Source organism: Indicator indicator, chromosome 7 (assembly GCF_027791375.1).
Source record: "Indicator indicator isolate 239-I01 chromosome 7, UM_Iind_1.1, whole genome shotgun sequence".
Classification (NCBI taxonomy): Eukaryota; Metazoa; Chordata; class Aves; order Piciformes; family Indicatoridae; genus Indicator; species Indicator indicator.
The window spans coordinates 32,090,492-32,151,439 of NC_072016.1; the positions used below are offsets into that span (position 1 = coordinate 32,090,492).

Genomic DNA, 60,948 nt, shown 5'->3' on the forward strand with positions numbered 1-60,948 from the left:
CTATGGGAATAAATAAAAGGATAAAAATTTATATCCATGAACTAAAACACTCTGCAACTATTATACAAGAAAAATACAGAAACTGATTGTATTTTAAACAGACATGAAAAATAAGTTTTCAGCTCAGAAATAAAATGTATCAGAGAGTAAAATAAAATGACTAGGAAATGGTTTTCCTTCTCCAGGCAACAAGTATGTTATAGATTACACTTCTTGGATTCAGCTACCTGATCTTTTACTACCTTGTTTTAAAACAGTCCAACACAGAACATTGAGTTCCTTTCTAGTATTCTCGGGGAGAAAAAAAAACAGAAACTACAACAGTGAAATTTAAAAAAGTCAAGGCAAAAGAAACGTATTGATTAGGTTTGAAAGGAACCCGAACAGGAACTACTTATTTTATTAAGTATGTAATTCAGCAGCTCCTAACATTCCTACTCAAGACTAGAGATCAATTCTAGATAAAAGATTTCATTTGACAAAAAAAATCCTCAAATACAGCCTTCTGCTGGTGGAAATGTTAAAGCTACCTTACTCAAGGATGTAACCTTACTATGATTAGTATGACCCCAGCCTAAAGGTGGAGCAGACAAAGTAATGATACAATTTAAGTGCACACAGATTCTGAAAGCCAGAAGTTATCACTTAGAGTAAGAATTTCAAGGAGTTTACAAGAATTTGATAGATCATTGGGAGATAATTTCTATTTAGCACTCTGCAGGATTGTTACTAATCTGCTGGCTTTTATGTCTCACCATTTCTTCACTGCTTTTTGGCTAATGCTTAATTCATTCAATAAATTCTATATTCAAGACAGAGGAATCTATGTTTCTGTGAGACTCCACATGAAGTCTACAGAAGTAGCAGTGGTCACATTCTACAAAATTCCTCTCTCTTTAAGGGAGGAAAGCGGTTAGCAAGCAAGATGAGGCACCACAGCAAATTATTCCTCAGGCATGAGTTTCTGTTTACAGCGTTTTTTACCAAAGATAAATACATCTGGAAAAGCTCACATTAAGTAGTAATTTACTCCAAAAGCTCTTTCCTTTAATTTCTAACAACAGCCTAGGTGCAGAAACCCCAGCCCTCAATCCCTTAAAACCTGAATTTTGCTTGAGGCCTTTCTGATGCCAGAATAAACTGAGATAAAGTGTTTTTAAACAGGCATACTCCAGGCACCTACTGGTGGGGGAAATAAAATCACAAACTTCACAAAACACTGAACCAGAGAGACTAAGAAGTACAAAATTCCCTACCTTCATTTTTACTGTTCTCTTTTAAACATATCTTGATGGCTTCTAATGCTCTTGGACTGGTAAAAACTAGGCCTCCATAAGATTCTGGATGACAGAGCTACTTAGAAACAATAAATATAAGAATAAAAGAATTAATAAAAAAAATATAATTTATTTATAATCCTGTAAAAAACAAAACAGCTTCAATAAATGCCTGAAACTAAAATGGGTAAATATTTCATTGCTCTCAGTAGCCAAAGTATTTATAAGAGAAAAGTATAACAAATCTCAAATTCAGAACAAGACCTGCAAAGATTATGTTAATTCTGAGTATCTGTATGAATGGACAAGGATTCCTGTCACTGAAATGAGCTGGAAGGATGGGAAACTGACATATGAGATACTTAAAAATTCATGTCAGGGAAACAAACTGTTATTTGAAGTAGTAACATAGAGGGTAACACCCAGACAGCCCCCTCAAAGAAGAGTTGAGACTTTTAATAGGCTCTAAAAGATCAGTACAAAAAGGAAAAAAATGTTCTTGGATCACTTGTAAATGCAGAGCATGATATAGTCAAACACCTAGCAAAGTTCAGTGCTGTTGAAGACTGTTAATAAAGGCAACCTCCCCCTTTTCAACATTTTACAATTAAATATATACACTGAAGAAAGAGTAGGAAGAGAATATAGATGATGGAATCATTCCATGTAACTAGAGGATACAATACAATTGCAGTACAATGTAAGGGAGAACCTCAGGTAAACCTTCAGTAAACCTACAAGCTTCTAATGTCTATGGATATCTATGGTCCATCAACCTAAATGTGAATTCTATCTGACCAGCTGAAGCCTTTAACGAGTACAGGAAACACACTCGATGTTGTCAATGATGTATTGTACACAACTACGCCTGTGGAAACAAAAAGAGGTTCCACAAAGATCATTATTAAACCAAGGTAAGACAAAGCATCTTGGCAAACATAGCCTGAAGTCTGTTGGAAATAGGACAACTGAAATAATTTCAAACTTACCTTTTCAAATAAGCCTTCAAGAGAGATGAATTCAAATGACAGAACTGGAATCAAAGTTGCTTCAAATCCGCATGCTTGTAATTCCTATTAAAAAAAAGGTTTCATTCCTGGAATGAATTTCAAACAGTAGTCTTTTGTTTTTCAAAAACTTAAGTAAACGAGAGTAAATATTTCTTTTTACTATAGTAAATACAAAGGCATCTTATTTGCTTTTACTAGGGAATTTAATTTTTTTTTTTAAGCTATTTAGTATTACATAACAGTAAACAAACAGTTGTGGATCTGAGGCCTCCCAGATAGCTACTGAATAGTATACACCAGCATATAGCTCTGAAGATCCCCAGTGACAAATGGTCACCTCATTTGCAAATAATCTTGTGTAGCTCTGTCATTTTTCACTCATCAGAACTGCTCTTACAAGTAAGATCTGCTCATATGAATAAAGGCAAGTGCAGCAACAGGTAACTTCTGTTCACATTATCCTCCCAGTAAGACTACTAATAGGTTTTGTAACCTAATTTTATGCATGTGAACATAATCAATATTAATTAATTAAAATTATTTTAATATCAATATTATGCTAAGAGATTTAATGGTACAAATGCCCCATAACTAAAATAATTCTTTCAGTAAGAGCAAATTTTCTAGCAGAGTATTTCCTTAGCATAATTTCAGACACTCCCAATTATGACTTAGAAAATAGCCATTTCAGATATGTACTCCTAATTTTGATTAAGTAAATTTTTCAGATGAAATAGTTAAACTCATCTATCTCACTGAACACAAGATATTTAATAGTGAAATGCCACAATTGTTCACTTTTTTCAAAGCTTACTCACTTTAATATATGGATCTGGTCCTGAATCTTTGTCTTTGGGATCCTTCAGCAACAGAACCTTCATTGTTTACCAAATAATTGCACAAGAACTCTGAAATAAAATAAAGGCATTTATCTAAATTAGATCTAGAGGTTTTTCTACTCAGCAGTGACTTCAATAGCTCAGCTTCAAAGAAACAGGAGGGCTAACAGCTGCACTGCTCTCTACACAATGAGTAAGCAGTTAATGTACATTCTCTGTGCATGAACATCCACCCTGATAAGGCCAACAAATAACATGCTGTCTTCAGATAACACTGCTTAAGGGAGGAACTGTAATGCAAGGCACCAAGAATACAATTTAAAGGAGAATATTTTGTAATAAGCTCCTATCTACAAAAACTTCTATTAATTTCCATGCTGGTTTCCAGTCTATACTCATCATAATAAGCATGCAAGGGTTTATGTATCAAGTGGTTTAATTTGATGTATTTGGGGTCTTTTTTCATGGAGGAAAACACATGTGGGGAAGTGTCTCAAAATTTTTTTTAAACCACAGAAAGACATGGCAGGTGAAAAGCTGGACATGAAGCAACAAAGTGCTCTCACAGCCCAGAAGGCCCAACTGGCCTGCATGAAAAGAAACATGACCAGCAGGTCAAAGAAGAGGATTCTGCCACCCCGCTCTGCTGAGACCCCTACCTGCACTGCTGGGTCCAGCTCTGGAGTCCTCAGCACAGGAAGAGACATCGACCTGTTGGAGCAGGGCCAGAGGAGGCCCTGGCAATGATGGGAGGGCTGGAACCCTTCTGCTGTGAGGCCAGCCTGAGAGTCAGGGTTGTTCAGCCTAGAAAAGAGAAGACTCCAGAGAGACCTTCTTGTGGCCTTTCGGGACTTAAAGGGGCTGTTTGAAAAGCTGGGGACAGATTTTTTAGCAGAGCCTGTCATGACAGCACAAGGGGTGACAGTTTGAATTAAACAAGGGACATTTGGACTAGAGAGAAGAAAGAAATCTTCCACATTGAGAGTGGTGAGACACTGAGCCAGGTTGTCCAGAGAGGTGGTAGATTTTGTGATTGTGTGATTTTTCTCATACACTGCAACAAAGTAGTGTTTAAGTAAGTTTAAAGATTCCTGGCAAAACACGGTGTGCAGTTCTTTGTAGTACAGATTGTTGTTCTGATACTGATCACAGAATCACAGAATTAAGTAGGTTGGAAAAGACCTCTGAGGTCATCAAGTCCAACCTATTACCTAACACCATCCAATCGACTAAGCCATGACACCAAGTGCCATATCCAGTCTTTTTTTTAAACACTTCCAAGGACAGTGACTCTGCTGCCTCCCCGGGCAGCCCATTCCAATAGCCATCGCTCTTTCTGTGAAGAACTTCTTTCCAAGATCAAGCCTAAACTTCCCCCTGCACAGCTTGAGACTGTGTCCTCTCATTCTGTCGCAGGTTGCCTGGGAGAAGAGACCAATCCCCACCTGGCTACAACCTCCTTTCAGGTAGTTGTAGAGAGTAATAAGGTCTCCCCTGAGCCTCCTTTTCTCCAGGCTAACCCCAGCTACTTCAGCTGCTCCTCACAGGGCTTGTGCTATGTACTATGTTACCATGACTCTACTTGCAATGTTTACACTTTTAAGTAGGGTGCACTACCATTTCTACTAGTACTCTTAAAGTCTAACAACACCAAAAAAAAAAAAAAAAAGTAACTCAAACCTACCCAATCTTCCTATTTCCAAAACAGATCATAGCATCAAAGAATCATAGAATGGTCTGAGTTGGAAGGGACCTCCAAAGATCATCTAGTTCAACCCCCTCTGCAGTAGATCAGGCTGCCCAGAGTCCTGTCAAGCCTCACTTTGACTGTCTCCAGGGATGGGGCCTCAACCACCTTCCCAGGCAACCTGTTCCAGTGTTCCACTACCCTCGTAAAGAATCTATTTCTAACATCCAATCTAAATCTACTCTTCTCTGGTTTGAAGCCATTGCCTCTTGTCCTATCACTACAGGCTTTTGTAAACAGTCTCTCTTCATCCTTCCTGTAGGCCCCCTTCAGGTACTGGAAGGTTGCTATAAGGTCTCCCCGGAGCCTCCTCTTCTCCAGGCTGAACAACCCCAGCACCCTCAGCCTGTCTTCATAGCAGAGATGCTCCAACCCTCTGACTGTTTTTGTGGCCCTCCTCTGGACCCACTCCATCAGTTCTGTGTCCTTCCTGTATTGAGGGCTCCAGACCTGGATGCAGTACTCCAGATGAGGTCTCACCAGAGCAAAGTGGCAGAATCACCTGCCTGCTTATGTCCAGCTTCTCATCCACCAGCACCCCCAAGTCTTTTTCCACAGATAATGTTTAATAACATTATGAAGTCATACAAACATACATAAATGTAAGGAAACAAATAAAAACCCTTCCAAGCTGTCTAATACAAGATAGTAATGCTTTTTGGAAAGAGCCATCTCTGAAAGTATTGCAATAAAACTCCCCGATGACGTTAGAGAGTTAATTCAGGTACGCCTGGGGAAAGCATATTTCTCATTAATTACTTTGGGTAGTTAGAAATGAATTTACTTCCCATCCTCTGCCTTATTACCGTGTCAAGTGATGAGTAACAGTATGAAATGTGTAAACATCCCCGCTTAACAAGGTGACTTACAATAATCAAATTCATTATATTGTTTAGATCCTGCATAGAAAATAGATACCAAAACCAAAGAATAATTACAACATCATAAAACACCATGAACAACTGGGAGATGCAATTACCTAGCTGTCTCCTCAACAAAGAAATCTTACAAGCTGTACTTTGGACACAGCCATCTGGCTCACTTGTGTAAAGAGCAAGACTGCACAGCTCTGGCCCTCCTAGAAGCCACTTATTTTCATTCCATCAGAAGGCAGCTTGATTATTGACTCCAAAAAGTGGCTGCAAGCATCCAAGAGGACACAAGTTTGATCTAGGGAATCTGTAAAGTTTTGCATGAATAACATGTCTTCTGATCTCTGACTGCTTTGGGGTTTACTGCCTCTTTTTCCACAGCCATAAACCTCTTGGACTCTTCTGGTTTTTATGCCTAAGTAGTTCAGACAGGTCCATATAGATTTTCTGATGGTAAGAGAAAGACACTACTTTTACTGGTTTACTTGTGTCCACATCATCTAAAAAAACCACAGAAAGTTTCTGTTTTGAACAAGTGCTCAATCTGTATCTGGAAAAGAGAATGCGTGTGAATAACCTTGTGGTTGAAGCTGGTAACTAACCCTCACACGGACAGTGACTTCCCCTCGGTGGGATGGGAGACAGAATTCAAAGGGTAAAAGTGAGAAAACTCCTGGGTTGAGATAAAGACAGTTTATTAGGTAAAGAAAAAGCTGCACAAATGAGAAAAGCAAACCAAGGAATTCAATCACCACTTCCTATCTGCAGATAGGTGTTCAGCCATCTCCAGGAGAGCAGGGCTCCATCGCACATAACAACGACCTGAGAAGACAAAGCCATCACTCCCAACATCCCCTCCTTCCTCCTTCTTCCCCAAGCTGCATCTGCTGAGCACGATGTCATATGGTCTGGAATATCCTTTTGGTCAGCTGGGATCAGCTGTCCCTGCCGTGTCTCCCTGCAAGTGGGCTGGGGTGAAGAGCAGAAGAAGCCTTGACTCTGTAAGCACTGCTCAGCACTAGTTAAAACTTCCCTGTGTTATCCACACTGTTTTCAGCACAAATCCAACACAGCCCCACACCAGCTACTGTGAAGAAAATAACTCTACCTCAGCCCAAACCAGCACAAAGCTCAACAAATTTTACACTGCTAGGTCTGTGTTTATAGAGTGATGCTGGCTGCCTGCTTTTGGGTCACTAAATAAGCACTTTGTTTGCCTGAGCAGCAATAACAACCCTGCAAAGATTGTTCTTCAAAACGTAAAAAAACACCCCCACCAACATTTACAGCCTACAGCTAAGAAGAGGACAACAGCTTTTTTTTTTTTTTTTTTTTTTTTTTTGTCTGGAGCAAACAGACACAAAGATGAAATAAAACTTGTATTCGTCAGTCTAAGGTTTGGAACTATCCAGTTAGCTCTGATAAACTACAAGAGGACTGGAGCATCTGAGGCATTAAGGCTAAAACCAGTTTGGTGCTATTTCTCTGAGTTCACATCACTTAATTTTAAGTCCACCTTGATTTAATTTAGGTCACACTGCATTTTCAGAATAGTATCCTTGCAAACATAATTGAAGTGCTTCCTATTCACAGCATCACACAGTAAAATTCAACACCCTTGTGGTTTCAATTAAAGTCTAAAGCTGATTACAACGTGTATCTCTAGGTCCCTGATATTAGTATAGGAAAAATGAGCAATACTCTCTCATATTAAAAATATCTTTGCAGATTTTTTTATATACAACATTGTACAGAAAGGACATCTCCATGGGTCACGCAAATTTAATTTGAAAAGCTGTCCCCAAACTAATTGGAACTGTCTTTAATAAGAGAGGACAGTCTGTAAAAAGAAATAAATGGGTCCTTTTGTTTCTTGCTGCCAAGTGGCATAGAGCTGCAAAATATATTAAACTTTTCTAATACTATTCTGATTATAAGCAACAGTATGGGTCATGCAATAAAGTTTGATTGCCAAATGCAAAGGGAATTGACTTTTCCATCATAAATAGAAATGAAGATGAATTTTGAGATGTTCTTATGATATTTTAAAAACATTTAAAACCCCCTGGGCTAGTATTTTTCATGCTGTGCATTTCTTACTAATATTATTTTACTATGATTACACTGGTTTAATAACCAGAGAAGAAAAAAAGCCCACCTGTAAGGCTGCAGTCAAGTAGGGTTCAGAAATCTACTGAATTCACAGATAAAGTAATACATCTATTAACGAATCATACAGTGGTTTGGGTTTGAAGGGACTTTAAGGATTATCTAGGGCCAACTATTCCACCTGGACAGGGGCACCCTTCGCTAGACCAGGTTGCTCAAAGCTCCATCCAACCTGTCTTTGGACACTCCCAGGGTTGGAGCCTCCACAAGATCTCTGGGCAACCTATTCCAGCATCTCACCACCCTCACAGGGAAGAATTTCTTCCTAATATCTAGTATAAACCTACCCTCTTTCAGTACCACCAAGTAAAAACAGCAATGATTTGAGAATAATTCCTACTATTTGGGTGTCCATGTCACAAAACTTAACAGCAAAACTGGTTCTTTAACATGGCAATGTGCAAGAGCCAGCAAAGGATTCAGACCCTTTGACTACATCACCAATTTTTACCACAAATAATGTTAAAAATTAGTATCATTCTTGACTGACATAGTTTCAAAAACATAATAGAAAATTATATACAGATACAGGTTGCATCCCCACGGCAGTAGTTTTACTGCAGCAGTAGAGGGCTTTGCCAGTTCATCTTTCTCCACAATGATCACTTTCTCAGTGTATCAGTACTTGTATTTTGGAAATGACCTAAGCACCCCCAAAGCAAACCCAGCTCTCCAAAAATAATAATAAACATTGACATGCCTGATACATGCACATTCTAACCCATGTGGATTGTATTTTAAAAAGCAAAACTTGCATTTCTTCTGTCTGGCAAGAGCCAATGCCCAATCCTCTTCTCCAAATCATTGAATCATTTTAGTTGGAACTTTAAGATCATCAAGTCCAACTGTTAACCCAACACTGCCAGGTCACCACTAAACCATGCCCCTCAGCACTACATCTACACAGGTTTGAAATCCCTCTAGGGATGAGGACTCCACTACTGCCCTGAGCAGCCTGTGCCAGGGCTTGACAACCCTTCTGGGAAAGGAATTTTTCCTAAAGTCCAACCTAAACCTCCCCTGGTGCAACCTGAGGCCGTTTCCTGTTGTCCTACCTCTTGTTACTTGTGAAAAGAGACTGACATCCACTTTGCTACAACCTCCTTTCAGGAGAAAGAGGCATAAATAAGACATACGGTAAAAGAAAATGCCCCCTGAACCCCCACAGAAACTGCCTGCCTGCAGATGCTCTCGGCTCGGCTGAGGGCAAACCTCTATTGACAGACACTGCACCAGCAGAACCTCAAATCCTCAGCACGGACCTCCTTGGGTGGATTTCACAGAATCATACAACCGTTTCGGTTGGGAGGGACTTTTTTTTCAAAGGACGGTTATTCTGCCTTTAATCAGAGCATGCTTCGGCAGGGCAAGAATTACCATCTACCTACAATTCACCATTCAATTTCCAAGTGTATTTTGAGGATGAGAGGAAATGGGGTCAAGTTGCACGAAGGGAGATTTAGGTTGGATATTAGTAGAAACTTCTCTAGCAGTGGAACAGGCTACCCAAGAAGGTGTTTCAATCCCCATCCCTGGAAGTGTTTAAAAGACGCAGAGATATGGTGCTGAGGGACATGGCTTAGCACCAGCCTTGGCAGAGTTAGAGTTGGACTGGATGATCTTAAAGGTCTTTTCCAACCAAAACGATGATATGATTGTGAGTCCCGGCAGAGCCCGTGAGACTCTCCCAGTCTACTCTCTCTTTTAAAGCAGGTGACATCATCCGCACGAAGAGGGAATCCCTTTTTTTTTTTTATTTTTAAATGAGGGAGGAGAGGGGCGGCCCGGGACGTTTCCCCCCTAGTTCCCCCAACACGCCCCGGCGGGAGCAAGCCTGGCCCCGGGCTTTCCCCGGGCCTCTTCCCCTCTCCATTTCGTTCACCGACGACAGGCACGACCATACCCCAGAGACTGCAGAGCTTTGCCGCGCTACGGTCACCCCACACCCAGAGAACACGGACCTGTCCCGGCCCCTGCTGAAGATCCCGGACCCGCGAGAAGCAGCAAGGCCGCGCTCGCCCCGGCGCTAACCTGGCTGCAGTGCCGGCAGCCAGACTACCATCAGCGGGCACCGCGCCTGCCCGCTGCCGCTGCTGCCGGCCTGTCCCCTGCCGCTGCTGCCTCTGCTGAGGCCTTCCGGCTGCCGAGCGCCTGCGCGCCGCGACAGCATGGCCACGCCGGCCAAGCGCCGGGCACAGCCCCAGCCGCAGCCCCCCGCCACGGAAAGCGGCTCGGAGTCGGAGTCGGAGCCGGAGCCGGAGCCGGAGTCAGAGTCAGAGTCAGACTCTGAGGAGGAAGAGGAAGAGAGGATCGATGAGGTGAGCGCGGGTAGTGGGGCCCTGCCCCGCGGTCGCGGCCTTCACGCGGTGCGCGGGGTCTTCCCCTCAGAGGCTCTCGGTCACTCCCTGCCCTCCTCCAGGGGCTTCCCCTTCTCTCTCCATTCACTGCATCGAAGATAAATTATAAAACGATAGCGCGATAGTCACGAAACCGTGGCTGGGAGCTGTTGGGGAGGGGGCTGTTCTCTATAGATGGACCTGGACAGGTAAAAGTGCCCATATGGAAGAGAAAGAGATATGCACTCCTATTGAATGAACTCCTGTTAAAATCTTCTGATGATAAGGCGATCTCTGTCATTTTCACAGGGTTTAAATAGTCAAAGAACTGAAGTTCCTATGGGTTTTAACTCGGTATATTTCAAATTAAATACTGTGCTGAATTGTTTGTCTTCACTAGGGTTGTCTTCCTTTTTCTTAGAGGGGGCCTTAGTTAGTTTATGCTAGCAAATAGAAACCCGATAAAAAGTTTAGGTTTAATTGTGTTACCAGGATGATGAAAACACACATTTCCTGTTTGCTGGTGTATTGGGTTTGGCTGATCTGGAGTTAATTTTCCCCAGAGAACTGGTGGCCAAACCACCACAGCTGGAAATGTGTGCCACATTATCTGGGTACTGACTTAGTCTGAACTTTATCAAGTTCTTAACTAGTCCTGCTAGTACCTTGTGTACTGTTCAGTGTTCCTAAACTGATTCAAGATGTTGCACACTGAAATTAAAGCTAAGAGACAATAATACTTCTTCTTTTTTTTTTTTTTAATTTCTTGAAGTAGCATTCTTGCATAATGTAGGTGGGACAGTGATTTTTTTATTGTATTTGTGGATGAAGTTTCTCGAGTCTTCTGTGTGTCCTGCACTGTTCTGTTTTATTTGCAGTTGTTGCTGGACTGGGTAAAATTGGTAGTATAATGCTTATTTTAACTTGGTGGTCCAGTTTTTGAGGATGATCTATCACTGTGACTTTTATTTCAGTTTGTAGGTCATGATACAAAAATAAATTGAGTTTCCCTCAATTCTTATATAACACATCAAAGGGAAAAAGGGGAAAGGAAAATGGAAATGTCTTCCTTTATGCAGATATTTTCTTCATAGAAGGTGGTGTGTCGTAGTTCTGTCAGTCTGAGAGCACAATCTGATTGCCAAGTAGAGCTTTGCTGTTTGGAACACATCAAAATATATGTTGAGTCTTTATTTGTTGTGGTTTGGAGGGGTTTTTGTTGTAACAGATGAAAAATGGACTTGGTAATCTCTATCACACCAGGCTGTTATTTTGGATAGTGGAAAAGCCAGGAGGCACAACCAGTGTTAGAACATTGCTCCAGTGATTTATGTCAATTTTATAGCTTTGTTCTATCTTCTTGTCAACTGTACTTGATCTTCTCTATTTTCTTTTTCATAGGAAGTGAACATTGAATTTGAAGCACATTCCATATCAGACAATGACTACAATGGAATAAAGAAATTACTACAACAGGTATTGTGACTTCTCCTTAACTTGATTGATACGTCCATTGATAATATCCAAAGAATTATGCAAAGTCATCATTTCGTATTATTTGTATTGGTAGAACACAGGAGATTACATCTAAGCATAAGGTAAAACCTCTCTTGAGAAGGTGCTGGAGTCCTGGAGCACACTGCCCAGAGAGGCTGTGGAGTCTCCTTCTCTGGAGATATTCCAAATCCACCTGGACGTTGTGATCCTGGATAACCTGATGTGGGTGACCCTTCTTTAGCAGGGAGATTGGATTAGATGATCTCCAGAGGTCTTTCCTAACCCCTACCATTATGTCATTCCATGATTTATAGTTTTACTATACTTCAGCTCATGAAGATTAAACCATTACAACTACATGAGCTTTATCTGATGATCTGTAGAGCTGCTCTTCCTTCTTGGTTTTGTTAGCTGCTGCCCAGAAAACTTCATGCAATGTTAATCAGCTTCCTGGAGGGCTTTTTTTTTTGTAAATTACAGTCTGTGAAAAACAGACAAACAAGTAACATCTCTGTTCTGTGACAATTTAGCTATTTTTGTTATGAACACATGCTCAGCAAACATTTGGATCATTCCAGAATCAAAAGGATTCCAGTTGTGCCAAATGCCAGCTTCTGGAGGGTTGAGGATCAGGTGCTTCAGGAATCTGATTTTAGTCTTTGCAGGATTATACGCAAGGAATTTAAGCAAACTCACTAAATGGAAATTAAAAATGGAACAGAGTGTTACATAACTTTGAGAAATTTGTGACTTTATTTCCTACCAAGTGGCCCGTCATGTATAGTGTCTGTGATTCTTTATCATAGAATCGTTTTGGTTGGAACAGACCTTGAAGATCATCAAGTCCAACCCTTAACCGAGCGCTGCCAGGTCACCACTAAAACATGTCCACATCTACATGGCTTTTAAATCTCTCCCAGGACGATGACTCTACCACTTCCCATGGCAGTCTGTTCAGGGCTTGACAACCCTTTTGGGGAAGAAATTTTTCCAAATGTCCAACCTAAACCTCCTTTGGTGGAACTTGAGGCTGTTTCCTCGTTCTGTCGCTTCTTACTGGGGAGATATTATCAGGCCTAAAACTTAGTAACTTGTTTCTTATTTTCCAGTTGTTCCTAAAAGCTCCTGTTAACACTGCTGAATTAACTGATATATTAATACAACAAAATCATATTGGAAGTATTATCAAGGTAAGACAGAATTTACATTTGCAGATGAAGCTCAGTGCTTTTTATGTTGAAATGACATAACAGACTTTAGAAGGGGATCTGGTCATCATAATTTGTATGCTTCCTTTTTTGCTTTGAGAATAATTCTTCTATGTCAGCTAAAGTTTTCCATGCCTACTTTCAACCAAACAAGGAATTATTTTGGTTGTTTTCTATATGTGGAAGGCTTTTCTCTCTGCATTTCGATGCTGAAAATGCTGTGGAGAACTTTGTTGCCATGTTCATAAATAGGACCTTGTGTTTTCCCTGTATTCTGAAGATGTACAGAGATAGAGACCCAAAATATCCTGCATGCATTTCCTTTTGTGCAAAGTTCTTTGAGCATAGGAAAGTATCCCAAATTAGTCCTGAACAAGTTCTGTAGTGGCAGTGGAGTGCTCTGCAGAGCACTAAGGAAGCTGTTCAGTGCTGTGGAGTGCTCAAGAGGTCATGCCTTTCAAACCCAAACAAGTTCCCCCATGGCATAGTTGTACTGTATCATGTTGCATGGCATCATTGCTGTACATTCCCTTTTTGTCTTGTGCCAATAGCTTTCGTGCCCAAGTTTAATGTGATCCTTAAATTACAACTACAGGACTCTCACTTCTTTCTCCAGGCTTTTTGTTGCAGAGTTTTGCTGAGCTCTTTGTTTCAGTCTCTCTCAAAGCTCTATTGCCTTCTGGGTTTTAAGACTTAGTAGGTTTAAAGAAAGAGAAGAAAATTGGCTTTGTTTAAGATGTTGTACACTGTCTCTAAGCACACAGACATCTGGTGATGCAACGCTTCCACAACTGTAACCAGAATTTGTAGGTTGGGTGTTTGTACAGATTACCAAGGTGGTCATCATCTGCTGAGCATCTTCTGGAAATGAAAACCTTTCTTGCTGTAGAGAGTGGAAATGATTGGAATGTTGATATGACTTGTTGCTTTTTCTTTCCTTAAATAGCAAGCAGAAGTCCCAGAGGAGAGTGACAATGAAGAAGATGATGATGATGATGAAGTCTTTGGTTTTATAAGCTGCTTAAATTTAACAGAAAGGAAGGTTGGTATTCCTCATTAACTGCTAGAAAGTGATAACTTGAGACAGCATCCTGCTTTTCAGCTTGGCCAGCTGATCAGGATTTTGAATTCTACTGTGGAGGATTGTGGTCTTAAAAATCCCACATAGAATCATAATATCATTTAGGCTGGAAAAAAACTTTGAGATCATTGAGTTAACCCAGCACTGCCAAGTCTGCTGCTAATCCACTAAACTATCACTTAGCTTTCTTTGGAGCTGGTCCTGTGTTGCATGATGAATCTCATACATAAAGCAGAGTGGATACAACTGTGTCTAATAAGTGGTTCCAGGATAACTGAGCTGCCAGCCTCTTGTATTTCTTCACTTTCATCTTGTGGAATCAGAGAATGGTCTGGGTTGAAAGGAATGTTAAGACTAGATAGTCCAACCCTGATTGCGTTGAACAAGGATGCTCTTGACTAAACCACGTTGCTCAAGGCCCCATCCAGCCTGGCTGTGAACACATCCAGGATTGGAGCCTCATCAGCTTCTCTGGGCAATCTGTTCCAGTGCCTCGCTACCCTCCAGGTGAAGAATTTCTTCCTAATGTCTAATCTAAATCCAGCTTCTTTCAGTTTGAAACCATTAACCCGTCTTCCTGTCACTACATGCCTTTGTAAAAAGTCCAGACACAGGACCCAAATTGTTGAACTTCTGCAGCTTCCATGTTTTGCTGTGGAGTGTACTGGTGTTGCAGCTCTTGACTGCATCCCTATCAGTTAGAACTTTGGCTGCCCTCAGCTTCAGGGCTGGTAAATCATATAGGGGAGATTGTGCAGTGCTTTAGAGACTGCCTAAGGATATTGCTAAAAGGCTTGTAGAGCATTCCTGTGAAGTTCCCACTTAAGTTTTTTTGTGTGTGCAAATAGTTGTCTTACAATGTAAAGCAAATAAACATTGCTTCTAGGGTACACAGTGTGCTGAACAAATCAAAGAGCTGATTCTGAGTCGATGTGAGAAGAGCTGCGAGCAGCGTGTAGTTGAACAACTGGATAAGCTCCTAAATGACAGTGCTAAGCCTGTGGGTCTTATACTGAGTGAAAGATTCATTAACGTGCCACCACAGATTGCTCTGCCCATGCACCAACAGCTGCAGTAAGTTTGTGTGGTTTTTTTTTTTTTTAGCCTGATGTTGTATTCCTGTGGTTTTCCTTCGTGGTTTTTCACAAATCTGCATGTAGAACTGTTGTTAAGAGAGGTGAGACTATAGAGGTACAAGACAAGAAGGAAAAAATAATTTTCATCATCTGTTTAATACTTTAACATTTTTTGGCTTTTCAAATTCTTTATACTTTAAGATAGAGAAAGTCATTTAAGAATATGTGTCATTTTACTGCAGAAATAGCTGTATGTCATAGCTTGTGTTGCAGATTGTTTTCATGCTGATCTAAAAAAATGTAAAATAAGAACTTTTTATGTCATGCTGATAATGAGCAATTTGGATATTTCTACTTCTGTGTTAATGTCTAGCTCTAGAATGGAAGATTTAGAACTTACAAGGTGGATGAGTTCTGGTCCTTGAAGTCCATATGCAATGTTTTGATTAGTTTCAAATAAATAAGTGAAGCAAGTTAGGTACCATCTGGTATCTACCAGTTCATAGATTTCTGTCATGGGCTCAGTAACAGGAAGTAAATTAATCCCCTGAGATAGTGTTATATTATATTGCTCACTTAGACAGTAAACCAGTCTTTTAAGGCATTACTACTTTGATGTGGAAGAAAACATGTCAATAGGATGGGTCAGAAAGGTTTTAAGAGAAAGAAAAAAGGCTTAGCATTGAAGTTACCTGCTAGTACAGTACTTGCACAACTCAGATTCTTATGAGCTGCTTTTAACAGTTTTGGAGTGTTGCAGTGACAGCATGTTTAGTACATGGGTGGACAGGAGTATTTTCTGGCTCTCAATCACAGTTCCTTGTGGAGGAGATAGTGTGATGTATTTTCAAGGGAGTTGCACTTAGAATCATTTCCACACTCTTTACCATGAACAAGATTGTGGGTCAAAAAGGGTTATCCTATTAGGTGTGGAAAAACATTCATATTTTTATTGTTTTAGAGTGCAAATAGTATGTTGAAGTACTAGGAAGGCTTATGAACAATTTCTTTCATAAAAGAATAGGCTGCAATGTGAGTATTTTTTCTATAGTAATGCATTGTGTAGTTTACCTAAACAACTGTTTAGGGTTTAAATTGTGTATGTGTGAACTTACTTTTAAATTATATGTGTAAATATTTATTTATCTTTAGGAAAGAATTGACTGAGGCACAGAGAACAAACAAACCTTGTGGGAAGTGCCACTACTATCTTCTTATCAGCAAGACCTTTACAGAAGCCACAAAGAGCAGTTCTAAGAAGAGGGAAGGGAGAAATCAGCAAAAGGAGGAATTGATGTTTGCAAACGCAGAGGAAGAATTCTTTTATGAGGTAATGTGATTTTTTTTTCATTTAAAATATTTATTTTTCTTTATACATCATCAAAAAAAAGATGCTTCACTTTAAATTCAAACTGGAAAAAGCTACATTTAGGTTAGACACTAGGAAGAAATTCTTCACCATGAGCATGTTGAGGCACTGGAACAGGTTGTCCAGAGAAGTTGTGGAGGCTTCAAGCATGGAAGTGTTCAAAGCCAGGTTGGATCGGGCCTTGAGCAGCTTGGTCGAGTAGGAGATGTGCCTGCCCATGGCAGAAATGTTGGAACTAGATGATCTTTAAGGTCCCTTCCCACCAAAGCCATTCTATGATCCTGTGAAATTCAGGAGGATCTTTTAAAAAGATACATCATGTATCTTTGAAATTAAATACAGCTCTTTTTTTTTGAGTAGTGTTGGGCGACAAGCAAGCCACTTATTACTGTGTATTGTGGAGAGCTGTGCCATCCGTTAGTCCAAATTACTAAATTAATCTCCTGTATTGGTATTGATTTAGTAATATATTAATTGTATCAGGTCACAATTGACCTAACTATAAGAAGGTGTGGTGTAGACTACCTGTGGCAGCTTTACTACCCAATCAGGTCTCCTATGCTATGAGGGTAATGGAAAAATTCAAAGAACATGAAATAAGCAGAGAATTTAGAGGAAAGATCAGATATTACTTTGTCTTGAGGCCAGTGTCTTGGCTTCAAAGGCTTAACAAAATGAATCTCTTTACTCATACACCGAAGCTGAATGTAGTAATTGTCAGATACGTTGAGATACTGTGAATGGCCAAACAAATCGTAATAAATCTGGATATTGAATTTAATAGCATGTCCCAGACTGCCTGAATTTACCAAAGTTTGGAATTTCTTTTGTTTGGGGAGCAGTGCAGTTGTCTACTTTAATTTGGACAATAAGAAATGCGAGAGCCTTGTTAAATTGCTGCATCAGCTGAGCAGAGAAGACAGGCTGTGGGTGTGTGAACTGCAGGAAGTACAGTTAGCTTCAGTATCTCTCAGTGAGAGTCAAGCAAGGTGGCAACTCAACATCCAGTAGTAACTTCTGAGGGTGTTCTAATTTGTGTGTCACAACTTTAAAGATTCTAAAAAATGCAGAGGAATCTCTGTTAGTGTCTCAATTGGCATCTGCGATGCCTGTTAAGACTTAAATACACAGATCTCTTTGTCTTGCCCTTACATGGTTTATCCTGTGTCCAAAAAAGCACCTGTGGAGACTTTATTTATATTTGGTAATGCAGTTAAAGTGTGTTTCCCTGAGATCTCTCTTCCCAAGACACTTCACAGATGTCAAAGCTGTGTTTTTGTGTTGTTAGTGGGTTTATGTGGAAACATTTATCTGTTCCCTTTCTGACAACTGTTACTTGCAAAAAATAATAGAATCATAGAATGACTTTAGTTAGAAAAAGACCTTTAAGATCATTGAGTCCAACCACTATCTAACTTTACCAAGGCTGGTGCTAAATCATGTCTCTCAGCATCACATGTGTGCATCTTTTAAACACCTCCAGGGATCCAAATCCTCCAGGAGATTCAGCCACCTCCCTGGGGATCCTATTCCAGTGTTCAGAATGCTCAGAATAAAAAGCTTGGAAGATCCAAACAAGTAGCTATTACCTTCCTTTTCTGCTTCTTTTCTCCTAAAGAATATTAATAAAAAGTGCTAGAATACTACTTCCTATTTCCTAAGCAACCTGTGTACACAGCTCTGCCAAATCAGGCAAGGGGAAGATGCAGGAAATTAAATTTAAAATGTACTCAAATGCAAAAAATTTGTGCATTGTTCTTTATTTTTTCCCCAAAGCTTTAAAAATCTCCTTCTCCAATATTACTGCTTTGTCAAGAGACCATTATTTTTCGTTTCTGGCAGTGCCTACAGGATAAAGGCACACACATCATATGGTTAATGGCAGAGATTCCTGTGTGTAAACCTTCATGATGTTTTCTGTTAGAGGCTGTGATCTGGCTGTAATTTTGGTTCTTGGGAACTGAAAAAAATACAAGTGAGTGAATTCATTGTAGCTATGGGGGAAAACTGTGGTAGCCTCTAGGCAATGACAAGTTTGGAATTTTCTTTTTGTGTTCCTGCCACAGCAGCTTTACAAACTGAACTTGAACTCTGTGTAAACATGCTATTGAAAACCTGAGGGGGTGAAGCCTGTGCTACCCATGTGTCCATGGGTGTCACATTCTAGAAGGCCTGTTTTGTGTTTGCCTCTGTTTTGTCAATTTGCGTGGCATTTTCAGGACTGATTGTGTGCTTTAGCCTAAACGGCAGTGATTTTTGACTCCAGTGGACTGACTCAAACTTAACGTGCTTTTCTTTTTATCAGTCTTTCTAATGTTTTTAACAAATTCATTTTAAACATGATGGAAGATATTAGATCGAGTGGGTCTCTGTACTTAATAAAGGGTTAGTGTCACAGTCTGTATCCTCCCTGATCACACATAATATTAATTAGGTTACCATAAAATACTATGAAATGTGGTGAGGCAGACATTTTGAGACACATAAATGGAGAGAAGTTTTTTTTGCACTCATCAGTTCCCTGTGCTTTATTTTGTTCCTTAAAATGTTATTGAGGGAGCAGAAAAAAAAAATCTATTATACCCACACTTGGAACTGATTAAAGGTTTAGGGCCTCCATTGCTCAAATTGTTTGTTCTTGAGCAAAGCCACTTAATTAATCTGATGATTCTTCCAAAATTAAATTTACAGCCTTGAGATACTATTAATAAATAGCAAACCTACCTGTCTGAAGAAGCATCCTTTATCAAGGTGTCTTTTGGTAGCTCCAGCCATCTAGAAACTTCCAAGAGCTTTTTTGAAATTCTCAGGATTTATATTAGTGCCCATACCCTTAATACTTAATTTCTACTGGCAGTGGGAAAGAGATGATTGCTGTACCACATACCAAAGAATGGTGGGAGTTGGAAGGGACCTCTAGAGATCATCTAGTCCAACACCCCTGCTAAAGCAGGATCACCCAGAGCAGGTTGCCCAGGATCACAATACCCAGGCAGGTTTGGAAACTCTTCAGAGACTCCACAACTTCTCTGGGCAGCTTGCTCCAGGGCTGTCACCTTCACAGGAAAGAATTTCCTCTTTGTGTTCAGATAGGACCTCCTGTGTTCCAGTTTGTGCCCCTTGTTGCTTGTCCTGTCACTGAACACCACTGAAAAGAGTCTGGCCCCACCCTATTTCCTTCCACCTTTCAGCTACTGATCAGCATTGAGAAGATCCCTTCTCATCCTGCTGTTGTCCAGGTTAAACATCCCCAAGTCTCTCAGCCTTTCCTCCTCACAGAGTTGCTCCAGGCCCCTCAGCATCTGTGTAGCCTCTGCTGGACTCTCTAGTAGTTTCCTGTCTGTTTTGAGCTGGGCAGCCCTGAACTGGACACAGTACTTGGAATATTCTTAACAGATATATTAATTTTTAGAGTAGGCCATGAAAGGGCAGAGCTTTATTGCTACAGGCCTTCCAAGCCATTATCTTCAATACAGGCACTGTTCTATCTGCACTTTCTTGCTGTTCCTTATACCTGAGTAAGAACTGAGATATATCAGATATCTGCTAATTCTTGAATGATTTGCTCTTGTTCCAAGTTTGAAGGTCTATTAAGAGCCTGATATTCCTCTTCCTGGTCAAGGATCCCTCTTTAGTTGTCACAAAAGCTCCTTAGCGTTAGCATTCCTTGATGTGATGGTATGGAATGAGATGCTCTCTTAAAACCATCTAAATGAGGCATAATCAGCATGTAAAGGGGCCATTGATTTTTCTTTTTCTTAGGTTTTCTTTCTGATCCCAATCTATAATGATAGCAATCAATTTTTTATTAAATATGAATTATATGAATTATGTGGAAAGCAAATAGTTTAGTACACTTAATAGTGAATTCTCATGTAGGTTTCTTCAGTGGACCTTTTGAAGAAAATAAATTCTTAATAAGCATGTCCATGATAGAGTCATTGTTTTTACTTTCTTTAGATGATGTATTATCTATGTGCTAATTAAAAATTCTAATCCTAGTGCATTGATTTGTGTTGTTTAGAAAGCCCTTCTGAAGTTCAGCTACTCTGTGCAAGAGGAAAGTGACACCTGTTTGGGCGGCAGATGGTCCTTTGATGATGTACCAATGAAACCCTGGCGGACTGTTATGATAGTTCCAGCTGATGGAATTAATGTAATTATGGATAAACTCAAAGACTATCTCTCACTCTGAACTCTCCCATAAACACCATTTTAGAAAGCAGCCATGCAGAACTATGGCTTCACAATATTTTCAGAAGAGTTAATGGTTTTGTACTGCTCAAATGCTTCTTCTTGTAGCAGGTAGTGCCAGTAAAAATATCCATCAAGTTAATTTTTTTTAAATACTGTGTCTTATACTTTGTTATCATCGTCAACTAGACAATAAATACCCAGTGTTACAAGAAAACTTCAACAACTGCTCAATATGTTCTTAACCAAACCAAAATTGTATATTTTTGTTACTAAATAATCTGTGCAACTCCTTTTCTTAAGAAAAGTGTTTTTTCTGTATGTTCGTGTCTCAGTTTGAGCTCAGTCCAGTGATTTGACTTCTCAGCTCAGCCTCTGCTCGGTGTCAACACTTTTCTGGAGTTGAAGGCATGTTTTTACAAGCAGTGACTGCTTCTAGCAGTGGGAACACTGATGGTTACAGTTACTGCCAAAGGCTGGCGTGCAGATCAGTCACTGCTGAATCTGTGTGTGCCATGCTGGGGTGCAGTAAGAAGTGTCACCTGTGGGGAGGAGAGGATGGGCCAGGTGACCCAAAACTGACCAACAAGGGATTCCATCCCACAGACTTCAACTTCTGGAGAAGGCTGAGGTATCACCAAGGTCAAGCTTCTTCAGTGGCCAGCACACAAGGAGGGATCTGTCTTCCTTCGAACCCCATCCATGTGTTCCAGAATCCAGCTCCTGAATCTGTTTCCCATCTGCCACAGTGTCCAGTCTGGGACTTCCCCAGCATCAGTGGTGATGATGACATCATTGCCATCAGGGATTGATGGTGGTTTGTATCTATTTTTGTCTATTCCGTTGTTACTATTTCAATTGAAGCTGTTTCAGTTTTCTTCCCAGCCCATCACTCTCTCTCCATTATTCCCTTTCTCTCCCATTTGGGAAGGCAGAGGGATTCATGGAGAATATTTGTCATGGATTCAAAGAATTACAGAATGTTAGGGTTTGTAAGGGACCATGAAAGATCATCGAGTCCAACTATCCTGCCACAGCAGGATCACCTAGAGTAGATCACAGAAACTCATCCAAGTGGGCTTTGAATGTCTCTATAGGGATACTCCACAGCTGCTCTGGGCAGCCTGTTCCAGTTTTCTTCCACCCTCATAATGAAAGTTTTTTCTTATTTTCATGTGGAACCTTCTATGCTCCAGCTTGTACTGTTGCTCCTTGTCCTATCATTGGACATCATTGAGAAGAGGTATTTATAAACATTAATGAGGTCACCCCTCAGTCTCCTCTCCTCCAAGCTAAAGAGACCCAGCTCCCTCAACTTTTCCTCATAAGAGAGATGCTCCACTCCTTTCAGCATCTGCATGGCTCTGCACTGGACTCTTTCAAGCAGTTCCCTCAGGTTCTTCTTGAACTGAGGAGCCCAGAACTGGACACTGTATTGAATAGTACCAGTTCCAGTACTGACCCCTGAGGGAGTCCACTAGATACAGGCCTCCAACTAGACTCTATCCCATTGACCACAACTCTGACTTTTTTCCTTCAACAACTCACAATCCACCTCACTACCTCCAGACCACACCTTCAGTTTAGCTGCAAGGATGCTGTGGGAGGTGGTGTTAAATGCTTTCCTGAGATCAAAACAAATCACATCAACTGCACTGCTGTCTCCTATGCATCTGGTTATTTCTTCATCAAAGGCTATCAGATTGGTTAAACGTGACTTCCCCTTGGTAAAACCACGTTGACTGTTCCCAGTGACCTTATCTTTGATATGCCTAGAGCATATCAAGTTGGATAAGTTGCTCCATCACCTTTCCAGGAATGGAGGTGGGGCTTACTGGTCTGTAGTCCCCAGTCCTCCTCCTTGGCCTTTCTGAAGACTGGACTGACTTTTGCTTTGCTCCAGTCCTCAGCCACCTCTCTTGTTCCCCATAACTTAACCAAAGATGGTGGAGAGTGGCCTAGAAATTACTGTCACTCATCTAGTGGCCAGCTCAGCTCTAACCCATGACTGTTTCTTCTGTTAAATACATTTATGTAAAAAATCCACTGTAATTACCTGGGTTAAGATGGGGAAGATTATTGCGTATACTGCTTTTATTTATATTTGTCCAGTATCTATTAGCTCAGTCTAAGATCACTGAATGATACATCTTTGTTCTGTGGGAGTCTGGGCAAGTTTTTCATTCTGCTTGTTGTCATTGCTAGTTTTCTGTTTCTCCTTCGTGCTTGAAGCGGGTGACAAGTGACTGATCACTTCCTGCAGAATATCCTTATTTTCACTAGGAGGAAGATTGCTGAAATAGTATTGAGGTACCATCTCCATGAATCTGGTGAGGAAATAAGATGAGACATTGCTATTTTTTTAATTGATAAGGAAATAAGGCAAAACATTTTTAAACTGAAATATTTGAATAGTTATTTCCAAGCTTAGACAAAATACATCAGCAAGGTGTTGATAAGTACAGCTACAAAGAGTGTCTCAACTCAGAACCCAAACATTGCATGGTGTAAGAGTAGTTCATGCTTTCAGTAGATGTGCAGTTAATATTTTCTCTCTACACGTCAGGTGATTGTCCTTTGGTTCTCAGTGCTGCAATAGCAATTTTTTCTGGATTTGAACATATTTTTGCTTCAAGAAAATTATGAAAAGGGCTTTCTCACAAACACTGGAAATAGAAAAGATGGGGCAGTGAAACGTATCTTCTAGGTGTAAAGAGTTTTTTGCAGAAGGAAAATTGCAGTCTTGAATCTGTAAGCAGTTGATATGAGATGATGTAGCTGGCTGGGTACATAAAATATGTTGAGAAAAAGATTGGCTGGAAAATAGATTTTCAGGGAACAAAGACATTTTCAGCTAGATTAATCTGTGAGTACACTGCTGTGTTAACACTTCCATGATTTTTTTTTTTTTTTGTTCTGTGTACTTCATAAGAAACTTCTACAGCTTCTAATGTGTTTCTTCACTGGATGAACTGATTACAGTTATAGTGGCAGACACTGAGATTTACTTCAGTACCTGGAGAGAACAGCCAGATTAGGAAATAGAAAAGGCTGATTTAAATAATGTTTTGGTTTGTATGAAAAGAATAGTAAGGGCATGAGATCACAGTTTTTAGTTTTTTTCTATAGTTCTGAGCTCTAATGCAGTGTTCTGAGAGAAAATGAAGACATTAAGCAAAGCTACACACACAGTGACAGAACAATACTGGCAACAAAGAAATAACATCCCACATACATTCTCTAGTGAACATAAAAAAATATGAAAGGCAACAATTTCTTCACCCTTCAGTGATGCCAGTTCCTTTTGCTTGACTAGGTATGAAGATTTCCTTTCCTCTTATGCCTGTTTTGCTGGTTTTATTTTCTTTTAAACCCACACCCATACCTAGTCAATCAGTTATGCTTGGAATGCAACAGAACCAGAAGACAGAATTATGGAATTATTTTGGTTAAAAAAGACTTCTAAGATCATAGAATCCAACCATTATCTAACTACAAAGACTGGGGCTAAACCATGTCCTTCAGCACCACATCTTTGCCTCTTTTAAACACCTTCAGAGATGGGTATTCAACCATCCATGATAGCTGTGTTTGACAGAGATAAAAGAAAAGGAGAAGATGACCAGAGTTGACTTCTCTCAGCGTACACACACCCCCTTACCCTCTTTCTGTCTTAACTTGTGCTAGTGTGGTAGAGATATGAGTGAAGAAACAGTTTTATCATGGTTTACTTACAGATCAGGTGATATCTCAGAGACAACCCTGATGGAATTGGCTTCTGCTATACTAAACTCGTGGAATAAAACCCACTCAGGAATCCTTCTGGTGCCGTAATAGGATGAGAAAGGATGAAGCTGGGCCACTTGTCTGTGTGTTAACATTAAGTAGTTTCCTGAGCCATCTACGTCACGAGCAATCTAAAAGAAAACACAGTTATTCATTACTTAATTGAATGTAGAGATGCATAGATGTGTGTTTGCCTATCATATTAAACTTGTATTCAGATACTTTCAACTAGAAAGTCTAAACCTCTTCCCAAATCTCTATGGCAAAACCAGGGACTGGATTTTATAAAATGAGATTTAGAGTGAAAGAAAACATCCATCTATATATTTGAAAGTAAACCATTTGCAACAAGTGAGGGCAGGCTTGTACAGTAAATGTCTGAACTCGCAGTGTCTGTGAAAAAGAGCTGTGTTCTTAAAGAGTTGTAAGGCCAAAGTACGATGTGTGGCAGGGTACAGTGTAGTTTGGAGGAGTCAGTCTTGTTTTTAGATGGAACGTAGTCATGAGGAGGACGTTTTCAAGTGGAAATAAATCATTCTTATTTATAGTTACAGTACCTCTCACACTTGAGATGAAGAAAGCTGTATATTGTATATACTAAACATATTGAATAAGTCAATTCTCTCTTTCCAGGGTATTTTCAGAAGAACAAAAAGGAAATAATGTCTGAGAGAATATTAGAAGTTGAAAAAATTGTTCTGGTAAAAGAATTCTTTAAGTGAAAGGCACATTGGCAGTTCTCCTCTTGCAGGGAAGTGTGTGGACTTCCAGCTGTCATAGCTGAATCCCAGAGAGAAGTTTGGAATTGGCAGAAGTGTTTGATACACTGTGGAAAAAAACAACTCAAGAGATGTAACTACTTAAGATCTCTGATAACATCCTATATGACAGAGCAGTAAGAGGAAACCACAGTATTTTTCCTTACGTGCATAAAGTAACCAGATAAGAGAGCTTTCTTAATGTTCAGAGTGTTTTCTTTTGATCCAAAGTCTGGTTCTGAAATGGGAAGTTCAATGCGCTTCATAATCTCCACTAGTTCAGCTCTGATGATTTCTGCCATCTTCAGCGCAGGGCAGCTTAGGAAATAATGCCGGCACCATTTCTCATTACTGTAGTCTGTGGAGAGAAAAAAAATGTTTTGGCTGAAAGCAAAGTCTTGCTGATGGGTACTACCCACAGAGATAGTGCTCCATAAAGTGCTCACTGACTGGTGCAATAGATTAAAACCATTTTGGAGTGAGTAGCTGTGTCAGAGCTCTCAAAAATTCTGATAACAAGAACTCTGTGGGACAGTTTAGGCTCACTGATGTTGCTTGTAGTGGACAATATTTGATAGCCTTACTTAGTTTTGTAGAATTTAATCTTTCTGAATAAAATTACTCAAAATCCTTTAACAGGCCTGTAATAGCTGCAAATGGAATGAGTAGCAACTCTGTTTTCAGGCTTTCTGGATTCAGGCTGGAATGTGGAACTGAAATCCCATGAGCAGTGCTGGTGATGATGCTGCATGCTGTAAAAGGTGTAAAAGGTTCTCATGGAGCTCTCTTCAGCATTCAGCATGACTGCACATGAAACTCTCCTGTCCCAAGTTTTTATTTAGTATAGGCATATCTATAATTTAAGTACTGGACTCAGGCTAAATAAACCTGAGCAGGATATTTGAGCACAGGAAAAAACTATGAAGAGTATCTGTCTGCTGCACAGTTCTCTGACTTCTATTTGCTTTCTTGTAAATGTGAACTTTACTACTTTCTATTTTTCCCCTTAAAATTTCCTTTTAGGTGACAGCTATCAGAAAAACGCCAGTATTGTTAGGCTGCTGGGGGAACTGAGTCCCTTCCTCAACTGTATTTATGTAATTTCCCATCTTAAACATGTTTTATGTGCTGTTACAGGAGGAACCGTAAGCCTGGTTTTCCACAAAGTCTCTTCAAATGGCAGTTGCACCATTGGATGAGGTGTGCTCTCCTAGGTCATTTTCAATTAGTTAATAATCATTTGCAATGGTTACTATCTTAGGTTTCTTCCTGCAAATTACAGAGTCACATAAACACAGCATGATGTGGGTTGGAAAGGACCTCTGGAGACCATCTAGTCTAGACTCCCCTGCTAAAGCAGTGTCACCCACAGCATTTTGCCCAGGTAAGTCTGGAATCTCTCCAGAGAAGGAGACTCTACAACCTCTCTGGGCAGCCTGCTGTCAGCTTCACAGGAAAGAAGTTTTTCCTCATGTTCAGGTGGAACCTCCTGGCTTCCAGTTTGTGCCCATTGCCCCTTGACCTCTCACTGGACACCACTGAAAAGAATCTGGCCTCATCCTGTTGACCCCAGCCCTCTAGATATTGACCAGCATTGAGAAGATCCCCTCTCAGGCTGCTCTTCTCCAGGCTAAATAGCCGCAGGTCTCTCAGCCTTTCCTCCTCAGAGAGATGCTCCTCAGCATCTTTGTAGCCTCTATTGAACTCCCTCCAGTAGTTCCCAGTCTCTTGAACTAGGAAGCCTGGAAGTGGACACAATACTGCAGCTGTGACCTCACTAGGGTAGAGTAGAGGGGGAATCTATTAAAAAAGGATGTCTGAACTATGATTCAGTGACTGTTCAGATACTAGCATTTTCCCCCTAATTGGTTACAGTATGCTTTATTCTGTCCAGTATGGGCACACTTACATTGATTTGCAGAGTTTGCACTGGCTTCTTTGAAGGCATTGAAGACGTTGATAAGAGTAAAGTGATCTCCTGCAGGGTGTGAGAATTTTCTCCAGCATGTGAGAGCAATGTCTTCTGTTCCAGGAGGTGCGTGTAAGAAGCAATTAGGAGCTTAGAGAAAAATTAAGCCAGGGGTTATTAAGACACATAGGTGCATGCACAAATAGTAACTCCACTGGTGCTTCTGCTTTTTTCCTTTCTCAGTTCCCTTTAATCTCCAGTGTGGGATTGCTGCTGAAGACCTACTCTCTGGCATTCACTAAGGTTTTATTTATGTGGATGTTGTTTCAAACTTGTTTGGTTTGTTCTGTAAACACAACAGAATGTGAGCAGCTTTCTCCTAGATTGATGCCAAAAATGCTTCAGAATGGCATGCACCAATTTATCTAGAATCTAAGCTTACAGTTTCTTTAATATAGAAAGAAAGTAAATCTATGGATGTAATGCCTCAGTTTGCTCCTATATGTTGAAAATTGTGACTTGCAGTTCCTTTTATTTCTGTTGTGGTACTGTGCTACCTAATTGTGTCTTTTGAGATCGTTGAGACTGTGCTCAATTGTTTAAACTTGCATGTACCTGAAAGTTTTCTCCACAAGTTGAGGCCCACTATTAAAAATTAAGCCAGCTCAGGCATAAAACCAAGTTGTTCTATAAAGAGAACCCCTAAGGCATCTTGGTGCCCTGTGGGTTCATGTCATTGCTGCCCAAGACTCCTCACTCCTCTGTGCCCAAGATATTCCCTCTGGGCAAAGCACAATAATGCCATGCCAGAACATTCTCTACAGGTGGCTGTTGAGCATTAGAGAGCTGTAAATATTGGTGCTGTGCTAGTGTGTGTCTTAATAACAGCAGTGTAATGCTATGTGATTAGGAGGCTGCTGTGGAGAAAATTGGGACAGCTCAGTCTAGTTGGAGCCAGCATCACTATGTAACAGTGAGACCTGAAAGAATGCAAATCTAGACCTGTTCTGTTCTGTCTGGTGGGATCTTGAGAAGTCATGGTCATCATTTGCTCTTTGAACTTCTGGAGTCACCTTCCTCTGGGTTATCCTAAAATCTTTTATTTTGTGTATCTTTGCTGTATCAAGATTTCAACAGCAGCTTTATTTTAAGTATCTGGGGTTATATGTTGGTTTGAAAGCTCTGTCTCATCAAATGGAAGAAGTTCTGTAGTTAACAACTACATATATACTTCTAATATAACTGTTCTTCTTCAGACCTCATGTGTCCAGTCTTTGGGGCCAGATGATTTGTCTCACAGTGCCTTGTAAGAACAAAGTGATCCATCAGGACAGAATAATTAATACAATAACATCCTTAAGGTTATGTTAGTTTTATAAAATGCATGAAGAAACAAGATCACAAAGTAATTCTTTGTAGGTCAGTATTGTTTATAATTAGAACTTCCCCTAATTTGCTGCTCCCATCTGCTCCAAATGTACATGAATATGAGATAAGAAAGTTCATTTTAGGGATGTTCTGTGTATGCCTTCTGACAAAAGGTTGGAAGCTAACGAGGCAGCTGAATCATGGAAATGGAGTGCTACTTAGGAATTCATTACTCTTGTTTCATTGCATGCTTGAAGTCAAGACTTGAACAGCCAGAGATAGTCATTTACTTGAAGTCAGCAGGATGTGAATAACAGAAGTTTGCCTTTGGGTTGCCCTTGTGAATAGACTCTGCAGGAGTCTGTGTGGATTTAGCAGGTGGCACAAGCCATGCAGTCAGACCTTATTTACAAGTACCTGTTACCATGGCTGCGATGGTGAGCATCTCATCAACACACTCAAATTCACATGAAGCCAGAATTGACTTTGACAGTTGGGGATCCAGTGGAAATTCTGACATAATAATTCCAAATTCAGAAAGGTTTCCGTCATTATCCAGGGCTGCTAGATAATCAAGGTCTTCCAAAGCCTGCATCAGGCTTTCAGGAGCTAATGAAAAGGGAAGATAATTCAAGTTCTTGAGAATGGTTACATTTAAATGGCTGTCTGAATTCTCATTATACTATTCAGCTGTATATTTCCTGTGTGAAAATAATCGAAATTGCCTTCTATCATTTGACAATGAGTGAGAAGAAAAAGTAATAAATGAGATGAACAACCAGATGAGAGCATTGTGGAGGGAGAAGAAAAAGAGGTAACAATTATAGGGCTGCAAATAACTTTGTTGGTTTTGCTTTTGTTTTTTTTTGGTGTGTATCAGAGCAGTTGTCAAAAGTCCAAACACAGTGCAGAATAGTGTGTTGCACCTACTTCAGGTATTTTAAAGAGGTGGATAGCCACATCTGAGAGGTGCTGAGAGGTACACAACAGCCCTAGGAAAGAGGGTTATAACTGAATGTCAAGCCTACACAGAAGCTTCATCTGTCTCATCATTCTGGCAGGTGCTTGGAGATCTCTTGATTGCTTCTTTTTTTACATTGTTTCTCATGATGTCAGAAGAAAAATGGGAATGTAGTAAAAGAAAATTTATGCCTAGCAATTTGCTATACTTTTTCACTGTATGAAATTAAATTTTCCCTGTTGTATGTTATAACTTCCTTACAACCTCCAGAGGTAGAACTGAGAACAGTAAGGCAGAAAAAATGTGTGACTATAGGAAAATAATCGGGTAGGCTAAGAGACTGATTTGAGAAAAAAGTAGGAAATATGTGAATTTAGGTTACACAGTGAGTATGGAGCATGAGTATGAAATGGACTGAACAGAGGCAAAAATGAAAGAGGTAGTGAGTTAGAGTTTAGCATTTAAGATAGGGGTATGGACAGTGAGAGCAGAGGAGAACAAAGACTGATGTGGTAGCTTTTTATCTTATGTGGAGGTCTGCCAGGTCTGTTCAGTAGGGAATTTGCTTCTTGAACACCAAGCGTTTAGGCTAAAATGGTACACGTGGAGATTTTTAGGACCGCTGGAGTATCAATTACTTCAGGTAACTGTTCCATTGATTAACTTTTGCTCAATGACATACTAAGCTTGTTCTATGAGTCAGAAGTCATAGGTGTACCTTCCTCTTTCATAGATGAGGGTGAATAAAATCAACCCACAAGATGTGACGATACAGAAAATGGCTTATGCTGATGGACCCAAATATACCTTTTTCATCAATTATCATTGCATCTCATCAGTTATTTTTTTTAACAGGCTGAAAGCTGGCATTTGCAGTAACTCTTCTGAACCTGTCAGCTGGTTGGGAGTAAAGAACAAAGGAGTTTGGCAAAGATGCTTCTTGCTCATTAAGTGTTTTTCTGAATTTCTCCTTTGGTATTCTTTTTTCACTACTTATTTTCTTATTTTTTTTTGCATCTGAAGCAGCAGAAAACAGATTCAGCTTGCGTATACTCTGTCTGTTTCACTATTGCTGACTACTTTAATAGATGGTGCCAGAAGAATATGAAGTGTTATTCTGCATTTTTTGTTTGTTTGGGTTTGGTTTTCTTTTCAGATTTAAAAAAAAAAAAAATTAGTGTCCTCTCAGTGAGAAAGAATGGTATAATGAATTCAGACCCTCACAGATGCAGTGGTAAGAAAACACATCTGAAAGGACAAGATTCAGCAAATCTGCTGTTGATGACAGTAGGTCCCTTCGGCAAAGCAAGCATAGAAGAGCTTTATATGCAACCATGGTGGCTAGAGAGAGCAAACCTGCAAGCTGAGTGGAAGTTGTCAGTCCTACACTCTCCAAAAAGTAGTTGCTAGAGCATAAAAAAAAGTTGGTGGAAATTTGGGAACTCTTGAAGTGTGAAGGCTTTTTCCTGCCAGCTCCTTTCAAAGATAGATCTCTATGTCAGGTCTTATTGAAATGGTCAATATCTTTTGTGAGTGCCGGTTCGTTTACATTCATTACTGCTCTCCTGTCACAGCAGCAACTTCCTCCTTACTCCAGGTTAAGGAACTGTTTGATATTTTCTCTCTGTTTTATGGATAATGAGTTAAAATCTAGTCCCCTTGAAGCTGGTGGCAAAAATTCCACAACAGCAGGACTTGGCCTCATCCCCAGCCAAGCATACCCAGCAATGATAATACTGAGAAAGCAATGACTGCACTGGCAGTTCTTCAGGCTTCTGTGGGTTGCTGTCAGTTTGTATATTAATGTCCAAAAAATCTCTAAATAAAAAACTCCAAAGCAAAGCCATAGCTGCCCATACAGCCAGGGTGTGTATTTATTCTCGTATCTTCATTAGGAGATGACTAGAAAGAATTTCTTTCCTAAATTCCTTATGAACAGGAACCTGTCCTTGGCAGGCTACTTCTGCACCACAGAGATTAAAAGCAAATCTAAGCAAGCTGTGAGGAGTTGGTAGGTCATGTTTAGCCATAGCATCATGCTTCATGAGGGAACTGGGGTTGTTTAGACTGGAGAAAAGGAGGTTGAGGGGAGACCTTCTCACTCTCTACAACTACCCTGAAGGAGAGTGCAGTGAGGTGAGGGTTGGTCTCTTCTCCCTCATAATAAGTGATAAAATGAGAGGAAGTGGTTTCAAGCTGCACCAGGAGAGGTTTAGGTTGGGTATTAGAAGAAACTTCTTCACTGAAGGGGTTCTCAAAGACTGGAACAGGCTCCCCAGGGAGGTGGTTGAATCCCTATCCCTGGAGTTTTAGCACCAGAATGATTAGGTTAATGGTTGGACCAGATGATTTAATAGTCTTTTCCAGCCTAAATGATTCTGTGGTTCTAAAAGTAAAAAGGGAAGCAAGCAAGAACCTGTTGTTTATAACCCTTTTCTGTTACTAATGTCTGAAGGAAAAAATAGTTTATTAATTCCCCTTGCATGAGCTTTTACAGAACTTCTCCAACATATAAGTCTGGTAGTATTGTGACTTCACTTAATTTTAAAACAATTACTATTAGTTTTCAGAGGTAATCTCAGGAGTCTGTAAATTCCTGTTAAGCCTGTGAACCTGTTTCATTTCAGTATTCGAGTTCATATCTTTGCCTGTACAACATGAGGGGAGCTTCTGTCTAGAGAGAACATTTTGTTATCAGGCAGATGAGTTTTAATGGGATAAAAGATGAGCCCTTGCAAAAGCTGAAGTAATCTGAGAAGAAAGGTTAAAGAAATGAAAAGTTACAGGCAACGAAGAACGAGAATCAATGACAGAGAATAGATATCAATGATTGAAAACACAGGGAGAGTGAAATAGTCATTCAGACATGCAGTAATTACTATGAAATCATGGAAGGCTAATTTCCTGAAATCAACAAAGTAGTTTGTGCTCTAAGTTACAAAATCTATGGGTTTATAGCAGCCAATTTCAAACCTCTGATAGTATCAGCAATTTGCATTTTTATGCCCTAGAGGTAGTTGCCTTGAGATTTACAAGCACAAATTACTTCCCTATTTTGCTGTGAGTGTTACTGGGGAAAAAAAATATATATGTATAAACAGAAGACTCCTAGAGTTTTATTGTGCTAGGAAGGACAAGATGGTAAACGTCAGATAAGAGAAGGTGAAGGGGCAGATGAAAATAAATTAAAGCAGGGTTTTCCAATGTGAGTCTGCATTTTGAGGCACAATTGATAAAAAGCCATTGTATGAACAGCAAAACCTAAGCTGAAAGTTCTTCATGGTGTGGTTCCTGTTTAAATAAAAACTATGATAAATCACAAGTACTGCAAATGTTTAGATATGAAAAGCTCTTCTTTAAGGAACAGAAACCTACATTGTCTTATGATGACTTCTAGCAAGCCAGTATCATTATTTTTTAGGACTGCTTGCCAACACCAACTGCTGCTGCCGTCGAGGCAAACCGCAACACTTTGAGACTCGACTGCTGCTTTCACATGAGCAAAGTTTGAGAGAAGCTCTCAAGATGTGTCCTGTGCTTTCAACAAGAAACTGTCACATCCCTGGAAGTTTAAAAGGTATTTCCTTATCTGTTTTTTTTTTTTTTTCTTTTCCTTGCCTGTGTTCTTTAGCTACTTAAGGCTGGGTTGCTCTGGACTTGTTTCAGGAAATCTGGCCAGTTTTATATCAATACAGATCACACTTCTGATCATACTTAGCCTTAGTAAGGCAAGCAAGTAACTAAACGTTGTTGTTGGCAGTGAAATTGTTTATCTGAAAGTTTCAAGCTGCCTTAAAATGATGTTCTTCCTTTCACAGTTTTTGGTAGCATTGACATGCACAAATTAATATTTCTAAAGGTAGCTGTGTCTTTAGTATTTTCTGTATTACATCTCACATGGCTGAAAGTGGAGTCTTTAAGGTGCGATAAAATAAATACAAGAGTGTTGTTGTTACATAATGAAGCAAGTAATTTAGTGATTTACACAAAGTTCTGTAATAAATTAATATTAGAGACAAGAATTAAACATAATTTTAATGATTTTTAATAGCCTAACTTCTGTATCATGTCCATATGGAGGATCTACAGGTGTTGTGTTCCATTCTCCTGCCCTGTGAAAATGTTGAGTATGTAAAACACCCTTCTTCTGTTAGATCTTTTCTTTCCACAGAAAAAATTGTTGCAAAGTTAGAGCTGACTTGAGTGACAGGTGAAGGGATGTTGCCTTTAAAGAGCTGATTCACTTCCTGGCAAACCTCAAGTTTTTCCAGCTTCTGTTAGGCTTAACAGCATGAAGAGGTGCCAAAGTAGTTACTGCAGGGAGCATGGTTCTGGGGAATGGTGTTTTCTATTACTGTTTTTTAACATTGCTCTTTGGATAGAAAACTGAAGATAAGGAGAAACTGAGTGCCAAGTTTTCTTCAAATTATGCAAAGACAAGCTTCTGTGTGCAGGTTTCATCTTGATTCCCTTTTTTCTCCAACTTCTGAGGTAGGATTTTTTACGAGTTTGCCATATGCTGAAGCCACCAATTCTACAACTACTTTTTTTGAAGTTATAGTTGATCACTAAAAAAAATATTTTCCCAAACTCTTACTTTGCAATCTTTCCATTTACCGTCATGCTGCTGCTTCAGTCTTCCAAACGGCTGGTAATGGTTTCGCCTGTGCTTTTTTTTGCCAGTCAGGATAGAAGCTGACCTGCATTTTCCTAACACTAAGTAATATCTGCACAAGAGGTACAGCACTGACTGTTCAGTGAAGTTTTATCTGCTTTGTGTCATCCTCAAAGCACATACCTGACATGGGGCCTACAGGAAAGATGGGGAGGGACTTTTTGTCAGGGAGTAGATGAGGGATAGGATGAGGGGCTGCAGTTTTAAAATGGAAGAGGGGAGATTTAGACTAGATATTAGGAAGAAATTCTTGAGCATGATAAGGCATTAAAACAGGTTGCCTAGAGAAGTTGTGAATGCCCCTGCCCTGGAAGTGTTCAAGGCCAGGTTGGATGGGGCTTTGTGCAGCCTGGTCTACTGAAAGGTGTACCTGCCCATGGTGGGGGGCTTGGACTGGTTTGTCTTTAAGGTCACTTACAATGCAAAGTATTCTATGACTGTACAACATATAATCACAGAATTACAGAAAATACCTGGTTGGAAGAGACCTCAAAGTTCAACCTTCAACCCAGCCTCTATATCCACAAAACATATACTTTAAATATAAAATGGCATAAAAATATTTTTTGCTTTCTTTTTTTGCTCTCTAGTAAATGATGTCAGTCCATCTTTAACAGTACTAGCCTACCCCTTCTCAATTTGTGATAGCAGATGTATTCTAAGCAATTGGATACTTTCCATGTGGTATGTGCTCAGTTACTGTCCTGACTCCTATTCCTCATAGCTCTTGTCTTGTGGATGCAGGACTGCTGCTAAGGGTCCAGTCCATACTTTGCTTCCCGTGTTTTCTGTCTGGTCCTTGCCTCCTCCAATTCCTTTTATGCTTTTCCACTGATTTGTGAAGTACAAACTATGAATTATGTGGGCATGTCTTTTCATTAGGAGATAAATTTAATCCATGAAATTCAGGAGTTAAACCTGTGATAATAAATCTCCAATGAAGTGATCTCTGTTGAGCAGACCTTACATACAGCACATTAAGTTTCTGCTTTTTACAGTCTGTTTCTAATGAAAAGCTACGCAAACACATTTTGTTTCTGAAAGAATTTGAAATTACCTGCATTTATATAACAATATATTCTCAAGGGGGCTATAATAGAGTAGCTCTGAAATGTAGTGTTATCCATGGCCATCAACAAATATTTTAATCTGAAAATTGTTTATGGTAATTCAGCACGAATGAAAAATCTAGAGAATGCTTTCAACTTGATTCCTTACAGAAATTTTACATGGCTTCATCTCTATACTGATTTGCATAGTTTAAATAAGGGATTTCCAGTGATTTACAAAACTATATAATGGTGCTGCACTCTGTGGGAAAGGAGAGAACATAGTAAAGATCTAGCAGATTAACTGACAAAAATGTAAACACATCCATGTTAGAGTGGCACAGAAGTTCAGGGAGTGCACTTCAGAACTGCAGTGCCAAATACATTTTCTGATGGCTCATGAATTCTGAAAAGTGTCCCAAGCCTGATGCGTTTGTGCATCTCTTTTACAGCATGAATTAAGTGCAACAGCTGTCAGCCTGACATGTTTGTTGCTTTCATAATGCAATAATGAGTCAGAGTTAATCCAGGCTTTTCTTTTCCCTCAAAGAGCAGCAGAAAAGCCACTTGTGCATGTTGTTGTTGAGCACAAGTAAAATGTTTTAGTGATGCAATTTTTGTTTTTTTATCTCCTACATGCTCTCTACCTCTTGAACAGGGAACAGGGATATTAGAAAAGAAATTCTTTACAGTAAGGGTGCCGAGACACTGAAACAGGTTCTGTAGGGAGGTTGTGGATTCCCCGTCCCTGGAGGTATTAAAGACCAGGTTGAATGAGGCTCATGCCATGTGCTTGAAAGCTTGACGTTTTTTGAGTTCTGTAAGTTGGGCTAATGCAGTAACTAACTCCCCTTATAAATCTGCTAACTTCAGTAGTCCTGTTTCTTTCAGACAAATGTATTTCACAGCAGGTACTTCAAACTGTCTGCATTCTGAGACTATGAGCTTTATAGTCATCTCTGGGGAGCTGTGCTAGGGATATAACCTAAGCGTTAGCAGAGGAGAGGTTTGTTCCCCACTCAGAAGTGGAGAAAAAGAAAGCCCCCAGGCAAAGAAAACCAATGTGATCCACCCTAGGATAAAGGAAGAGCTCTACTAGACAAATAAAGCAATGTTTGAAATGCTTAATTGTGTGAGGCATTAAGACAGGAAGGAGACCAGGAAATTGTGCAGACTTTCTCCTTTCAGTGGACCCCCTACAGTGTTTGTAGAATTTTTCTCTTTGTTCAAACAGCTTGTCTAATATTCCTCACACTGTTTCAGTAATTCCTCAAACCTTTCAATACCTTGACCTTCCACTTTTGATCTAGCTAGCCAAAACCTTTCCATATTTGATAAGTTCATCCAATGCCTTTGCAATTTTGTACACATCAGCAGGATGCTTTCTTCAGCTCCACTGTCTCAAAAATACAGACAAAACTTAGAACCCCTGCATCTGTGAAAGCCTTAAATGCCTCCAGCATTTCATTCTCTCTGAATAACAACTGTCTCCATTGTGCCTTTAAATCAAAAAATGCAGAGTGCTTTTCCTAATGTAACTCCACTAATTCATTCTACAGTTCAAGGACAACTTTCTTCAGACCCAGTAAAAGCATTAAATGTTTTAGAATATTTTTTTAACTAAAATACTTCCTATATTTGAGTGGAAGCCAACTGTATTCCACAACCATTTCTCATGAAGAATTCTTAGATTCAACACAAGTGACCTTTACAAGGCCAAAACACCACATCAGTCTTAAATCATTTACCACTGGCTTTTTCACATTTTTTCCCCCACATTTTTCACATTTCACAGTCTTTTTTCACATTTATTTTAGGCAAATTTCTGCTAAGCAGGTAGAAAAAGGAAAAGTAGAGTAAATCATTCTTAGATATCCCACTTACAATGTATCAGAACATCCAACAGTGGGAATTAAGTTCTTTATTACTGGTTAATTATAGTGCACAACACATAGAAGACAAGTGATGATTTTTGTTCCTTTCTGTGAAGAAAAAAGAGGAAAAAATAAGAGTTCTTCCTATTTGTGTTGGAAAGTATTGTAAATGAAGCTACTAAGAGGTCATATGATTCCTAAACCAGTGAAATCAATTCTATGGCACTCATTTAAGGGCAATCAACAGCAGAATTAGGGGGTTTTGGTAGCATCAGAACAAAGAATATCCTTCTGTAGAAAAAGCTCTAAAATATGAAGTCAGAAAAATGAACAAGCAACCACTATCTTCACACTCTTACCTCAAAAGTCAGAGTATTCCCTGTGTAGTATTGAAAGTTTATTCAGGTATATTATATAATTATTGTCCCTAAGTAACAGCTTATTGTAAATTTGAGGTGGGAGATGCAGGAGGATAAGAAGAAAGCTGACTTCCTCCAAATATATCTCCTAGGTAACAGAAGCAGTTTATATTTTAGCTGTAAACTTTTGATTAAATGAATATATTTTTGTTAGATATCTGTATGATGCCTTGTGCAATGGGACACAACTCTTCTTTGTGGGTTGCAGCAAAATAATATGAAACCTAGATGGGAAGATAATTGCCATATTGCCTTTTTAAAAAATAATTCCAGTTCCATTCAGATACTTTATGGCCTTTCACAAAGCAAACGGTTCACGGATACTGACGTTTTCCCTAAGTGCAGCTACTGCATTATGAACTGTTCAGGCAGGTAAGTGGTGAAGGCAGTGTCAATATTATTACAAGTTCTTCAGTCAAAACCAATACTTTGAATAACAGGACCAAACCAATCTTCAAATAACTGCAATAATAATAATAAATATATGGAAAATTGATAGTTCAGCATTACCTGGCCTGGTTATGAAGTCACAGCCTCCAAAGCCTGCTATATCCATCCTCTTGAGGAATAGAACCATGCTAGTCAGGTTTGACTCCTGTATCTTGGTTGGCAGATGTTCTTTCATTTCTTTGTATGTAAACTCTTCAGGATACAAGCAGAAGAGTTTTCCTGGAAGAGGTTTCAGGAAAATTATCTTTTATTTATATATTTTGTAATTGTCACATGGATTCTGCTAATAATTTGAGCTGATGGATGTAAATTTTGAACTAATAATTCTACCTGATGAAGACATGCCCAGAATTTGTTTATGCATCTCTGCTTGATTTTTGCTGATGGGCTGCGTTATAACAGAGTCTGCTCTGATTCTAGGATTGTACACCTTTAAATGAAAGAGATATTAAGCATCAGATAAGTTAGTGAAGACTACAAAAGTATTGATGGTCTGTATTTTTGTCTAGGTCAGTTTACAGAAAGCGTAGCAACAGTTTCATTTATTTTCCTGTTACGTATTTCATCAGCTTGGAAATGAGAGCAGTCAGCACTGTGATAAATTGACAGACACATTGTGCAGTAACTCTGTAAGTATACCCGAAAATAAATGTCTTTTTCTGAAGAAATGTACCTTACTAAGGCACAAAATGAATATCTGCAGTCTCATCAAGAAAAGCACCAAAAAAAGATTATTCCTTCCAATTGCAGAATCCCAACATTGTCTGATAATATTTTGTTCCATAACTCCCATTTTTTGTTTTAACACTGAAATCTGTCACAGAATACAGTCAATACAGTGCAAGAGATAAGGACTGTAACACAGGGGTACAGTGCCCTGTTTTATTTTTTACTACAAATGGCTACAAAGATGCAGAGGGGACTAAAGCATCTCTGTGAGGAGGAGAGGCTGAGAGACATGGGGCTGTTTAGCCTGGAGAGGAGCAGACTGATCAATGATGATCAATAGCTAAAGGAAAGGTGAGAAAGAAGATGAGGCCAAACTCTTGTCAGTGTTGCTCAGTGACGGGACAAGGGGCAATAGGCACAAACTGGAACACAGAAGTTTCCATCTGACCATGAGGGAAAGCTGCTTTGCTGTGAGGTTACTGGAGCCCTGGAGCAGGCTGATTAGAGGGTTTGCGGAGTCTCCGTCTCTGGAGAGATTCCAAACCTGCCTGGACATTGTGATCCTGGGCAACCTGCTGTGGGTTACCATGCTTTAGCAGAGGGGTTTGGACCAGAGGTACCTTCCAACCACTACCATGCTGTGATTCTGCAATTTTGATGAAAAATAGGAGCTCATAATTTCTGAAGTAGATGGCAAGACTTACAATATCTGGATAAGGAAGCTTTCTAGTCATATCATCTGAATCAAGTGTTTACTTTAAGCAGGGTTTTAGTAAATTAAAAAAAAAAATGTGGATAGGGAGATGTTTACTTATGGCTGGACTCAATGATCTTAAGATCTTTTCCAACCAGGTGATTCTATAAAATGTGCTTCAGTGCAGGGGATAAATTTATTTTCCTCTAGGTAAGTGTGTGTGTGTATATATATATATCTATATATCTATATCTCCGCTGCCAAGATTTATGTGGGATTTTTTTCTGCACAAAGCTTTGCCTGTTCCCTCTATGTTTAACTGACTTTCAGCCATGTAGTTTATGAATTGGAACTGCTGAGGAATGAATATGAGAGGTCTAAACTTCAGCTGTTTGGAATAAATAGTTGAATTAAGGGGTAAAAAAAATGATAGAGGTGATTTGATGGCCATCAGGACTGTGCTGAAATTTATTTGGTTCCTATTGCTTCATGTTTCTGAGTCACAGAAGGGGGTTGGAACTAGATGAGCTTTAAGGTCCTTTCCAACCCAAAACACTATATGATTCACAGAAGTCTAGAAGCACTGAATTTTACTTTGGGCTTCAGATTACTGTGGAAACAAGATTCATTTCTGTCATCCAAGACAACTGTAGTTTCAGAAATAAGTTGTGCATGACTTAACTGAAAATTGCTTTTAGGCTTTTGCTCATTTCACACCAAAGTATGGCAATTATTATTTGCTTGACTTGAGGCCAAGTCATATAAGCCCCCCCATAAGAACCTTTAAAAACGACAGTGTTAGAGTTTTTTGGGGTGAAAATGAAAGGTGATGGGAGTTCCCAGGCTTTTGCCTGAAATACTTTCAAGGCTTATCAAGGATTAACGATCCCTGGCCCAAAATTTTAGGAACACTTAACTTCAATTAGACATAGACAAATATTTGATCCTCTAGAAACTATTTGCATCAATCTCGTAGCTGCACATTTCTCATTCCCTTACCCTGAAAACAACCCTTAGGCATAGTTAATTTCTGGTCTACTGATTCTGGTGAACCTCACTAACCTTTCTTCTCTCCATACCAACATCAATAACAAAAGTTACATTTTTAATCCAAATCAAAGATTCTCCAAAGTTTGTGGTGAGTAGCACTTTTCTTCTGTATTTCTTGCAGCTTTTCTGTTTGTCTTGGTTGGCTTTAGGAATAAGCTCTTGTTTTGTGGGATATAAAGGAACTGGAATGAGTTCTCCAAGGTCAGGGTTTAAGTTCAACTGCTCCTGTCTGATCATTTGGTAAGCTTTTTCAATGTCCTGTAATCGGGAGAAAGAAAATTTATTTCCTCATGAGAATGAACACCAAATATCAATATTTAATTTGAAAGCAACTTTTTTTTTAAATTCTAAAATTAATTTTAATTACATACCAAACTATAACAACATGTAAACCTTACATAATTAATAATTAAAGAGGAAAAAGAAGGGAACAAAATGATGTATGAGGATTTACTGGCTCTATCCACTAACTATAGACAAGGGAAAAGCTGGGCTGTTTTTTGAAAAGTCTTTTCCTCTTCTGCAGTTTTCAAAATAGTTTTCTCTAGTCTAGCTTTAATTTTCTGCAAACCCACCTCTATGGGGAAGCAGAGTTGCAAAAATAGAGCATAGGAATAGCAAGCCTGAAAAATTATGAAGTGGTCAGAAAACTTCACGTGTGTAGGATGTTTAGGATGCATCCAAATTAGTAGCTTAGTATCAGAGTTTGTTGAGAATTTGTGTGTGGGGGGCTGGTAATAATGTAGCAGATACTCAAATACTCCACTGGTGTGCCCCAAATGTTTTCTCTTTTGTTGGAACCAAAGTTATGCACATGGCACTGTCTTCTGGGGGGTGGCTTTTTGTGTGCATGGTGCACCCTGAAGCTGGCAATGAGGGACCCTGTACTGATGGCCAAGGTCAAGGACTGCTTCTGGAATCAGAGCAGATCAAGTGAATCACCTTATCCAGTCCCTACTGGCCCCATCACAAGAAGGGCTAAAATGGCAGAGCCCCTGTTTGGCTCACTTTGGATGAATCCCCATCCCTGGAGGTGTTTAAAAGATGCAGAGATGTGGTGCTGAGGGACATGGTTTAGCGCCAGCCGTAGGAGTATTAGAGAAGGGTTGGACCTAATGATCCTAAAGGTCTTTTCCAACCAAAATAATTCTGTGAAATGATACAACATGTTGGCAATGTCTGGTGTCTTAGATACTGGCAACAAGTTATTTATAGTTCATACAAAAACACATGTGTAAATTGTTTTTTTATTCAAATCAGAAATATTGGAATCAGTTAATAACTTACTTGTTCACAGGCCAGGAAGATCACAACGTTGCCCTTCTCTTTTGTGTGGTGTATCTCAAAGAGCAGTCTCAGTGCAGACAAGAAGTGGTCATTCTGAATGCTGCAAGAGTATACAACTTCTGCGTGGTGTTTATTTTCCACTCTTATGAAGGGGATGCTGCCATAATAATTCTGCAGTTTGCTGGACATGTGAGGTGCAGTGAGTATTACCAGCCTCAGTTCCGGTCTTGATATCAAGACATTTTTAAGAAGGCCAAGTAATGCATCTGTTGCAACGGTTCTTTCATGCACATCATCCAAGATGATAACACCATAATAGGTCAGAAGAGGAGTAGACATCATTTCCCTTTGTAGCATGTCATCTGTACAGTATCTGCAACATACAAACAGAAAACTCCACAAAGTTTCTTGTAACTTGATTGTAAAAAATTAACATCGGTCCTGGGGACAGCTTGGTTCTCTCTTCTACAAGAAAGATTTGTTAAGAATAGAGAGCCTATTTTGTGGACAGTGCCACAGTCTCAACTACATGTTTAAATCCTACTAGTAGCTAGAAACTGAATGTAATTCAGCAACACTAAATGCACCCTGGTTGAAAGGATGTTCTAGAGAAAAGGAGAAATACTTCTGCCCTAGAATCATAACTGATATTACCATTCATCTCCCAAACTATCTAAGCATATTGCATGCACCACCCATTCTTGAGCTAGGAACTAATACCTCTAGATAATGAAAGGGTGTACAGATGCACTTGAGGCAGTGCCAGAACCAAGGTGTGAGTTGAAAACGCACCATAAAGCCCTCCTCACTTTTCTCTCTATGATCTCTGCTACTGAAAGGATTTTTAAACTATAGTTTTTTGCTGTGTTGCTCAGCACACAACTTTGAATTGCTTTTGCTCAGCACAGAACTTTGAAATCTTGAAGCAGTTGTTGATGTGTAAGAGGATAGAATTCATCTCCCTCTGAGGGAAGATGTACTGCAGGATGAGGTTTAGAGTTATTCATGAAAGAGAAAGGACATGCAAAAGGAAGAGTGGCTGAACTAGATTTTCAGGACTGGTGAGTAACCTTTTCTCCACTTGGAATCATTAACTGGGAAAAAGGATTTTGATCTAGATTTTATAATTTGTGCCTTGCCATATTAAGGGACCAGAGAAAATAACTCTCCTAACTTCAAGGTAGGCTCAAAATCTGCATCTCTGTCTTGCTGCTGTCACCTGCCTGTGTTTAAGTGCATTTCTTATCTTAAAATATCCTCCTAAATACATTTTTTTTTCTCCTGTTGCTACTGAATATGTCCTTTATCACCATGATTTTTATTTGCTTTTAAATTCCAGCTTTACTTTGTGATAAATTATCCCACATTCTCTTTTGGTAATGAGCAGTCCTGTACGGGAAAACAGAGAAAGAAAAAGGACAATGATCTGGAGGTCAGTGAGGTGCTTAATGAAGTTTTGCACAGATGATAACCTCTCTCACTTATATCTTTACTACAGTTTAACACAGAATCATAGAATAGTTTGGGTTGGAAGGGACCTTACAGATCATCTGGTTCTAACGCCCCTGCCATAGCAGGGACACCTTCCACCAGACCAGTTTGCTCAAAACCCCATCCAGCCTGGCCTTGAACACTTCCAGGGACAGGGCATCTGCAATTTCTCTGGGGCAACCAGTCCCAGTGTCTCACCACCCTCACTGTAATGAATTTCTTCCTAATCTCCAGTCTAAATCTATCCTCTTCCAGCTTCAATCCATTCCCTGTCAGCCTGTCACTACAAGCCCTTGTAAAAAGTCCTTCCCCAGCTTTTCTGTAGTCCCTTTTCAGGTACTGACAGGCTGCTATAAGGTCTCCCTGGAGCCTTCTCTTCTCCAGAATAAACAGCCCCAGCTCCTGCAGCCTGTCCCTGTAGGGGAGGTTCTCCATCCCTCTGATCATTTTTGTGGCCATCCGCTGGACCTGCTCCAGCAGGTCCATGTCCTTCTTGTGTTGGGGGCCCCAAAACTGGACACAGTATTCCAGGCAGGGTCTCACAAGAGGAGAATAGAGGGGGAGAATCACCTCCTTTGTCCTGCTGGTTACACTTTTTTGAATGCAGCCCAGGAAACGGTTGCCTTCTGGGCTGCAAGTGCACATTGCCTGTTGATGCTGAGTTTTTCATCAACTATCACCCCCAAATCCTTCTCCTCAAGAATATCTCCTTCAGGCCTTTTACAAAATTCCTGGTATCTCCATTTAAAAATATTATATATCATTTTATAAAGCAGTGTTGGTTGTTGGGGTTTTTAGTTGTTGTTGCCATAGTGTATATAAAAAATCCTTTGCAACTATGGCAGTGTAGTTATCATCCTGACCATGTCAGAGTGGTTCAATGAAGACCTAAGGACGGGAACGCTGTCAGCTGCAAACTTTTGCACTTGGCAAAGAGCTACAAATTCATTAGAAGGAACTGAGAACCAAACAGACAAACCTCAGGATGGTTTCTGTTGTACAGCAGCTTTCAAATGGAATGAAATACCCCACTTCATGGCCAACATTGACATCCATCTCATCAGCTACACGCAGAGCCAGCCACACTGCAGTCTGCTTGTGTACCTGGGTGCACACGACTACACCATGTTGGTAGCGCATGGAAAGGCAGTACTCAGCACACCACTGAGGAACCTGTGAGTAAACAAGAAAACAGATTGGTTTGGTATTTAGCAGAGATTGTAATCCAAAAGAGGCAGACAGTGTGGAAGAGCTAAATCAACCTGAGCACCTGCTGCTTACTGACGGATAAGGTGCACCTAACACACAAATTATCTGCCTTCATAAATGTCAAGCCCCAGAATCTGTTAAGTAGTCAAGAACTGGAGTGATTGGCTAGAATACCTGGGAATTTCTCAACTGGACTCAGATTAGTTTGAATATATTGCAGAAAGGACAGAATTAGCCCCTAGGGAATAGGTAATACTGGTTATATCATCCATAAGCATCTGCTGGTCAATCCCACAGCTTTAGTGCTGTTGTTGGGGGCTTCTCAACTGGCTTGATACTAAACCTGCCAGTGCTATATCATAATCAAGTGCTTCATAAGAGAGACATGTCCCAGGAAGAAGGTGGTTTCAAACTGGCAAATGCCACAGTAAATATGTATAATTTCCAATTAATTATTCTGTAAACAAAGATAACCAAAACCGAACTACTCCAGAAGCTTATACAATAACTCTCTAATTTATACATTTACAGTGCAAATGCAGCACTAGAAAATAATAGTTTATTGCTGTCATGAGAAAGTAAAATTACATTGTAAATATTATTTTAGTGAAAGTATTAGATTTCAAATCCTTTACTTAACATACATACACTAGGTGCATCAGCTGCATATCATTTATTTCTGTATAGTTTTAAATGTTTCTATGTAAAGACCAGCCAGCAATGTGTTGCATCTTATTAAACTTAAGGACAATTGAAAAAAATAACATTTCTTAGCAAGTAGCTTACTATTACACCCAATTTCTTTTCTACAAATTACAGCCTATAACAGAAGGTAAAGGCTTTGCACGCCAAAAAATATTCCAGGCACCAAGTGGCTCTGTATCCTTTTCAGAGGAACACAGAAAATTGATGTCTCTAGTTCAATATATGATCTCTAGCACTGTCCAGTATCAAAATCTCTGACAGATATGAGGTACCCTGCAACAGTAATTATCCAACAGCTTTACCTGGAGGAAAGCTTTCTCCTGATCCCAGTTATGAACTGTAATATTATGGCTTATAGCACTTGCTTTAAAATTCTTCTCTGCTTCCTGTGGTAAAAGACTTAGGTTATATACCGCCACAGCTGAATTTGATAGTCCTAGTGGATAATTGGGTGTTTAGAGTCAACTGAGATTTTATCTTCAGTGATGTCTTTTAACATGACTTCTGTAAAGTAGTTGTGTACTTTTGGAAAAAAAAAACAACAACAAACCTTTTACTCTTGGCTGAAATGAGGGAAAGATCATTATTTCTCCCTGAGAACAGCCCTACTGATTTCAATCTTTCATTCAATCCTTCATTCCTTGAGAACTTTTTTCACCTTCTGTTATTACCTGCCTGCCAGCCACTGATCAGAATTACACCACACTTTCCAAGTGAGAATATGCATTGAATCCAACACAGTCATTGCAGAGTTCACACTATCCACTGGGTGTTCAATGTGACAATGGACAACAAGAGGGCAAAGTAACTGTTCAGTCATTATTAAGGCAATAAAATTCTCAAAATGAACAAAATACCAGCCAGCCAAATGTAGAAGGAATGATTTATTCATAAGATACTAAAGCAACCTGAAACAACTCCTAAAGTATATTACGCTTAGACTTGACCTCACTGAAGAAAGTGGAAGAGAAGGATTTTAGCTGGTACATTCTGTAATACATTTGAAAGGATATATCTGATAGGTTTTCAAGTAGAGATCCTAGAATGGTTTGGGTTCTAAGGACCTTTAAAGGTCCAACTCACCCTACAATCAGCAGGGACATCATCAACTAGACCAGGTTGCTCAGAACCCTGTTCAAGCTGACCTAGAATCGCTCCAGGGATGGAACAGAGCTGATATTCTGATATACAAACAAAGCAAAAATTTACATACTGGTAGATACAGTAATACTTAATACAGATTTTTTTAAAGATTATCTATATCTCTGATTCTGAACTTTAAATTGTAGTAGTTAACGTGTGTGGTCTTCAGTACTCAGAAAGGGCTTAATATTTGTGTATTTAATATTTAGTACAAAACCACTTGTAGTTTGTCGTTTTTGTTCATTGTTTATGACACTGTCACACAAATACAGTCTGAGAAGTGTTGCTCTTCGGTGCTCAATTTACCCTGAAGCCCCAAAGACATCATCAACCAAGCAAAAATGGTTTGTAACAAACAAACACAAAGTGTCAGTTGTCTGTGAATACTTGAAGAAAGTTAGCTAAATGTATGCTTAGGCACGTATTTTAATTATCTACTTGATTGTATCAATCTTTATTCACTTTCTGTATTTCACTTTCCCTCTCCAGGTTTAATACCTCAGATTAAAACAGATGGCTTCACATCTGTTCCTACACTGAGAATGGCTAAACTCAGTGCAACTATGTGTGCCTCTACCACAGCTGGATGTTCTACTGCAATCCCATACAGTACTCAGCATAGCAACAGCCCACTCTTAACAGAAACCAGGGACTAGTATAATACAAATTTGGATGTTGATGTGCCTAATGTAAGTCAGGGACAACTGCAGTGAACAGTCAATTTAAGGAAAAAAAAAAAATTCTGCTTCACAAATACACAGTATTAGTAAAATAATAATAGTAACTCTGAGAAGTACAACATTAAATGTTATAAAAAAAATAAAAATACCCCCAACCAAAGATGTTATACTGACCTGGGAGCTCTTGCCCGTCTTAGCATCTCCTGACACAATCACAATTTGATTATGAAGCAAACTTTCCATAAAAGTGTATTTCTCTTTCCATACTGGAAGTTCTTCTCTTTCTTTCATAAGTTTATAGTAACGGGAAGAGTAGGGCAAGCCATCAAAAGGATTAAGCTCTAAGTCTTCTCCACATATTAGTATTTCTTCTTCATCACCATCGCTGCAGTCAAGTAATTCTGAAAAGCAGTGGATCTCTGGAGAAAAGGTTAAAAACTCCATTTTCCTTACACATAGTATTCCTAGCAACCATATGTTAGTAATGGAAGGAGTCCTTTGTGCACTGATTGATCATTCAGGTCCCCTAAACCTGGGGAAATCCATTTCTGTTTGCTTCAGGATTAGTATTTCTCACCGCTTCAGTTCCAAAGTTCAGTTTTGGGGTCCAGCTGGTGCCTTTGTGATCTTTTTGTCAGACTTCAAGTAGTTTAGTAACGTGAATAAGCCTCAAGAAAATATATTTAAAAGACCATCCAAACTCTCCAAAACTGCTGTGATTAACCCAAAAGCTGTTAAACAGAAACTGAGTAGTTTTTGCACTTCAGCAGCATGTTAAAGCCAGTACCAGACCACTGTTTGCTCTTGTCTCCAACACCACTGGGCTGGAGAATAATTGGGAAAGAGCTTGCTGAGTCTGACCTTTATTACTCCCAGCTGTTGTGAATAGGAGGCTAGGGAGTGTTTATTGTGATTGCAGGGATGATCATGTGGCTGGCTAATCCCAGCACAATGAGCTTCACCCCTGGGTGCAGCAAAAACAGTGCCTGGGCTGCAAGTCCCGTCCAGTTAACGGGACATAACTGCTGCTTGAAAGCATCCATCCGGAGCAGCCAGTGTGTTTATTGTATGTTATTTGTGGTGCTTTAGAAAGCCAGAGTGCTAAAGAGTCTTGTTATATACTCTGTGCATTAACTCTGCTTGGAAATCTTGCAATCTTTAACAGCTTTTGCTGCAAATATACTTGATACATTAAAAAAAAAAAAAAAAAGCAGGGAGATGCCAATTCTAATCCTTCAAGGACACCAGAAGTGGCCTTGAAAGATTGGGGAAGGAAAAATTACTGATGTGAAGTAAATCCAGCTCTTAGGACTCCAAAGTAACAAAACAGTCTCCTAATCTTGACTGATCTGTACTATAGCACAAATATTAAATAACATTTTTTATTTTAGCTCCAGAGGCAAGTGTCTTGTTGAGCAATGATACTGATAGTGTCTTGATGAACAGTCTCTGAGCACAATGCTGGTATGCTTTTTTTTCTGTACCAAGCTTTTTCTGCACTGAAGAATATAATAGAAGTTATTGCCTCTTGTTACAAATTATTCTTATTTCACAGCTTTGGACCATATTTGCTACAGTGCTATTAATGCCTTCTCTGATGACAGCAGCATAGAAAGCCAACAAAGAGAAGTAAGAGGAAACCTTTTGTTCATCAATCTGAATATCTCAATCCCAATGAGATAAGTCTAATTATATACTGCTCACAAAACCAGGCTGATTATTGGCACTTAAGAGCGGCTGGCAGCGAAGACTGACAGACTGCCCAGTTTGAGGTCCAGAACCGAATATGATATTATGGAGGAGTATCTCTGAAAGGCAAAAGGACCAGGTGACATATCCACCCACTCTCTGGCATTACAGTACTGCAAAATATGCTTTGGACAAGTGAGGACATACCATGATATCTGTGAAGATGAAAGCAGTCTAGATTTCATGCTTAGTAACACTGCGTTGGGTCATGTTCAGCTGAATTTGAAAATCACTTGGTGGATGCTTTGATATCTAAAGGTTTATCTGATTTTGTGTTTTCTTTCCTATTTATTGTTGGAGACTACAACAATAAATGCAGATGCAGACTGCATCTTTCCCTATTTATTGTTGAAAACTCACTGTCATGGAGAACTCTGCCTCTCTAACTGTAGTTGAAATCAATCAATAAGGCATAAATACCATGAGGGGATTGAGACTGCAATCCCACAGAGGATTTTTTTTGTGTGTGTGAAATTCAGCTTCAAATGATGTGAAGCAAACAGGTAAATTGCTGTTGTCTTGCATTTTACTTGTTTTTCACAGGCTTTTGCAGCAGTAGCAGTATGTACTCTGTGCTTTCCTCCATTGCAGGATAGATTTGTTTTCAAAACATTAAGAACTGGACACCAATGGTTCATTGAACAAATTTGAATGATCATACCAGCAAATTTGTTTTCCGTTTTCCTTTTTCCTTTTTGGTACCTGTAATTGAAGAGAGCAAGTTTAAATGCCACCACATCAAGAAGAAGACTGTTTACAATTTGAAACCCAAATATTATTATACTAATATTCCTTTTGTGATAATAAATGTTGGAAGAGGTTGTTAACAAGTTTTTGTTATTTATCTTTGCTAAAATAGGCCATGTAAATGCTTTGTCCTGACCTTCAGCCAGGTAGATGATTGAGTACTTTGAGCCTCTTCTTGGAACATCAGCCCAACAGCTTCTCTGGCAGTGGAGCAGCCTAATGAACACAGCCAAACACTGGGTTAGGAGCATGATTGAGGATTGTCTTTGCAAATTAAGACATCCAAGCAGTGGCTCTTTGTTATTCAGTATGCCAGAGTACTCATTTCTGATCTTGCTTCTTTTAGTCCTTCATTTTGACCTCGTGATGTCTGTCTGTTGCTTTGCACCATTGTGGTGAGTGTTTGCTGCAACTGTTCTTGGCTTTGTCTTTGCTGTTTTGCATGATCTCATCTTCCCTTGGGAGGGTTGCACCCTTTTCTGATAAGGCTTCTCGATTTTCCCTTCTGATTGCCATCATTATAGCAGGCCCTTAAGAATTCACAGGATTCACTTTTTAACATAATACAGGATTTAATTAACTTTAATAAAGAAGAGAAACACTTGCTGCAGATGAGTGCTTTTAGTAAATTAGGGTATAGGCTGCTTTCAAAGATATCAATGAGAACTTTGCTATTGATTGAAATTAGGTGTTATTGTGCAAGTGCTGCTGATAATGTGCAGTAAACGCCACATAACGTGTTCTGTGTCTTTAATAAAGCCCTCTTAATATATAGGTACACTTTGCAGCTTTGCTGTTAAGTCTTTCAGAGGAGGAGGATCTTCTGTGTGCAATTTAAACTGAATTTGGATTTCTGATATCAATGGTATTACAAAGCTCTTTTTCTCTGTTGCATTTTTCTTCTCCCATTTTGTCAGCAATGTTTTGCAACAGCAATAGGAATTTAAGGGTATCACTTCTTTTCCCTCCCCTCTACCCCACCAAGACTGTTGTTTAAATGGAGGGTTTCAGTTTAAATTTACTTTGTAATGAAGCAAATGAAGCCTTAAATATATCACATTTTTAGAAAGCAAAATTATAGTTTATTCTTGTTAGATGAGAACCAGCAGATGCTCTTAGGAACAGTTCCTCTATTCATCTGATTTTCCAGTACAAAATCTTTTGATGCCAAACCTCTCCAATACTTGTGTATGTCCACCAGGATGTGGAACTGCATTTTTGCAGCTGGAAGTGGAGGAGCCGTTACTAACCTTAAATTACATTTGTCCTGAAGGCTTTGCTATTTTTCCCTTTTGATGTTAAAAAAAAAAAAGATGTCTGCTGGTAACAGATTTCTAGTTGTGTGCCTGGTACAATCACTGATCTTTCAATCAGGAACCATTATCTGGTTGATCTCTATTTTTCTTAGAGAGACCAACCAAGGATTACATAGAACCAATGCAGTTCTGAAAGACACATGACATCCAAATTTAGATGTTCTTTGCTTTTACTTACACAGATAGCTTGGGACTGAATTACCTTGCTAAGCCACCTCTGGTTTTCCAGATCCTGAGCTTGGTGGGACTCCAGGACCACAAAATTATCCAGGGCAAGGAGAAGACCAGGCTGTTTTCTGGACCAGCAGCTCACCATCCCCAATACTATGGTGCCACCATTCCCATGGGGCAGCCAGCCTGCCAAGGCAGGTGTTGCAAGTAGGAGGGTTGGGCAATAGCTGGATTTTGGCCCATGTTAAATCCTCACTACAGAGGTTTTCTGTGATAGATGCAGGACAGGCGATGGTGACAGGGGTCTCCTTGTGTATAATAAAAGCTGAGCCAGTAACTTGCACACATAAACCCACTGGAGCTGATTGAGGGAGGAGACAGTGCCAAACACTAGTAGAACCTGGAGGTGGGAACATCACTATGATTTATGGAGTCCTACTGCTAAAAATGACACTTTAATAGCCTCTCCAGGATTTTTAATTTATTGTTTTTTCTTGCTTATGAATATGAAAGCTTGGTGCCTGGCCAACAGACAGCAAACAAATGTGGAAAAAAACCCTCTCATTTGAAAACTCTGTTAGCTTCTCTGTTGGCCTACTGACAGAAACATTTAACCTTGGTTATACTGTAACTATATTACTGTTTATTGAGCAAACTGTAAAATTAAAATAGAGAATTTCCATCTTATGAGACAGACTGTAGCAGTACAGACGAGTCACACCTCTATTGTGCTTTAATTTTCACTTAAGGTTTTGTTGGCTGGTAAAATATTATTAGTTTTGCATTACTGGTCCTAAAAGTACTGACAGCCAGTGATGGATTGGGTTAGAACAAAGCATTTCAAGTTAGCAAATAAAAAAACTGGGTTTAACTCAACATTTTCCCACTAGTGAATGAGAATGCTATGGGGTTTGAGCTGAAATTATGCATGTACAAGCAATATTCTTCCTTGGTTTTGAGATTCTTTGTTTTCACATTTATATGGAAGTGAAGGAAAAGTATCTAAAACACCTCTTGGGGATTTTTTTTCTTCATTGTTAGTTGTGCATTGAAATTGGAATTCAGTTAAAATCATAATATAAGTTTTACGTATTTGGTAATATTGAAAGTAATAAAAAAAGCATGATCTTGTAAAATGGCAATCAGATTTATTAAGTGCAGCCTTATAGCTAGTGATTTGAGAGGATGGTTTCGGATTAATAGAACCCTACAAGATTCAAATCAAGGAAACATTCTCTTTCATATGGAGTCTTTAATGGTCAGAAGCTGTTTTATCATTCCAGCATGTACCCAGGGTACAATGCAGGGACTTTGCACTTTGGAAATAAATGGAAACCACTTGAGTTTTATTTCTACCAATGGATTACACAGAGTTTGTGATAAACTGACATAAAATGTAAGCAACTTTTATTTTTAAAAGGTGAAAAAGGAAATTAAATGTACAATTCAGGATTTTACTAAACATCCAATATCCCACCCATCCCAAATCAGCAGCATGAGCATTTTAAATTATTTTTGTTAGTGATAACCTGCTTTTCTTTGTTAAATTTAATGATAGTTCAGTGGTGCCCTGGTAGTGCTGGATTAACAGGTGGGCTTGATGGTCTTAAAGGTCTCTTCCAACCACCATAAGTCTGTGATTCTATACATACGATTTATTACTGTACCACAGAAACCTAAGAAGTATTTCTAGAAAGACCTGGCATTTTGTCCTTGTGGAGTAACAGGTAGTAGGAGTAGTAGTAGACATTAGTACTGCAGTTATTCCACCTGCTGAGCAAAGCTCAAGGTGCCTGGATTTTGCCTTATCTGTTAAGTACGTTCTTTTTTTTGTGATGGACACTTGGAAGAGGAGATGGCGGTGAAGAAGAAGGTTGTGAGGTTACTGCCAGAGCTCAGTGCACCTGGGTCATCTCTAGGAAAGGACTGGGGGATGGACTGGCTTGGAATGAGGCCCAGAACTGTCATAATTAAAAAAAAAAAAAAGCAACCTAACAAACAAACAGACAAAACCCAACACACCAAAACAGCTCAAACCCAGTTTTCCTTGTAGATTACCATATTTATCACCACCACTTGCTTAATGAAACCACTGGCTTTCTCATCATCTGCAATATAGCTGCATTAGAGCACGATCCACAAAGCTGTCATCTAGGCATCAGATCTGTTTGTTTACACTTCATTTGAATAATGACATGAAAAATAAACTGGGAGCTATGTAAATTTTTTGCAAGTACTTTTTTTTCCTGAGCTGTTTTAGAGAATGGCTTTAAGTGTTATTTAAACACCAAGACATCTTAAGAAGACAGATGAAAGGAGGCCTAAATGGAATTTTATTCTAATTTATTAGTGGTTTTTAATGTAATGGGATATCTTTATCTATTTTCTACTCTTTTTATGTTGTTTAGAAAAAGCAAGAGCAGCATTCTCTTTTCAGTTTGTTAGTATAATATCCATGCTGTAGACTTAACACTTTCCGGAGCTGGAACAGCAGGAGGAGGAAGAAATAGAGACAATTCACAGGGAAAAGAATAAAGGGTATTTTGAACTTGAATTTGCAATGAGATGAAGAGTCAGCTAGACAGTGTTAGTACAGTTTGTTCCAGATGACAGGAACTACAGACAAGAAGTTTGGGTAGGGGCCAAAATGTCTGATGGGCCGGCAACAAAAACTAGTGCTGTGGCAGTGCAGTAAAGAGAGAAACATCAGGCTGTTTGTCAGAGGGCTTTTGCTTTGTAAAGTGATGAGAAATATTCTCTGGAAAGTCTCTTGGAACAAGTTTGGAACTTTTTTTGGCGAAAATATTAGTGATGGAGTTTTACTTTTCTTTGAACAGGAAGGCTGAAAGATTTTCATGGCCTGGAATATGAATTTCTGGATTTGGGGGAGGTAAAATGGAGTGTAGGGAAGGGATGTTGAGCTCTGAAAGAGGAAGGTGTGCAATGTGGTGGAAAATGAACAAGATGAAGCATTTACAGATAGTGGTAAAAAATGGTGGTGACAGACTTACAGGCAACTGACAAGGGATCAAGTGGAAGGCAAACCTTTAGTCACCCAGCAGTCAGCAGTTGATGAAAGGAGCCATCATTTAACCCAAGCAGTTTGAGGAGGAGTCATATGGGTTATTCAAATTACCTACCTCAAAATCAGCAGATGTTTCCAGCTGCAGAGATGAGCAGACTTGCTGTGTCAGCAGAGCATGGCTGAGCTGTTGTTTTGGGGATTCACGGCTTCAGTTTTCTTTACAGCTTTTGACAGCAGGCGTGAAAGTTTTAAAATGGTCGTTGCTGCTCTGATGGATGATAGAACAAGAATTCTCTTTACTCTAGAATTAATGTTCTGTGTTCTAAGATATTCCAACCACCTCTTTAGGATTTGATTGATGTGGCTATTTTTTTTCATGTTTGCTCCATAAAATTTATTGCACCTACTTCACCTCAAGATGTTTTTATGTCATAGGTGTCTGCATTTCTCTGCACTGAGGATTATTCCTTTCTTTGTGGGCATGGATTCCTAATGCTTTAAACAATGCAGAATGGTCAAAGCATATGTAATTTTTTAAAAATCTAGTTTATTTATTAATACAAAAAGAAAAAGTATTTTGTGGCTGCGCATTTTGATTTGTTTCACATTGCAAAACATCTTTATTTATTAGTACTTGCTTATCCTTACTTAAGGAACTTATAACTTATTTAGTAAAGCATGAGATGTGAGAAAGTTGCACATTATGACTGTCTTTGGAGAAACAAATACTGTCCTCCTACAACACACATTGCTGCAGTACTGTACCTAAAAACCCAAGCAAAAGGGTGAGAACTTTGTGAAGGACTGACTTTCATGCTGGGACTGACCATGTTTTTCCAGTACTGTATGAACTGAGCTGAGGTTCACGCAGCTGTTTTCCTCTGGTCACACAGTTACTGTCACTGGGAACTGGCAAGGATCAATGTGCTCAGAAGTTTGTATTGTTTTGACATTGGGAGATTGTTTTAATGTGATCCTGCCCTGGCTTAGTGGCTCTCAGCTGCCTTTGGTCACTGTCACTGTTGGTTTTCATTACAGAGGTGGTGTAACGCTCTGATTATCAACTCGAGACCCAGAAAATCTCATGGCATCATTTTGCATTGATTTTGCCTGGGATGCTGTAATATTCCAACCCTAAGCAGGTCAGTAAAGTTTTGTTGGAGGCCTAAATGGAGTCAGTTTTCATTCTTTGGCATTTACCCTACAGTCATTAATCAAGCCAAAATATTAGGGAAGTCAGTGTGCCTTGGCATGGCTATGCTCTGTCAAATCATGTCCTTCCTGATGTTGTAGATGCAGATTATGTTTAGTATGAATGTCTGCTTCATTACAGATGCAGAACTAAATGTTTGGCCTTTGAATTTAGTGGGAATTTTGCCACTGATATAAATCAAGCCAAATTTTCTTCCAGAAAATGTTAATATATGTGTGAGTCTTCTGTGGTTGAAAAAAATGGGGAAATGTAGCTTATTTTCTCAAGGTAAAGTAGCCCTTTATGTGGGGTGAAACTTCATTATAGTTTTCAGATGCAACCAAATAGTAAATGACAAATAATGAATGATCTTTTGATCCTGAATTTCTACTTACCTCTGTAGATCAAAGCCAATATAATTTTATGTGTTGATTAAGAAAAAATACCTGCTTTATTATTATATTTTCTTTGTTTTCAGTAACTATGTTGCTCCTTCTGAGAAAATGTCACCTTTTAGGTCATCTTAACTTTGAAAGTTTTCAGAAAGATAACTTTGATTTTTCTTCCTTTGATAGTGCTGAAGTAAACAGCAGCATCAGAACCATTTTGTAGCATATTAGGAAGGGATTTATGGTCATGGTAATGAAATCTGGTATCTCTCATAATAAATAGAAACATTAAGATTGAAAAAGACCTCCAGTATCATCTACTTCAACCATTAACCCAGCCCTGCCAAGTCCAGTAAACTATGTCTTTAAGTGCCACATCTTCATGTTTTTTGAACACTTCCAGGGGCAGTGATTGTGCCACTTCCCTGGCAAGCTTGCTCCAATGCTTAATGATTCTTTCAGTGAAGAAATTGTTCCTGATGTCCAACCTAAACCTCCTCTGGTTCAGCTTGAGGCCGTTTCCTCTTGTCCTATTACTTGGTACTAGGAAGAAGATACCAGCCCCCCTCTGAGTCTGATCTCCTTTCAGGGAGCTGTAGAGAGCAAGAATGTCTCCTCTCAGCCTCCTCTCCATGCTGAACAACTCAGTTCCTTCAGTACTCAAATCCTTCAATTAAAAAATATTTAGAGCCTCTAAAATGGGAATATTAGTATTGCTGACTTTTCTAGATGTGTAAAGGTTGTATTTTATTTTATGCATTAGAATCCAGTTGCATGGACTAAATAGTATTGTTTGGTTTTAAGAACTACAAATGTTTTAATGAGCTTTGAATGAGCTGTTGAATATTCAAATTCATCTGCTCATTGTTTCTACACTTTTTCTTTTCAGTTAGTTTCAGTCATTGCCTTTATTGAATAAATCATAAAGAACAATCTTATACAAGTAGGGCAATGTATCACAGTCTTGGCTGTAGCAAAGTGTAAAGTAGAGGGTTTTGTTTCTTTCTTTCTTTCTTTCTTTTCTAGGTAAAGTGTATCTGATCCTAATCACTGTGTTGTATCATCAACAACCAGGAAGTCTGGGGAGGTTCTCTTCTCCCCTCCACTCTGCCTAAGTGAAGCCATATCTGGAGTATTGTGTCCAATTCTGTGGGTTTAAAGTATATAAAATTCTGAGACTTTCATTGTCCATGGAAAATGTGTTTTCTTCAATCAAAATGGCAAGATTTTTCCCAGTTCTTTAAAGACAGAGTATTTTCAATAAGATGCAAATTCTTGTTTAGTGATTAGAATTGTCTTACATATGGTGGTAATCATGGGACAGTATTTAGTATTGATAAAATACATCCGATTGACAGATTTAGCTAAATAACCTGTTAACTGTTGCCAGTGAAGACAGCATTTTCTCTTCATTTAGAGAAAATGAGATTTAAGTGAGAGCAAGTAATGAAATGGAAGTGGTAGAGGTCTGTATATGGTAACAGAAACACAGTAGGTATGTGTTTAATATATTCCTTTCTACAAAACCAGCTGTAAATGTTTTAGGCAAACTTTGAAGAAAAATAGTCTCACCATTCTAGCACAACTTTGCAGTTCTAGGCTGTACAAAAACCAGAGGTGGGAGTGAGTGGGAGAACATAGACTTCTGAAATAACCCATATATGTATAAATTAGTTGTTTATAACGTTTCACTGTGCTCCAAAAAATAAACAGGGGTAAGATGGGATTTGAACATCATTCAGGAAATGGTTGAATTTCCTTTGAGTGGGACTTAGTTACCTAGACAGGTTGGTAGCAAAAGTATAAGCATAAAACAAGGGTTGGATGATGTGATGCCCAGCTCTTTCTGAAGGCTTCTTTGGACAGAGGATTTAGCTGGACAGAGAGCTCAAGTTCGCAGGATCACAGAATCACTATGGTTTGAAAAGACTTTCAAGATCATCAAGTCCAACCATTATCTAACACTACCAGGGCCACTACCACACTGTATCCTTGAGCACCATATCTAGAGGGCTTTTAAATACATCCAGGGATAGGGATTCAACCACTTCCCTGGGCAGCCTATTCCAGTCTTTGATAACCATTTCATTAAAGAAAATTTTCCTAATGCCTAACCTAAACCTGCCCTGGTGTAACTTAATGACATTTCCTCTTCTCCTATCAGTTGTAACTTGTGAGAAAAGACCAACAACCTCTTCTAATGTGAGGTGATTTCTTTTCTGGTTTTTAGAATTTCTGAAGGTGTTTGTAAGTCTTGAAGGCCTGTGTTTGCTAATGCACCATTCTCCACTGTATGCTTCTGGAAACTCTGCAAGTTGTAGCTGACAATGTGTAAAAGTACAATGGAATGTGAAGCCTGGAGGACTTTCAGAATCCATTGCTTCACAACTTTGCAATGAGAGACAAATTTTCTTCAGGGAAATGGAACTGTTTTATCAAAAGAGCACATGCCTACCACTAAAGCTCAGGTGCAACAAGAGCAAATTTAGACACTGTGATAATTCAGACTGTATGTTGAAAGGGAATGTGCCAAAAAAAAAAAAAAAAAAGATATCTTACATAGAGAGGATGTAAAAACTTGCTCAAAGCATTTCTACCACCTGGGTGGAGAACATTAAATCAGCTTGTTACACTGCATGGATGGTGCTGGGCCTAGTTAGTTCTTGTCTAAGCTCATTGCTGCTGGTGGTGCCGAAGTGATAGCAGTTTCACTACCAAGGGGTATAATTAATTAATAACATGCTAAGAATATACTTGTAAGGTATTTTTGTCATAAGAGAGGTAGCTAAATTGACATTTAGCTTGGATAGGCTTATGTGGAGTGAATGCAGAGGAGTGTGAATCAGAGGCAGAATAAGTAGTGGGTAGGTTTGGGTAAATGCAACAGGTTTTGTGTTACTCATTGGCCTAAAAGACCACAACACTCATGCTGTTTTGGTACAATCTGGAAAACACCACTATCTCACTCATAGTAAATATATCTTGTGATTTTTAAGAACACAATTCATGAGCACTTTAAATGTTTTAAAGTTACTCCATTCACAACCCCTGTGAAACTTCCTAAAGAAACCTGGGAGTATTTCGATGGAGTTGATGGAAATATTTATGACCCTATGTATGTGGGGTTTTTTGGTTGGTTGGTTTGGTTTTTTTTCACTTTATGAAGGGAAATTTATGTTAAAAGTGATATTTTTAAGAGTCAGCTGCAAGTGTTGATATCATTTGGCATCCGAACTGCTCAGTGGTGTGTGGATGCTCTCAGAGTTTGACTCTTTCACACTCTGGCCTATGAGACATCCAATGGCATTCAACAAATCCAAGTGCCAGGTGCTGCACTTCGGCCACAACAACCCCATGCAGAGCTACAGGCTGGGGTCAGAGTGGCTGGAGAGCAGCCAGGCAGAAAGGGACCTGGGGGTACTGGTTGACAGCAGCTGAACATGAGCCAGCAGTGTGCCCAGGTGGCCAAGAGAGCCAATGGCATCCTGGCCTGTATCAGGCATAGTTTGGCCAGCAGGAGCAGGGAGGTCATTGTACCTCTGTACACAGCACTGGTTAGGCCACACCTTGAGTACTGTGTCCAGTTCTGGGCCCCTCAGTTTAGGAAAGATGTTGAATTGCTGGAGCATGTCCAGAGAAGGGCAACGAGGCTGGTGAGAGGCCTTGAGCACAAGCCCTATGAGAAGAGGCTGAGGGAGCTGGGACTGTTTAGCCTGGAGAAGAGGAGGCTCAGGGGTGACCTCATTGCTGTCTACAACTACCTGAAGGGAGGTTGTAGCCAGGAGGGGTTTGGTCTCTTCTCCCAGGCAACCAGCACCAGAACAAGAGGACACAGTCTCAAGCTGCACCAGGGGAGGTTTAGGCTGGAGGTGAGGAGAAAGTTCTTCACAGAGAGAGTGGTTGGCCATTGGAATGGGCTGCCCAGGGAGGTGGTGGAGGTGTTCAAGAGGGGATTGGACATGGCACTTGGTGCCATGGTTTAGATAGTCATAAGGTGTAGGGTGACAGGTTGGACTCAATGATCCTTGAGGTCTCTTCCAACCTTCTTGATTCTATGATTCTAATGGAATGGGTTGCCCAGGAAGGTGGTAGAGCCACTGTCCTTGGAGATGTTCAAGGCAACAGCCTGAAATTGTGCCAGGGAAAGTTTAGGTTGGCTATTAGGGAAATTTCTCTACTGAAATAATGGTCAGGCATTGGAACAGGCTGCCCAGGGAGGTGGTGGAGTCACCGTCCCTGGAGGTGTTCAAGAAATGCGTAGACATGGCACTTTGTGACATGCTTTAATGGCCTTGTTGGTCTTGGGTTGAGAGTTGAACTCAATGGTCTTAGTGATCTTTTCCAACTGAAACAATTGTATGATTCTATAATTTTCAAAATCAAAAGTTTTCCTTGTCACTGGAAATGTACCTTCCACTCTTTTGCCATTTTTATGGGATCTTGCTTTCCCTGGGTGTCGATAGCCCTGAATTTTCTTGTCTCTTTTCACCCCTCACACAGATTTTATTCTTATTTATGCATTTTTCTCATTATATTAATACTTATCGAGAGCCACATTTTGTTTTCAAGATTATCTTTTTTTTTTATATTTAGGTTTTTGGTACAGAAATTGATTTGACCAGAAACAAAACTGCTGGTTGGGTTTTGAAATTGCTTGCCCTGACTGGATATGTCTTGTCTAACTTAAAATGCCAGATTTTTGTTGTCCTCACTTTTTGTATGTGTGTTTGTAAAGCACTGCTTTGCAAATAGAGAGCACCATGGTTTTTGTCATCCAGGCTATTATGTCTCTGGGGTTTTTTCCTGTCATAAAAAAAAAGAGAGTTTCTTTTTTTACAGTCAGGAAACTTAGTATTTGAGGTTGAAATGGATTGGTTAATTAAACAGCTCTTTGTAGACCCATATGTGTATGAGGATATAAATTATTTTTCAACATTATGTATTAGAGTACCAATGTGGTGGGGCTTTTTTTGGTCCAGATTATATTCTGAATTACTCTAAATTTTTTGATCTTTCAAAATTTTGTACTTAGATTTCCTTGCTTTGTGACTTGAGCTGCATGTTGGCATACTGCAGCCCAAAGCCCTCCTGCAAGCTTGTCTCATCTCAGGTTAGTTGAAAAGAAGTTAGGTAAGAGGAGCTCTGCATGTACAGAAAAATTTATGGTGAAAATGAGAGAGATTGTATTAAAACTCAGTGCAGAGGCTTAGTGTGCTAGTATGGCAACCATGCCAGATTTCTGATGGAATCCAATGCAATCACTTTAGATATTATTTCTCCATCAGATAACACATTTAAAAGCTGATTCTGTGACTTAGACATCATTGCTAAATATGAGCATAGTTTTTGTGTGAGCTTGTGGTTCTCCAAGCACCTATTACAGGTAAAAGTGCTCAATCAATTATAACATAATTTATTATTGAATCACCAAAATCCGTTTTCCCATATGTGATAATGTTTGCAAACTAGATTATAGAAGTGATGTTGTTTTAAAATATTTAGTCATT

The 60,948-nt window shown here is 39.4% G+C and overlaps 3 protein-coding genes across 5 annotated transcripts in view; 1 reads left to right on the plus strand and 2 right to left on the minus strand.

Moving 5' to 3' along the window:
• Positions 1 to 3,168, minus strand: part of UROS (uroporphyrinogen III synthase) — an 8,245-nt gene extending 5,077 nt beyond the window's left edge. For all 3 annotated transcript variants that reach the window (XM_054382297.1, XM_054382296.1, XM_054382295.1), the window contains exons 1-3: positions 3,106 to 3,168; positions 2,267 to 2,350; positions 1,257 to 1,353 (exon numbers count right to left, since the gene is read on the minus strand). In XM_054382297.1, coding sequence (XP_054238272.1) covers positions 1,257 to 1,353; positions 2,267 to 2,350; positions 3,106 to 3,168 — 244 coding nt within the window. The remainder of the gene's footprint in view (positions 1 to 1,256; positions 1,354 to 2,266; positions 2,351 to 3,105) is intronic.
• Positions 3,169 to 10,082: 6,914 nt separating this feature from the next.
• Positions 10,083 to 20,826, plus strand: BCCIP (BRCA2 and CDKN1A interacting protein). The gene is made up of 7 exons (XM_054382398.1): positions 10,083 to 10,232; positions 11,652 to 11,726; positions 12,857 to 12,937; positions 13,902 to 13,997; positions 14,923 to 15,110; positions 16,265 to 16,442; positions 20,506 to 20,826. Exons 1-7 carry the CDS (start codon positions 10,083 to 10,085, stop codon positions 20,674 to 20,676), a joined length of 939 nt encoding a protein of 312 aa, XP_054238373.1. The 3' UTR covers positions 20,677 to 20,826.
• A 1,983-nt stretch (positions 20,827 to 22,809) lies between these two features.
• On the minus strand, positions 22,810 to 47,296 carry DHX32 (DEAH-box helicase 32 (putative)). Its single transcript, XM_054382423.1, has 11 exons — positions 47,027 to 47,296; positions 44,095 to 44,288; positions 41,625 to 41,997; positions 40,350 to 40,595; positions 38,255 to 38,354; positions 37,985 to 38,143; positions 28,914 to 29,105; positions 27,129 to 27,278; positions 25,387 to 25,577; positions 24,411 to 24,592; positions 22,810 to 23,002 (listed from the first exon to the last, which is right to left on the minus strand). The coding sequence occupies exons 1-11, from the start codon at positions 47,294 to 47,296 to the stop codon at positions 22,810 to 22,812; spliced, it is 2,250 nt and encodes a 749-aa protein (XP_054238398.1).
• Positions 47,297 to 60,948: the final 13,652 nt, after the last annotated feature.

Excerpts from the sequence above, each read along its gene's own strand:
- DHX32 (XM_054382423.1), bottom strand. The coding sequence starts at position 47,296 with ATGGAGTTTTTAACCTTTTCTCCAGAGATCCACTGCTTTTCAGAATTA. Across the intron at positions 44,289-47,026 it reads AGACGGGCAAGAGCTCCCAG|GTTCCTCAGTGGTGTGCTGA; the intron begins GTCAGTATAACA and ends GTTTACTCACAG. Across the intron at positions 23,003-24,410 it reads TCTGAGATATCACCTGATCT|ATTCATGGAGATGGTACCTC; the intron begins GTAAGTAAACCA and ends TTTCCTCACCAG.
- BCCIP (XM_054382398.1), top strand. The coding sequence starts at position 10,083 with ATGGCCACGCCGGCCAAGCGCCGGGCACAGCCCCAGCCGCAGCCCCCC. Across the intron at positions 11,727-12,856 it reads TAAAGAAATTACTACAACAG|TTGTTCCTAAAAGCTCCTGT; the intron begins GTATTGTGACTT and ends CTTATTTTCCAG. Across the intron at positions 15,111-16,264 it reads CCCATGCACCAACAGCTGCA|GAAAGAATTGACTGAGGCAC; the intron begins GTAAGTTTGTGT and ends ATTTATCTTTAG.